Genomic DNA, 72,089 nt, shown 5'->3' with positions numbered 1-72,089 from the left:
GGGGCGCACCCTCCTCCCCTTCCCTTATATATATGAGGCCTAGGGGCTGCCCAATACACGCGATTTGATCTCTCTTGTTGGTGCAGCCCTCCCTCTCTTTCTCCTCATATCCCGTGGTGCTTGGCGAAGCCCTGCAGGATTGCCACACTCCTCCACCACCACCACGCCGTTGTGCTGCTGCTGGATGGAGTCTTCCTCAACCTCTCCCTCTCTCCTTGCTGGATCAAGGCATGGGAGACGTCACCGGGCTGTACGTGTGTTGAACGTGGAGGTGCCGTGCGTTCGGCACTTGGTCATCGGTGATTTGGATCACGACGAGTACGACTCCATCAACCCCGTTCACTTGAACGCTTCCGCTTAGCGATCTACAAGGGTATGTAGATGCACTCTCCTTCCCCTCGTTGCTAGTTTCTCCATAGATAGATCTTGGTGACACGTAGGAAAATTTTGAATTTCTGCTACGTTCCCCAACAGTGGCATCATGAGCTAGGTCTATTGCGTAGATTCTATGCACGAGTAGAACACAAAGTAGTTGTGGGCGTTGATTTTGTTCAATATGCTTACCGTTACTAATCCAATCTTGATTCGGCGGCATTGTGGGATGAAGTGGCCCGGACCAACCTTACACGTACGCTTACGTGAGACCGGTTCCACCGACTGACATGCACTAGTTGCATAAGGTGGCTGGCGGGTGTCTGTCTCTCCCACTTTAGTCGGATCGGATTCGATGAAAAGGGTCCTTATGAAGGGTAAATAGCAATTGGCATATCACGTTGTGGTCTTGCGTAGGTAAGAAACGTTCTTGCTAGAAACCCATAGCAGCCACGTAAAACATGCAAACAACAATTAGAGGACGTCTAACTTGTTTTTGCAGGGTATGCTATGTGATGTGATATGGCCAAAGGATGTGATGAATGATATGTGATGTATGATATGATCATGTTCTTGTAATAGGAATCACGACTTGCATGTCGACGAGTATGACAACCGGCAGGAGCCATAGGAGTTGTCTTAATTTATTTATGACCTGCGTGTCAACATAAACGTCATGTAATTACTTTACTTTATTGCTAACCGTTAGTTGTAGTAGTAGAAGTAATAGTTGGCGAGACAACTTCAAGAAGACACGATGATGGAGATCATGGTGTCATGCCGGTGACAAGATGATCATGGAGCCCCAAGATGGAGATCAAAGGAGCTATATGATATTGGCCATATCATGTCACTATTATTTGATTGCATGTGATGTTTATCATGTTTATGCATCTTGTTTGCTTAGAACAACGGTAGTAAATAAGATGATCCCTCATTAAAATTTCAAGAAAGTGTTCCCCCTAACTATGCACCGTTGCTAAAAGTTCGTAGTTTCGAAGCACCACCTGATGATCGGGTGTGATAGATTCTTACGTTCAAATACAACGGGTGTTGACGAGCCTAGCATGTACAGACATGGCCTTGGAACACATGCAAAACACTTAGGTTGACTTGACGAGCCTAGCATGTATAGACATGGCCTCGGAACACAGAAGACCGAAAGGTCGAGCATGAGTCGTATGGTAGATACGATCAACATGAAGATGTTCACCGATGTTGACTAGTCCGTCTCACGTGATGATCGGACACGGCCTAGTTGAATCGGATCATGTAATCACTTAGATGACTAGAGGGATGTCTATCTGAGTGGGAGTTCATAAGATGAACTTGTTTATCCTGAACATAGTCAAAAAAAAAGGATTTTGCAAATTATGTCGTAGCTCGCGCTTTAGTTCTACTGTTTAGATATGTTCCTAGAGAAAATTTAGTTGAAAGTTGATAGTAGCAATTATACGGACTAGGTCCGTAAACTGAGGATTGTCCTCATTGCTTCATAGAAGGCTTATGTCCTTAATGCACCGCTCAGTGTGCTGAACCTCGAACGTTGTCTGTGGATGTTGCGAACATCTGACATACACATTTTGATAACTACGTGATAGTTTAGTTAAACGGTTTAGAGTTGAGGCACCGAAGACGTTTTTGAAACGTCGCGAAACATATGAGATGTTTTGAGGGCTGAAATTGGGATTTCAGGCTCGTGCCCACGTCAAGAGGTATAAGACCTCCGACGATTTTCTTAACCTGCAAACTAAGGGAGAAAAGCTCAATTGTTGAGCTTGTGCTTAGATTGTCTGAGTACAACAATCATTTGAATTGAGTGGGAGTTGATCTTCCAGATGAGATAGTGATGTTTCTCCGAAGTCATTACCACCAAGCTACTAGAGCTTCGTGATGAACTATAATATATCAGGGACATATATGATGATCCTTGAGATATTCGCGATGTTTGACACCACAAAAGTAGAAATCAAGAAGGAGCATCAATTGTTGATGGTTGGTGAAACCACTAGTTTCAAGAAAGGCAAAGGCAAGAAGGGATACTTCATGAAACGGCAAATCAGCTGCTGCTCTAGTGAAGAAACCCAAGGTTGAACCCAAACCCGAGACTAAGTGCTTCTGTAATAAGGGGAACAGCCACTGGAGCAGAATTACCCTAGATACTTGGTAGATTAGAAGGCTGGCAAGGTCGATAGAAGTATATTGGATATACATTATGTTAATGTGTACTTTACTAGTACTCCTAGTAGCACCAGGGTATTAGATACCGGTTCGGTTGCTAAGTGTTAGTAACTCGAAATAAAAGCTACGGAATAAACGGAGACTAGCTAAAGGTGAGATGACGATATGTGTTGGAAGTGTTTCCAAGCTTGATGTGATCAAGCATCGCATACTCCCTCTACCATCAAGATTGGTGTTAGACCTAAATAATTGTTATTTTGTGTTGAGCATAGACATGATTGGATTATGACTATCGCAATATGGTTATTCATTTAAGGAGAATAATTGTTACTCTGTTTATTTGAATAAAACCTTCAATGGTCTTACACCTAAAACGAATGGTTTATTGAATCTCGATCGTAGTGATACACATGTTCATGCCAAAAGATAGTAATGATAGTACCACCTACTTGTGGCACTGCCACGTAAGTCATATCGGTATAAAACGCATGAAGAAGCTCCATGTTGATGGATCTTTAGACTCACTCATTTTTGAAAAGTTTGAGACATGTGAACCATGTCTATTGGTGTATATGCATAAAGAAACTCCATGCAAATGGACCATTTGGACTCACTTGATTTTGAATCACTTGAGACATGCAAATCACACCACATGGGCAAGATGACTGAAAGCCTCGGTTTCAGTAAAATGGAACCAGAGAGCAACTTGCTGGAAGTAATACATTTTGATGTGTGCAATCCAATGAGTGCTGAGGCGTGTAGTGGATATCGTTATGTTCTTACTTCACAGATGATTTGAGTAGATGTTGAGTATATTTACTTGATGAATCACGAGTCTGAATTATTGAAAGGTTCAAGTAATTTCAGGGTGAAGTTGAAAGATCGTCGTGACAAGAGGATAAAAGATCTATGATATGATCATAGAGATGAATATCTGAATTACAAGTTTGGCATAGAATTAAGACATTGTGGAAGTTGTTTCACAACTAATACAGCCTGGAACACCATAGTGTGATGGTGTGTCCGAACATCATAGCTGCACCCTATTGGATATGATGCATACCATGATGTCTCTTATCGAATTACCACAATAGTTTATGGGTTAGGCATTAGAGACAACCACATTCACTTTAAATAGGGCACCACGTAATTCCGATGAGATGACACCGTATGAACTATGGTTTAGAGAAGCCTAAGCTGTCATTTCTTAAAAGGTTTGGGGCTACGACGCTTATGTGAAAAAGTTTCAGGCTAATGAGCTCGAACCCAAAGCGGATGAATGCATCTTCATAGAATACCTAAAACAGTTGGGTATACCTCCTGTCTCAGATCCGAAAGCAATTGTTTCTATAATCGGGTCCTTTCTCGAGGAAAAGTTTCTCTCGAAAGAATTGAGTGGGAGGATGGTGGAGACTTGATGAGGTTATTGAACCGTCACTTCAACTAGTGTGTAGCAGGGCACAGGAAGTTGTTCCCGTGGCACCTACACCAATTGAAGTGGAAGCTTATGATATTGATCATGAGACTTCGGATCAAGTCACTCCCAAACCTCGTAGGATGACAAGGATGCGTACTACTTCAGAGTGGTACGTAATCCTGTCTTGGAAGTCATGTTGCTAGACAACAATGAACCTATGAGCCATGGAGAAGCGATGGTGGGCCCGGATTCCGATAAATGGCTCGAGGCCATAAAATCCGAGAGAGGATCCATGTATGAAAACAAAGTGTAGACTTTGGCGAAACAGCTCGATGGTCGTAAGGCTGTTAAGTACAGATGGATTTTAAAAAGGAAGACGGACAATGATGGTAAGTATCACCATTAAGAAAGCTCGACTTGTCGTTAAGATGTTTTCCGACAAGTTCAAGGAGTTGACTACGGTGAGACTTTCTCACTCGTAGCGATGCTAAGAGTCTGTTGGAATTATATTAGCGATTGCTGCGTTATTTATGAAATCTTGCAGATAGGATGTCAAAACATTGTTTTCTCGACGATTTTTCTTGAGGAAAAGTTGTATGTGATACAACCAGAAGGTTTTGTCAATCCTGAAAGATGCTAATAAGTATGCAAAGCTCCAGCTATCCTTCTGAGGACTGGAGTAAGCATCTCGGAGTTGGAATGTGTGCTTTGATGATGATCAAAGATTTTGGGTTTATACAAAGTTTATGAGAAACTTGTATTTCCAAAGAAGTGAGTGGGAGCACTATAGAATTTCTGATGAATATATGTTGTTGACATATTGTTGATCAGAAATGACGTAGAATTTCTGGAAAGCATATAGGGTTATTTGGAAAGTGTTTTTCAATGGAAAGCCTAGATTAAGCTACTTGAACATTGAGCATCAAGATCTATAAGGATAGATCAAAACGCTTAATGGTACTTTCAAATGAGCACATACCTTGACATGATCTTGAAGGTGTTCAAGATGGATCAGTCAAAGAAGGAGTTCTTGCCTGAGTTGTAAGGTGTGAACATTGAGTAAGACTCGAAACCTGACCACGGCAGAATAGAAAGAAAGGACGAAGGTCGTCCCCTATGCTTAAGACATAGGCCCTACAGTATGCTATGTTGTGTACCGCACCTGAAATGTGCCTTGCCATGAGTCAGTCAAGGGGTATAAGAGTGATCCAAGAATGGATCACAGGACAGCGGTCAAAGTTATATTTAGTAACTAGTGGACTAAGGAATTTTCTCGATTATGGAGGTGGTAAAAGAGTTCGTCGTAAAGGGTTACGCCGATGCAAACTTTGACACTAATCCAGATTATTCTCAGTAGTAAACTGGATTCGTATAGTAGAATAGTTATTTGGAATAGCTCCAAATAGAACGTGGTAGTTGCATCTAGGAGATGACATAGAGATTTGTAAAACACACACGGATCTGAAAGGTTCAGACCCGTTGACTATAACCTCTCTCACAAGCATAACATGATCAAACCCAGAACTCATCGAGTGTTAATCACATGGTAAATGTGAACTAGATTATTGACTCTAGTAAACTCTTTGGGTGTTAGTCACATGGGGATGTGACCTTGAGTGTTAATCACATATCGATGTGAACTAGATTATTGACTCTAGTGAAAGTGGGAGACTGTTGGAAATATGCCCTAGAGGCAATAATAAATTGATTATTATTATATTTCCTTGTTCATGATAATCTTTTATTATCCATGCTAGAATTGTATTGATAGGAAACTCAGATACATGTGTGGATACATAGACAACACCATGTCCCTAGTAAGCCTCTAGTTGACTAGCTTGTTGATCAATAGATGGTTATGGTTTCCTGACCATGGACATTGGATGTCGTTGATAACGGGATCACATCATTAGGAGAATGATGTGATGGACAAGACCCAATCCTAAGCATAGCACTAGATCATGTAGTTCGTATGCTAAAGCTTTTCTAATGTCAAGTATCATTTCCTTAGACCATGAGATTGTGCAACTCCCGGATACCATAGGAGTGCTTTGGGTGTGCCAAACGTCACAACGTAACTGGGTGGCTATAAAGGTACACTACGGGTATCTCCGGAAGTGTCTGTTGGGTTGGCACGAATCGAGACTGGGATTTGTCACTCCGTGTGACGGAGAGGTATCTCTGGGCCCACTCGGTAGGACATCATCATAATGTGCACAATGTGATCAAGGAGTTGATCACGGGATGATGTGTTACGGAACGAGTAAAGAGACTTGCCGGTAACGAGATTGAACAAGGTATCGGGATACCGACGATCGAATCTCGGGCAAGTATCGTACCGCTAGACAAAGGGAATTGTATACGGGATTGATTAAGTCCTTGACATCGTGGTTCATCCGATGAGATCATCGTGGAACATGTGGGAGCCAACATGGGTATCCAGATCCCTCTGTTGATTATTGACCGGAGAACGTCTCGGTCATGTCTGCATGGTTCCCGAACCCGTAGGGTCTACACACTTAAGGTTCGGTGACGCTAGGGTTATAGAGATATTAGTATGCGGTAACCCGAAAGTTGTTCGGAGTCCCGGATGAGATCCCGGACGTCATGAGGAGTTCCGGAATGGTCTGGAGGTAAAGATTTATATATGGGAAGTCCTGTTTTGGTCACCAGAAAAGTTTCGGGGTTTATCGGTAACGTACCGGGACCACCGAGAGGGTCCCGGGGGTCCACCAAGTGGGGCCACCAGTCCCGGAGGCTTGCGTGGGCCAAGAGTGGTGAGGGACCAGCCCCTGAGTGGTCTGGTGCGCCTCCCACAAGGCCCAAGGCGCAGCAAAGGAGGAGAAGGGGAAACCCTAGGCTTAGATGGGCCCTAAGGCCCACCCTAGGGGGCGCCCCCCCTCTCCCCCTCTTGGCCGCCACCCCAAGACCCATCTAGGGCTGCCGCCCCTCTAGGGGTGGGAACCCTAGAGGTGGCGCACCCTCCTCCCCTTCCCTTATATATATGAGGCCTAGGGGCTGCCCAATACACGCGATTTGATCTCTCTCGTTGGTGCAGCCCTCCCTCTCTTTCTCCTCATATCCCGTTGTGCTTGGCGAAGCCCTGCAGGATTGCCACACTCCTCCACCACCACCACGCCGTTGTGCTGCTGCTGGATGGAGTCTTCCTCAACCTCTCCCTCTCTCCTTGCTGGATCAAGGCATGGGAGACGTCACCGGGCTGTACGTGTGTTGAACGCGGAGGTGCCGTGCGTTCGGCACTTGGTCATCGGTGATTTGGATCACGACGAGTACGACTCCATCAACCCCGTTCACTTGAACGCTTCCGCTTAGCGATCTACAAGGGTATGTAGATGCACTCTCCTTCCCCTCGTTGCTAGTTTCTCCATAGATAGATCTTGGTGACACGTAGGAAAATTTTGAATTTCTGCTACGTTCCCCAACAGTCTTTCCTCTAGTGGTGTCATGTGAACGTCGACTACATGACACTTCACCATTGTTTGGGCCTAGGGGAAGGCATTGGGAAGTAATAAGTAGATGATGGGTTGCTAGAGTGACAGAAGCTTAAACCCTAGTTTATGCGTTGCTTCGTAAGGGGCTAATTTGGATCCATATGTTTCATGCTATGGTTAGGTTTATCTTAATACTTCTTTTGTAGTTGCGGATGCTTGCAATAGGGGTTAATTGTAAGTGGGATGCTTGTCCAAGGAAGGACAGTACCCAAGCACCGGTCCACCCACATATCAAATTATCAAAGTACCGAACGCGAATCATATGAACGTGATGAAAACTAGCTTGACGATATTTCCCATGTGTCCTCGGGAGTGCTTCCCTTTATATAAGAGTTTGTCCAGGCTTGTCCTTTGCTACAAAAAGGATTGGGCCATCTTGTTGCACCTTATTTACTTTATTTACTTATTACCCGTTACAAATTACCTTATCACAAAACTATCTGTTACCGATAATTTCAGTGCTTGCAGAGAATACCTTACTGAAAACTGCTTATCATTTCCTTCTGCTCCTCGTGGGTTCGACACTCTTACTTATCTAAAGGACTACAATAGATCCCCTATACTTGTGGGTCATCAGCCGTGACGACGAGTTCCTACTCCGCTTTCGTGATGCTGCTTCCCGTGCTCTCGTGGCCGCGAGACCCATCTGCGCCACCAAGTTTCGGTTGCTCATCCACCCCTGGAGTCGCCTCGCCGGGGCAGAGCCGGTCTCCCTCCGCATCTCCGTCGACATCGAGATCACCGGCATTCCGGAACATGGCTGGGACATCTCCTCTGCCGTGCAGCTCCTCGCCCCGTTCTGCTTGGTCGACCGGCTTGCCCCTGAGACGTTGGACGGCAGCGACATGTCGATTTTCCGGCTGACGGCCTAGACCACCAACCCCGACGCCATTCCACTATAACACCCCAATAATCATGCTGCAGTAATCTCCCCTGAATGGTAGCCATGTCATCATGATTACTATGCAAATTGCCACTTAATAAAAATCAAAGTCAAATTTAAATTTCAAGTGAAAATAATACTTCTTTAAATGGTAAAACAAAAATGTTTGTTGGGTTGTAAATAATCACTAAATAATTTTCATGTAGAAACCAACATTATTTTAGTTGTTAAAATGCCCCTAAGCTATTCAAAACTGATCCAGCAACATTTATTTGAACCAATTTAATTTTAAAAATATATTCAAACTATTCCAAATAATCTATAACTTGGTGCTCTAACTCAACACACTGCCTAGTATTTATATGCCAAGTTTCATCTACAAATAAAATCATTTGATACTAAAAGAAAAACCAAACAGTAAATAAAATAGAAAACAGGAAAGATAAAAGAAATAGAAAAAAGCCACTGTGTGAAGGAAATATGCCCTAGAGGCAATAATAAAGTTATTATTTATTTCCTTATATCATGATAAATGTTTATTATTCATGCTAGAATTGTATTAACCGGAAACATAATACATGTGTGAATACATAGACAAACAGAGTGTCACTAGTATGCCTCTACTTGACTAGCTCATTAATCAAAGATGGTTATGTTTCCTAACCATGGACAAAGAGTTGTCATTTGATTAACGGGATCACATCATTAGCTAGGCAGTGTGTAGCACCCGATCGTTTAGTATGTTGCTATTGCTTTCTTCATGACTTATACATGTTCCTATGACTATGAGATTATGCAACTCCCGTTTGCCGGAGGAACACTTTGTGTGCTACCAAACGTCACAACGTAAATGGGTGATTATAAAGGTACTCTACAGGTGTCTCCAAAGGTACATGTTGGGTTGGCGTATTTCGAGATTAGGATTTGTCACTCCGATTGTCGGAGAGGTATCTCTGGGCCCTCTCGGTAATGCACATCACATAAGCCTTGCAAGCATTGCAACTTATGAGTTAGTTGCGAGATGATGTATTACGGAACGAGTAAAGAGACTTGCCGGTAACGAGATTGAACTAGGTATTGAGATACCGATGATCGAATCTTGGGCAAGTAACATACCGATGACAAAGGGAACAACGTATGTTGTTATGCTGTCTGACCGATAAAGATCTTCGTAGAATATGTAGGAGCCAATATGAGCATCCAGGTTCCGCTATTGGTTATTGACCGAAGACGTGTCTCGGTCATGTCTATATTATTCTCGAACCCGTAGGGTCCGCACGCTTAAGGTTTCGATGACAGTTATATTATGAGTTTATGAGTTTTGATGTACCGAAGTTAGTTCGGAGTCCCGGATGTGATCACGGACATGACGAGGAGTCTCGAAATGGTCGAGACATAAAGATTGATATATTGGACGGCTATATTCGGACACCGGAAGTGTTCCGGGGAAGTTTCGGATAAAACCGGAGCACCGGGGGGTTACCGGAACCCCCCGGGGGGTTAATGGGCCTCATGGGCCTAAAGTGGAGAAGAGGAGGGGCCGCCAGGGCAGGCCGCGCGCCCCCTCTCCCCCTAGTCCGAATTGGACAAGGAGGGAGGGGCGGCGCCCCCCTCTCCTCTCTCCCTTCCTTCCCCCTCTCCTAATTGGACAAGGAAAGGGAGGGGAGTCCTACTCCCGGCCGCACCCTACTAGGGCCGGCCTCCTACTAGGGCCGGCCGCACCCCCCCTTGGATCCTTTATATACGGAGGCAAGAGGCACCCCATGGACACAAGTTGATCCACATGATCATATTCTTAGTCGTGTGCGGTGCCCCCTTCTCCATAGTCCTCGATAATATTGTAGCGGTGCTTAGGCGAAGCCCTGCGACAGTAGAACATCAAGATCGTCACCACGCCGTCGTGATGATGGAACTATTCCCCAACACTTCGCTGGATCGGAGTCCGGGGATCGTCATCGAGCTGAACGTGTGCTAGAACTCGGAGGTGCCATAGCTTCGGTGCTTGATCGGTCGGGCCGTGGAGACGTACGACTACATCAACTAAGTTAACGCTTCCGTTGTCGATCTACAAGGGTACGTAGATCACACTCTGCCCCTCTCGTTGCTATGCATCACCATGATCTTGCGTGTGCGTAGGAATTTTTTTGAAATTACTACGAAACCCAACAGTGGCATCCGAGCCTAGGTTTTATATGTTGATGTTATATGCACGAGTAGAACACATGTGAGTTGTGGGCGATATAAGTCATACTGCTTACCAGCATGTCATACTTTGGTTCGGCGGTATTGTTGGACGAAGCGGCCCAGACCGACATTACGCGTACGCTTACGCGAGACCGGTTCTCCCGACGTGCTTTGCACATAGGTGGCTTGCGGGTGACAGTTTCTCCAACTTTAGTTGAACCGAGTGTGGCTACGCCCGGTCCTTGCGAAGGTTAAAACAGCACCAACTTGACAAACTATCGTTGTGGTTTTGATGCGTAGGTAAGATTGGTTCTTGCTTAAGCCCGTAGCAGCCACGTAAAACTTGCAACAAAAAAGTAGAGGACATCTAACTTGTTTTTGCAGGGCATGTTGTGATGTGATATGGTCAAGACATGATGCTAAATTTTATTGTATGAGATGATCATGTTCTGTAACCGAGTTATCGGCAACTGGCCGGAGCCATATGGTTGTTGCTTTATTGTATGCAATGCAATCGCGCTGTAATGCTTTACTTTATCACTAAGCGGTAGCGATAGTCGTGGAAGCATAAGATTGGCGAGACGACAACGATGCTACGATGGAGATCAAGGTGTCGCACCGGTGACGATGGTGATCACGACAGTGCTTCGAAGATGGAGATCACAAGCACAAGATGATGATGGCCATATCATATCACTTATATTGATTGCATGTGATGTTTATCCTTTATGCATCTTATCTTGCTTTGATTGACGGTAGCATTATAAGATGATCTCTCACTAATTATCAAGAAGTGTTCTCCCTGAGTATGCACCGTTGCGAAAGTTCTTCGTGCTGAGACACCACGTGATGATTGGGTGTGATAGGCTCTACGTTCAAATACAACGGGTGCAAAACAGTTGCACACGCGGAATACTCAGGTTATACATGACGAGCCAAGCATATACAGATATGGCCTCGGAACACGGAGATCGAAAGGTCGAGCTGTTGGGTTTCGTAGTAATTTCAAAAAAAATTCCTACGCACACGCAAGATCATGGTGATGCATAGCAACGAGAGGGGAGAGTGTTGTCTACGTACCCACGCAGACCGACTGCGGAAGCGTTGACACAACATAGAGGAAGTAGTCGTACGTCTTCACGATCCAACCGATCAAGCACCGAAACTACGGCACCTCCGAGTTCGAGCACACGTTCAGCTCGATGACGATCCCCGGACTCCGATCCAGCAAAGTGTTGGGGAAGAGTTCCATCAGCACGACGGCGTGGTGACGATCTTGATGTTCTACTGTCGCAGGGCTTCGCCTAAGCACCGCTACAATATTATCGAGGACTATGGTGGAAGGGGGCACCGCACACGACTAAGAATATGATCATGTGGATCAACTTGTGTCCATGGGGTGCCTCTTGCCTCCGTATATAAAGGATCCAAGGGGGGGTGCGGTCGGCCCTAGTAGGAGGCCGGCCCTAGTAGGGTGCGGCCGGGAGTAGGACTCCCCTCCCTTTCCTTGTCCAATTAGGAGAGGGGGAAGGAAGGGAGAGAGGAGAGGGGGGCGCCGCCCCTCCCTCCTTGTCCAATTCGGACTAGGGGGAGAGGGGGCGCGCGGCCTGCCCTGGCGGCCCCTCCTCTTCTCCACTTTAGGCCCATGAGGCCCATTAACCCCCCGGGGGGTTCCGGTAACCCCCCGGTGCTCCGGTTTTATCCGAAACTTCCCCGGAACACTTCCGGTGTCCGAATATAGCCGTCCGGGGAAGAGTTCCATTAGCACGACGGCGTGGTGACGATCTTGATGTACTACAGCAGCAGGGCTTCGCCTAAACTCCGCTACAGTATTATCGAGGACTATGGTGGCTAGGGCGCCGCACACGGCTAAGGAATAGATCACGTGGATCAACTTGTGTGTTCTTTGGGGTGCCCTGCCTCTGTATATAAAGGATTAGAGGGGGGGAGGCTGGCCGGCCAAGGGAGGGCGCGCTAGGAGAGTCCTACTCCCTGTGGGAGCAGGATTCCCCCCCCCCCCCCAATCCTAGTTGGAATAGGATTCCTTGAGGGGGAAAGAGAGAGAGGGGGCAGGCCACCTCTCCTAGTCCTAATAGGACTAGGGGAAGGGGGGAGGCGCACAGCCACCTTGGGCTGCCCCTTTCTCCTTTCCACTAAAGCCCACTAAGGCCCATATAGCTCCCGGGGGGTTCCGGTAACCTCCCGGTACTCCGGTAAAATCCCGATTTCACCCGGAACACTTCCGATATCCAAACATAGGCTTCCAATATATCAATCTTTACGTCTCGACCATTTCGAGACTCCTCGTCATGTCCGTGATCACATCCGGGACTCCGAACAACCTTTGGTACATCAAAATGCATAAACTCATAATATAACTGTCATCGTAACCTTAAGCGTGCGGACCCTACGGGTTCGAGAACAATGTAGACATGACCAAGACATGTCTCCGATCAATAACCAATAGAGGGACCTGGATGCCCATATTGGCTCCTACATATTCTACGAAGATCTTTATCGGTCAGACCGCATAACAACTTACGTTGTTCCCTTTGTCATCGGTATGTTACTTGCCCGAGATTCGATCATCGGTATTCCATACCGAGTTCAATCTCGTTGCTGGCAAGTCTCTTTACTCGTTCCGTAATACATCATCTCGCAACTAACTCATTAGTTGCAATGCTTGCAAGGCTTATGTGATGTGCATTACCGAGAGGGCCCAGAGATACCTCTCCGACAATCGGAGTGACAAAACCTAATCTCGAAATATGCCAACCCAACATGTACCTTTGGAGACACCTGTAGTACTCCTTTATAATCACCCAGTTACGTTGTGACGTTTGGTAGTACCCAAAGTGTTCCTCCGGTAAACGGGAGTTGCATAATCTCATAGTTACAGGAACATGTATAAGTCATGAAGAAAGCAATAGCAACATACTAAACGATCGGGTGCTAAGCTAATGGAATGGGTCATGTCAATCAGATCATTCTCTTAATGATGTGATCCCGTTAATCAAATAACAACTCATTGTTCATGGTTAGGAAACATAACCATCTTTGATTAACGAGCTAGTCAAGTAGAGGCATACTAGTGACACTTTGTTTGTCTATGTATTCACACATGTATTATGTTTCCGGTTAATACAATTCTAGCATGAATAATAAACCTTTTATCATGATTATAAGGAAATAAATAATAACTTTATTATTTCCTCTAGGGCATATTTCCTTCAGTCTCCCACTTGCACTAGAGTCAATAATCTAGATTACACCGTAATGATTCTAACACCCATGGAGCCTTGGTGCTGATCATGTTTTGCTCGTGGTAGAGGCTTAGTCAACGGGTCTGCAACATTCAGATCCGTATGTATCTTGCAAATATCTATGTCTCCCACCTGGACTAGATCCCGGATAGAATTGAAGCGTCTCTTGATGTGCTTGGTTCTCTTGTGAAATCTGGATTCCTTTGCCAAGGCAATTGCACCAGTATTGTCACAAAAGATTTTCATTGGACCCGATGCACTAGGTATGACACCTAGATCGGATATGAACTCCTTCATCCAGACTCCTTCGTTCGCTGCTTCCGAAGCAGCTATGTACTCCGCTTCACATGTAGATCCTGCTACGACGCTTTGTTTAGAACTGCACCAACTGACAGCTCCACCGTTTAATGTAAACACGTATCCGGTTTGCGATTTAGAATCGTCCGGATCAGTGTCAAAGCTTGCATCAATGTAACCATTTACGACGAGCTCTTTGTCACCTCCATATACGAGAAACATATCCTTAGTCCTTTTCAGGTATTTCAGGATGTTCTTGACCGCTGTCCAATGATCCACTCCTGGATTACTTTGGTACCTCCCTGCTAAACTTATAGCAAGGCACACATCAGGTCTGGTACACAGCATTGCATACATGATAGAGCCTATGGCTGAAGCATAGGGAACATCTTTCATTTTCTCTCTATCTTCTGCAGTGGTCGGGCATTGAGTCTTACTCAACTTCACACCTTGTAATACAGGCAAGAACCCTTTCTTTGCTTGATCCATTTTGAACTTCTTCAAAATTTTGTCAAGGTATGTTGTTTGTGAAAGTCCAATTAAGCGTTTTGATCTATCTCTATATATCTTAATGCCTAATATGTAAGCAGCTTCACCGAGGTCTTTCATTGAAAAACTCTTATTCAAGTATCCCTTTATGCTATCCAGAAATTCTATATCATTTCCAATTAGTAATATGTCATCCACATATAATATCAGAAATGCTACAGAGCTCCCACTCACTTTCTTGTAAATACAGGCTTCTCCGAAAGTCTGTATAAAACCAAATGCTTTGATCACACTATCGAAGCGTTTATTCCAACTCTGAGAGGCTTGCACCAGTCCATAAATGGATCGCTGGAGTTTGCACACTTTGCTAGCTCCCTTTGGATCGACAAAACCTTCCGGTTGCATCATATACAACTCTTCTTCCAGAAATCCATTCAGGAATGCAGTTTTGACATCCATCTGCCAAATTTCATAATCATAAAATGCGGCCATCGCTAACATGATTCGGACAGACTTAAGCATCGCTACAGGTGAGAAAGTCTCATCATAGTCAACCCCTTGAACTTGTCGAAAACCTTTCGCAACAAGTCGAGCTTTGTAGACAGTAACATTACCATCAGCGTCAGTCTTCTTCTTGAAGATCCATTTATTCTCAATTGCTTGCCGATCATCGGGCAAGTCAACCAAAGTCCATACTTTGTTCTCATACATGGATCCCATCTCAGATTTCATGGCTTCAAGCCACTTTGCGGAATCTGGGCTCACCATCGCTTCTTCATAGTTCATAGGTTCATCATGATCTAGTAGCATGACTTCTAGAACAGGATTACCGTACCACTCTGGTGCGGATCTTACTCTGGTTGATCTACGAGGTTCAGTAGTATCTTGATCTGAAGTTTCATGATCATTATCATTAGCTTCCTCACTAACTGGTGTAGGTGTCACAGAAACAGTTTTCTGTGATGTACTACTTTCTAGTAAGGGAGCAGGTACAGTTACCTCGTCAAGTTCTACTTTCCCCCCACTCACTTCTTTCGAGAGAAACTCCTTCTCTAGAAAGTTTCCGAACTTAGCAACAAAAGTCTTGCCTTCGGATCTGTGATAGAAGGTGTACCCAACAGTCTCCTTTGGGTATCCTATGAAGACACATTTCTCCGATTTGGGTTCGAGCTTATCAGGTTGAAGCTTTTTCACATAAGCATCGCAGCCCCAAACTTTAAGAAACGACAACTTTATTTTCTTGCCAAACCATAGTTCATAAGGTGCCGTCTCAACGGATTTTGATGGTGCCCTATTTAACGTGAATGCGGCCGTCTCTAAAGCATAACCCCAAAACGATAGCGGTAAATCTGTAAGAGACATCATAGATCGCACCATATCTAGTAAAGTACGATTACGACATTCGGACACACCATTACGCTGTGTTGTTCCGGGTGGCGTGAGTTGCGAAACTATTCCACAGTTTTTCAAATGTACACCAAACTCGTAACTCAAATATTCTCCTCCACGATCAGATCGTAGAAACTTTATTTTCTTGTTACGATGATTTTCAACTTCACTCTGAAATTCTTTGAACTTTTCAAATGTTTCAGACTTATGTTTCATTAAGTAGATATACCCATATCTGCTTAAATCATCTGTGAAGGTGAGAAAATAACGATATCCGCCACGAGCCTCAATATTCATCGGACCACATACATCGGTATGTTTGATTTCCAACAAATCTGTTGCTCTCTCCATAGTACCGGAGAACGGTGTTTTAGTCATCTTGCCCATGAGGCACGGTTCGCAAGTACCAAGTGATTCATAATCAAGTGGTTCCAAAAGTCCATCAGTATGGAGTTTCTTCATGCGCTTTACACCGATATGACCTAAACGACAGTGCCACAAATAAGTTGCACTTTCATTATCAACTCTGCATCTTTTGGCTTCAACATTATGAATATGTGTATTACTACTATCGAGATTCAATAAGAATAGACCACTCTTCAAGGGTGCATGACCATAAAAGATATTACTCATATAAATAGAACAACCATTATTCTCTGATTTAAATGAATAACCGTCTCGCATTAAACAAGATCCAGATATAATGTTCATGCTCAACGCTGGCACCAAATAACAATTATTTAGGTCTAATACTAATCCCGAAGGTAGATGTAGAGGTAGCGTGCCGACCGCGATCACATCGACTTTGGAACCGTTTCCCACACGCATCGTCACCTCGTCCTTCGCCAGTGTTTGCTTAATCCGTAGTCCCTGTTTCGAGTTGCAAATATTAGCAACAGAACCAGTATCAAATACCCAGGTGCTACTGCGAGCTCTAGTAAGGTACACATCAATAACATGTATATCACATATACCTTTGTTCACCTTGCCATCCTTCTTATCCGCCAAATACTTGGGGCAGTTCCGTTTCCAGTGACCAGTCTGCTTGCAGTAGAAGCACTCAGTTTCAGGCTTAGGTCCAGACTTGGGTTTCTTCTCCTGAGCAGCAACTTGCTTGCTGTTCTTCTTGAAGTTCCCCTTCTTCTTCCCTTTCCCTTTTTCTTGAAACTAGTGGTCTTGTTAACCATCAACACTTGATGCTCCTTCTTGATTTCTACCTCCGCAGCTTTCAGCATTGCGAAGAGCTCGGGAATAGTCTTGTTCATCCCTTGCATATTATAGTTCATCACGAAGCTCTTGTAGCTTGGTGGCAGTGATTGGAGAATTCTGTCAATGACGCAATCATCCGGAAGATTAACTCCCAATTGAATCAAGTGATTATTATACCCAGACATTTTGAGTATATGCTCACTGACAGAACTGTTCTCCTCCATCTTGCAGCTATAGAACTTATTGGAGACTTCATATCTCTCAATCCGGGCATTTGCTTAAAATATTAACTTCAACTCCTGGAACATCTCATATCCTCCATGACGTTCAAAACGTCGTTGAAGTCCCGATTCTAAGCCGTAAAGCATGGCACACTGAACTATCGAGTAGTCATCAGCTTTGCTCTGCCAGACGTTCATAACATCTGGTGTTGCTCCAGCAGCAAGCCTGGCACCTAGCGGTGCTTCCAGGACGTAATTCTTCTGAGCAGCAATGAGGATAATCCTCAAGTTACGGACCCAGTCCGTACAATTGCTACCATCATCTTTCAACTTTGCTTTCTCAAGGAACGCATTAAAATTCAACGGAACAACAGCACGAGCCATCTATCTACAATCAACATAAACAAGCAAGATACTATCAGGTACTAAGTTCATGATAAGTTTAAGTTCAATTAATCAAATTACTTAAGAACTCCCACTTAGATAGACATCCCTCTAATCCTCTAAGTGATCACGTGATCCAAATCAACTAAACCATAACCGATCATCACGTGAGATGGAGTAGTTTTCAATGGTGAACATCGTTATGTTGATCATATCTACTATATGATTCACGCTCGACCTTTCGGTCTCCGTGTTCCGAGGCCATATCTGCATATGCTAGGCTCGTCAAGTTGAACCTGAGTATTCTGCGTGTGCAAAACTGTCTTGCACCCGTTGTAGATGGACGTAGAGCTTATCACACCCGATCATCACGTGGTGTCTGGGCACGACGAACTTTGGCAACGGTGCATACTCAGGGAGAACACTTCTTGATAATTTAGTGAGAGATCATCTTATAATGCTACCATCAATCAAAGCAAGATAAGATGCATAAAAAGATAAACATCACATGCAATCAATATAAGTGATATGATATGGCCATCATCATCTTGTGCTTGTGATCTCCATCTCCGAAGCACCGTCATGATCACCATCGTCATCGGCGCGACACCTTGATCTCCATCGTAGCATTGTTGTCGTCTCGCCAATCTTATGCTTCCATGACTATCACTATTGTTTAGTAATAAAGTAAAGCATTACATCGCGATTGCATTGCATACAATAAAGCGACAACCATATGGCTCCTGCCAGTTGCCGATAACTCGGTTACAAAACATGATCATCTCATACAATAAAATTCAGCATCATGTCTTGACCATATCACATCACAACATGCCTTGCAAAAACAAGTTAGACGTCCTCTACTTTGTTGTTGCAAGTTTTACGTGGCTGTTACGGGCTTAAGCAAGAACCAATCTCACGTACGCATCAAAACCACAACGATAGTTTGTCAAATAGACTCCGTTTTAACCTTCGCAAGGACCGGGCGTAGCCATACTTGGTTCAACTAAAGTTGGAGAGACAGTCGCCCGCAAGCCACCTATGTGCAAAGCACGTCGGGGGAGCCGGTCTCGCGTAAGCGTACGCGTAATGTTGGTCCGGGTCGTCTCGTCCAACAATGCCGCCGAACCAAAGTATGACATGCTGGTACGCAGTATGACTTATATCGCCCACAACTCACTTGTGTTCTACTCGTGCATATAACATCAACATAAATAACCTAGGCTCGGATGCCACTGTTGGGTTTCGTAGTAATTTCAAAAAAAAATCCTACGCACACGCAAGATCATGGTGATGCATAGCAATGAGAGGGGAGAGTGTTGTCTACGTACCCACGCAGACCGACTGCGGAAGCGTTGACACAACATAGAGGAAGTAGTCGTACGTCTTCACGATCCAACCGATCAAGCACCGAAACTACGGCACCTCCGAGTTCGAGCACACGTTCAGCTCGATGACGATCCCCGGACTCCGATCCAGCAAAGTGTCGGGGAAGAGTTCCGTCAGCACGACGGCGTGGTGACGATCTTGATGTACTACAGCAGCAGGGCTTCGCCTAAACTCCGCTACAGTATTATCGAGGACTATGGTGGCTAGGGGCGCCGCACACGGCTAAGGAATAGATCATGTGGATCAACTTGTGTGTTCTTTGGGGTGCCCTGCCTCTGTATATAAAGGACTAGAGGGGGGGAGGCTGGCCGGCCAAGGGAGGGCGCGCTAGGAGAGTCCTACTCCCTCTGGGAGTAGGATTCCCCCCCCCCCCCAATCCTAGTTGGAATAGGATTCCTTGAGGGGGAAAGAGAGAGAGGGGGCAGGCCACCTCTCCTAGTCCTAATAGGACTAGGGGAAGGGGGGAGGTGCACAGCCACCTTGGGCTGCCCCTTTCTCCTTTCCACTAAAGCCCACTAAGGCCCATATAGCTCCCGGGGGGTTCCGGTAACCTCCCGGTACTCCGGTAAAATCCCGATTTCACCCGAAACACTTCCGATATCCAAACATAGGCTTCCAATATATCAATCTTTACGTCTCGACCATTTCGAGACTCCTCGTCATGTCCGTGATCACATCCGGGACTCCGAACAACCTTTGGTACATCAAAATGCATAAACTCATAATATAACTGTCATCGTAACCTTAAGCGTGCGGACCCTACGGGTTCGAGAACAATGTAGACATGACCAAGACATGTCTCCGGTCAATAACCAATAGCGGGACCTGGATGCCCATATTGGCTCCTACATATTCTACGAAGATCTTTATCGGTCAGACCGCATAACAACTTACGTTGTTCCCTTTGTCATCGGTATGTTACTTGCCCGAGATTCGATCATCGGTATTCCATACCGAGTTCAATCTCGTTGCCGGCAAGTCTCTTTACTCGTTCCGTAATACATCATCTCGCAACTAACTCATTAGTTGCAATGCTTGCAAGGCTTATGTGATGTGCATTACCGAGAGGGCCCAGAGATACCTCTCCGACAATCGGAGTGACAAAACCTAATCTCGAAATACGCCAACCCTACATGTACCTTTGGAGACACCTGTAGTACTCCTTTATAATCACCCAGTTACGTTGTGACGTTTGGTAGTACCCAAAGTGTTCCTCCGGTAAACGGGAGTTGCATAATCTCATAGTTACAGGAACATGTATAAGTCATGAAGAAAGCAATAGCAACATACTAAACGATTGGGTGCTAAGCTAATGGAATGGGTCATGTCAATCAGATCATTCTCTTAATGATGTGATCCCGTTAATCAAATAACAACTCATTGTTCATGGTTAGGAAACATAACCATCTTTGATTAACGAGCTAGTCAAGTAGAGGCATACTAGTGACACTTTGTTTGTTTATGTATTCACACATGTATTATGTTTCCGGTTAATACAATTCTAGCATGAATAATAAACCTTTTATCATGATTATAAGGAAATAAATAATAACTTTATTATTGCCTCTAGGGCATATTTCCTTCACGAGCGTGAATCATATAGTAGATATGATCAACATAGTGATGTTCACCAATGAAACTACTCCATCTCACGTGATGATCGGACATGGTTTAGTTGATTTGGATCACGTAATCACTTAGAGGATTAGAGGGGTGTCTATCTAAGTGGGAGTTCTTTAAGTAAATTATTTGAACCTAAATTTATCATGAAACTTAGTACCTGATAGTATCTTGCTTGTTTATGCTTGATTGTAGATAGATGGCCCGTGTTGTTGTTCCGTTGAATTTTAATGCGTTCCTTGAGAAAGCAAAGTTCAAAGATGATGGTAGCAATTACACGGACTGGGTCCGTAACTTGAGGATTATCCTCATTGCTGCACAGAAGAATTACGTCCTGGAAGCACCGCTGGGTGCCAGGCCTGCTGCTGGAGCAACACCACATGTTATGAACATCTGGCAGAGCAAAGCTGATGACTACTCGATAGTTCAGTGTGCCATGCTTTACGGCTTAGAATCGGGACTTCAACGGCGTTTTGAATGTCATGGAGCATATGAGATGTTCCAGGAGTTGAAGTTAATATTTCAAGCAAATGCCCGGATTGAGAGATATGAAGTCTCCAATAAGTTCTATAACTGCAAGATGGAGGAGAACAGTCTGTCAGTGAGCATATACTCAAAATGTCTGGGTATAATAATCACTTGATTCAATTGGGAGTTAATCTTCCGGATGATTGCGTCATTGACAGAATTCTCCAATCACTGCCACCAAGCTACAAGAGCTTCGTGATGAACTATAATATGCAAGGGATGAATAAGACTATTCCCGAGCTCTTCGCAATGCTAAAAGCTGCGGAGGTAGAAATCAAGAAGGAGCATCAAGTGTTGATGGTTAACAAGACCACTAGTTTCAAGAAAAAGGGCAAAGGGAAGAAGAAGGGGAACTTCAAAAAGAACAGCAAGCAAGTTGCTACTCAAGAGAAGAAACCCAAACCTAGACCTAAGCCTGACACTGAGTGCTTCTACTGCAAGCAGACTGGTCACTGGAAGCGGAACTGCCCCAAGTATTTGGCGGATAAGAAGGATGGCAAGGTGAACAAAGGTATATGTGATATACATGTTATTGATGTGTACCTTACTAATGCTCGCAGTAGCACCTGGGTATTTGATACTGGTTCTGTTGCTAATATTTGCAACTCGAAACAGGGACTACGGATTAAGCGAAGATTGGCTAAGGACGAGGTGACGATGCGCGTGGGAAACGGTTCCAAAGTCGATGTGATCACAGTCGGCACGCTACCTCTACATCTACCTTCGGGATTAATATTAGACCTAAATAATTGTTATTTGGTGCCAGTGTTAAGCATGAACATTATATCTGGATCTTGTTTGATGTGAGACGGTTATTCATTTAAATCTGAGAATAATGGTTGTTCTATTTATATGAGTAATATCTTTTATGGTCATGCACCCTTAAAGAGTGGTCTATTTTTATTGAATCTTGATAGTAGTGACACACATATTCATAGTGTTGAAGCCAAAAGATGCAGAGTTGATAATGATAGTGCAACTTATTTGTGGCACTGCCGTTTAGGTCATATCGATGTAAAGCGCATGAAGAAACTCCATACTGATGGACTTTTGGAACCACTTGATTATGAATCACTTGGTACTTGCGAACCGTGCCTCATGGGCAAGATGACTAAAACACCGTTCTCCGGTACTATGGAGAGAGCAACAGATTTGTTGAAAATCATACATACAGATGTATGTGGTCCGATGAATATTGAGGCTCGTGGCGGATATCGTTATTTTCTCACCTTCACTGATGACTTAAGCAGATATGGGTATATCTACTTAATGAAACATAAGTCTGAAACGTTTGAAAAGTTCAAAGAATTTCAGAGTGAAGTTGAAAATCATCGTAACAAGAAAATAAAGTTTCTACGATCTGATCGTGGAGGAGAATATTTGAGTTACGAGTTTGGTGTACATTTGAAACAATACGGAATAGTTTCGCAACTCACGCCACCCGGAACACCATGGCGTAATGGTGTGTCCGAACGTCGTAATCGTACTTTACTAGGTATGGTGCGATCTATGATGTCTCTTACTGATTTACCGCTATCGTTTTGGGGTTATGCTTTGGAGACGGCTGCATTCACGTTAAATAGGGCACCATCAAAATCCGTTGAGACGACGCCTTATGAACTATGGTTTGGCAAGAAACCAAAGTTGTGTTTCTGAAAGTTTGGGGCTGCGATGCTTATGTGAAAAAGCTTCAACCTGATAAGCTCGAACCCAAATCGGAGAAATGTGTCTTCATAGGATATCCAAAGGAGACTATTGGATACACCTTCTATCACAGATCCGAAGGCAAGACTTTTGTTGCTAAGTTCGGAAACTTTCTGGAGAAGGAGTTTCTCTCGAAAGAAGTGAGTGGGGGGAAAGTAGAACTTGACGAGGTAACTGTACCTGCTCCCTTACTAGAAAGTAGTACATCACAGAAAACTATTTCAGTGACACATACACCAGTTAGTGAGGAAGCTAATGATAATGATCATGAAACTTCAGATCAAGATACTGCTGAACCTCGTAGATCAACCAGAGTAAGATCCGCACCAGAGTGGTACGGTAATCCTGTTCTGGAAATCATGCTACTAGATCATGATGAACCTATGAACTATGAAGAAGCGATGGTGAGCCCAGATTCCGCAAAGTGGCTTGAAGCCATGAAATCTGAGATGGGATCCATGTATGAGAACAAAGTATGGACTTTGGTTGACTTGCCCGATGATCGGCAAGCAATTGAGAATAAATGGATCTTCAAGAAGAAGACTGACGCTGACGGTAATATTACTGTCTATAAAGCTCGACTTGTCACAAAAGGTTTTCGGCAAGTTCAAGGGTTTGACTACGATGAGACCTTCTCACCCGTAGCGATGCTTAAGTCTGTCCGAATCATGTTAGCAATTGCCGCATTTTATGATTATGAAATTTGGCAGATGGATGTCAAAACTGCATTCCTGAATGGATTTCTGGAAGAAGAGTTGTATATGATGCAACCAGAAGGTTTTGTCGATCCAAAGGGAGCTAACAAAGTGTGCAAGCTCCAGCGATCCATTTATGGACTGGTGCAAGCCTCTCGGAGTTGGAATAAACGCTTTGATAGTGTGATCAAAGCATTTGGTTTTACACAGACTTTTGGAGAAGCCTGTAATTACAAGAAAGTGAGTGGGAGCTCTGTAGCATTTCTGATATTATATGTGGATGACATATTACTAATTGGAAATGATATAGAATTTCTGGATAGCATAAAGGGATACTTGAATAAGAGTTTTTCGATGAAAGACCTCGGTGAAGCTGCTTACATATTAGGCATTAAGATCGATAGAGATAGATCAAGACGCTTAATTGGACTTTCACGAAGCACATACCTTGACAAAGTTCTGAAGAAGTTCAAAATGGATCAAGCAAAGAAAGGGTTCTTGCCTGTGTTACAAGGTGTGAAGTTGAGTAAGACTCAATGCCCGACCACTGCAGAAGATAGAGAGAAAATGAAAGATGTTCCCTATGCTTCAGCCATAGGCTCTATCATGTATGCAATGCTGTGTACCAGACCTGATGTGTGCCTTGCTATAAGTCTAGCAGGGAGGTACCAAAGTGATCCAGGAGTGGATCACTGGACAGCGGTCAAGAACATCCTGAAATACCTGAAAAGGACTAAGGATATGTTTCTCATATATGGAGGTGACAAAGAGCTCATCGTAAAAGGTTACGTTGATGCAAGCTTTGACACTGATCCGGACGATTCTAAATCTCAAACCGGATACGTGTTTACATTAAACGGTGGAGCTGTCAGTTGGTGCAGTTCTAAACAAAATGTTGTGGCGGGATCTACATGTGAAGCAGAGTACATAGCTGCTTCAGAAGCAGCAAATGAAGGAGTCTGGATGAAGGAGTTCATATCCGATCTAGGTGTCATACCTAGTGCATCGGGTCCAATGAAAATCTTTTGTGACAATACTGGTGCAATTGCCTTGGCAAAGGAATCCAGATTTCACAAGAGAACCAAGCACATCAAGAGACGCTTCAATTCCATCCGGGATCTAGTCCAGGTGGGAGACATAGAGATTTGCAAGATACATACGGATCTGAATGTTGCAGACCCGTTGACTAAGCCTCTTCCACGAGCAAAACATGATCAGCACCAAGGCTCCATGGGTGTTAGAATCATTACTGTGTAATCTTGATTATTGACTCTAGTGCAAGTGGGAGACTGAAGGAAATATGCCCTAGAGGCAATAATAAAGTTATTATTTATTTCCTTATATCATGATAAATGTTTATTATTCATGCTAGAATTGTATTAACCGGAAACATAATACATGTGTGAATACATATACAAATAGAGTGTCACTAGTATGCCTCTACTTGACTAGCTCATTAATCAAAGATGGTTATGTTTCCTAACCATGGACAAAGAGTTGTCATTTGATTAACGGGATCACATCATTAGTTGAATGATCTGATTGACATGACCCATTCCATTAGCTTAGCACCCGATCGTTTAGTATGTTGCTATTGCTTTCTTCATGACTTATTCATGTTCCTATGACTATGAGATTATGCAACTCCCATTTGCCGGAGGAACACTTTGTGTGCTACCAAACGTCACAACGTAAATGGGTGATTATAAAGGTACTCTACAGGTGTCTCCAAAGGTACATGTTGGGTTGGCGTATTTCGAGATTAGGATTTGTCACTCCGAATGTCGGAGAGGTATCTCTGGGCCCTCTCGGTAATGCACATCACATAAGCCTTGCAAGCATTGCAACTAATGAGTTAGTTGCGAGATGATGTATTACGGAACGAGTAAAGAGACTTGCCGGTAACGAGATTGAACTAGGTATTGAGATACCGACGATCGAATCTCGGGCAAGTAACATACCGATGACAAAGGGAACAACGTATGTTGTTATGCGGTCTGACCGATAAAGATCTTCGTAGAATATGTAGGAGCCAATATGAGCATCCAAGTTCCGCTATTGGTTATTGACCGGAGACGTGTCTCGTTCATGTCTACATTATTCTCGAACCCGTAGGGTCCGCACGCTTAAGGTTTCGATGACAGTTATATTATGAGTTTATGAGTTTTGATGTACCGAAGTTAGTTCGGAGTCCCGGATGTGATCACGGACATGACGAGGAGTCTCGAAATGGTTGAGACATAAAGATTGATATATTGGACGGCTATATTCGGACACCGGAAGTGTTCCGGGGAAGTTTCGGATAAAACCGGAGCACCGGGGGGTTACCGGAACCCCCCGGGGGGTTAATGGGCCTCATGGGCCTAAAGTGGAGAAGAGGAGGGGCTGCCAAGGCAGGCCGCGCGCCCCCTCTCCCCCTAGTCCGAATTGGACAAGGAGGGAGGGGCGGCGCCCCCCTCTCCTCTCTCCCTTCCTTCCCCCTCTCCTAATTGGACAAGGAAAGGGAGGGGAGTCCTATTCCCGGTAGGAGTAGGACTCCTCCTGCGCGCCTCCTACTAGGGCCGGCCGCACCCCCCCTTGGATTCTTTATATATGAAGGCAAGAGGCACCCCATGGACACAAGTTGATCCACGTGATCATATTCTTAGCCGTGTGCGGTGCCCCCTTCCACCATAGTCCTCGATAATATTGTAGCGGTGCTTAGGCGAAGCCCTGCGACAGTAGAACATCAAGATCGTCACCACGCCGTCGTGCTGACGGAACTCTTCCCCGACACTTTGCTGGATCGGAGTCCGGGGATCGTCATCGAGCTGAACGTGTGCTAGAACTCGGAGGTGTCGTAGTTTCGGTGCTTGATCGGTCGGGCCGTGGAGACATACGACTACATCAACTAAGTTAACGCTTCCGTTGTCGATCTACAAGGGTACATAGATCACACTCTCCCCCTCTCGTTGATATGCATCACCATGATCTTGCGTGTGCGTAGGAATTTTTTTGAAATTACTACGAAACCCAACACTGTGTACTTAGGCCTATTGGGACAGTACGTAGCCCAGCCCAACCGGGGCATCTCCCTCCTGCTACAGGAGGCAGGGAGTGCGTGGTGGCCATCTGCGCCGCCATGGCCACTATTGCCGCCGTGTCGACCATCTAGCGAGTCCTCGAGGCGTATAAATCCCTCCCCGACGCGTGAGACAAACCCTAGGACACTCTTTCCTCCTCCCTTGCTCGCCCCCTTCCGTTTTCTTCGTTCTCGAGCTCGAGGTCGCCGCACCACCGCCGTCCATGCGCTCCGGAGCCTCCCCTCGTCACGCCAAGATGTCCAGGCGCTCCCTCGTCGTCTAATCCTTCGCCTACTTGCATCGGTTCGAGTAGACGCGCACCAGGGGCTCGCCATCGCCGCCATCTTCGTCCACGGCCGCCACATCTCGCCGCCGAGCCCGTCGCATTCCGGCTGCCCCGCCCCTCCTAACCATGTCTACAAGATCCGGGGTGAGCTTCTCACCCGATTGCCTTGTTTTTCCCCTTAGATTCGTGCCTTTTTTATGACGTGGATTGTCGTGGACCGAGCTTCCGAGAGCTTCCGCGTACGTGTGTGTGCGTGTTGCTCCTAGTTGCTTGCTGCCACTCTACGTGATGCTGCCATCGCTGCTGCTTATACTGTTGCTGCTGCGCCTAGCTACTATCGTGCCCTGCGCCATTCCGCCTGAGCCCTGTCTCGTCCAGGCCGCGCGCTGGTCGCGCCATGTGTGCACGGAGACTGCGCCCGCACCGCTCGCTGATTGCGCCCGTGCCCCTGCTTGCCACTGCGCCCGCGTGCGCCCCCCTCCTGCTCGCACCTGCTGCCTTGGCCGCGCGCCTTGCGTCGCGTGCACTCGCCGCCATCCGCTAGCATGCTGCGCTGCTACTGCCGTTGTTGTAGTTGCTGCTTGCCATCGCTGCTCTTCTGCTACTGCCGCTGTTGTAGCTATTGCTAGCTTTAGGAATATTGCACTGGTTAGCCCTTTAGACAAGCTCCAAGTTACCCCATTGGACCAAATTCAAATAAGGCATGGATTAAATCCTGTGAAAATCACAAAATCCTATGTTAGTATATTTTAACAGTTTTTGGAATTAACAACAAGTGACACTTTTCAAGCAAAGTTTTGATTAAGCAAATGAACTCTAAAAGTGATGCAATTGATACCATCTTGTAGATCACAGGAAATTAGTCAATATTGATATAAGGCACTATTCCATAGGATGGGTAGAACAATAGTTATAGCTTTTGGAAAACAACTAAGTGAAGTTTAAAAACTGAACAATTCTCAGACTTAGCCAATTTTCAAGAATTCAAATAGCTGATTAAATCTTTGGAAATTCCTAGAAATTCAATCGTAACTCGGATGAAAATACTTTGTACATGAAAGTTGCTCAGAACAACGAGACAAATCCGAATACGCAGTCTGTTTGTCCGCCACACGTGCCCAGCATAGCGAACATGCAACAATCCATCTTCGTTTCACCTGCCCGAAAACGTCAAACACCGGGAATGCTTTCCCGGATGTTTCCCCCTTCGCCGGTATCGCCTACTACTGTGTTAGGTCACCCCTAGCACCGCGTATTGCTATGTTATGCTTTGTGATGCTTTGATTGCTCCATTATTTATTGTGTCCCCCTCTGTTATTTCTTTCCGGTAGACCCCTAGACTGCCGGCGACCCCCAGTTCGACTACGGTGTTGATGACCCTTCCTTCTTGCCAAAGCAACCAGACAAGCCCCCCCCTTTGATCACCAGATATCGCCTATTATTCTCTCTACTTCTTGCATTAGAGTAGTGTAGCATGTTACTGCTTTCGGTTAATCCTATTCTGCTGCATAGCCTGTCCTTGCTACTACTGTTGTTACCTTTACCTGCAATCCTAAATGCTTAGTATAGGATGCTAGTATTCCATCAGTGGCCCTACATTCTTGTCCGTCTGCCATGCTATACTATCGGGTCATGATCACTCGGGAGGTGATCACGGGTATATACTTATATACATAATATATGATACTTGTGGTGACTAAAGACGGGTCGGCTTGTAGAGTACCCGTGAGTGATTCACGGATTGGGGGCTGAAAGGACCTTTGTCTCAACGGCCCTCTGGGTGAATCTTTGTGGCGGACCGATAGGGCAGGTTGAGACCACCTAGGAGAGAGGTGGGCCTGGTCCTGGTCGGCGTTCGCGGTTACTTCAAAATAACACGCTTAATGAGATCTTGGTATTTGATCTGAGCCTGGCCACTAGCCTATACACACTAACCAACTACGCGGGAACAGTTATGGGCATTCGACGTCATGGTATAAGCCGAAGCCTTTGTGACGTCAGCGACTGAGCGGCGCGCGCCGGGTTGGACCGCGTAACGCAACTTCCTTTGTAATGGAGGTTGCTAGGTCTGCTCACCGGCCGCGTACGCAACGTGCAGGTGTGCAATGGGCAATGGGCCCAGACCACTGCGCCATAGGATTTAGACCAGCGTGATGACCTCTCTGTTGTGCCTAGGTGGGGCTGCGATGTGTTGATCTTCCGAGGCCAGACATGACCCAGAAAAGTGTGTCCGGACAAAGGGGATCGAGCGTGCTGGGAAATGTGGTGCACCCCTGCAGGGAAGTTTATCTATTCGAATAACCATGTCCCTCGGTAAAAGGACGACCCGGAGTTGTACCTTGACCTTATGACAACTAAAACCGGATACTTAATAAAAATACACCCTTCCAAGTGCCAGATACAACCCGGTGATCGCTCTCTCACAAGGCGACGAGGAGAGGATCGCCGGGTAGGATTATGCTATGCGATGATACTTGGTGAACTTACCATCTACTCTCTTCTATATTCTTCAAGATGGAGACGGCCAGAAGCATAGTCTTCGATAGGACTAGCTATCCCCCTCTTATTCTGGCATTCTGCAGTTCAGTCCACATATACTACCCCTTTCATTGATACCGATGCATATGTAGGGTAGCTCCTTGCTTGCGAGTACTTTGGATGAGTACTCACGGTTGCTTTCCTCCCCCTTTTTCCCCTTTCTACTCAATTGTTGCGACCAGACGTTGGAGTCCAGGAGCCAGACGCCACCGTCGATGACGACTCCTACTACTCTGAGGTGCCTACTACTACGTGCAGGCCGCTGACAACGACCAGGAGTAGTTTAGGAGGATCCCAGGCAGGAGGCCTGCGCCTCTTTCGATATGTATCCCTGTTTGTGCTAGCCATCTTATGGCAACTTGTTTAACTTATGTCTGTACTCAGATATTGTTGCTTCCGCTGACTCGTCTATGATCGAGCTCTTGTATTCGAGCCCTCGAGGCCCCTGGCTTGTAATATGATGCTTGTATGACTTATTTTATTTGTAGAGTTGTGTTGTGATATCTTCCCGTGAGTCCCTGATCTTGATCGTACACGTTTGCGTGTATGATTAGTGTACGGTCAAATCGGGGCCGTCACATCCACGCTCCTCCGAGCTCCACCTGGCCGAGCTAGACGACCTCGTCGGTGCAAACCCGGACCTCGTCGATCGTTTTGCTGTGCAGATGCTGCGTTTTCTAGTATCAATTCACGTTCGTCACGCTGCCGACTACCGCTTCCCCGCCCCTCCACCCCCAACTCCGCCCGCCAGACTGGACGACGATGGCGGCCCCGCGCCCTCCCCCTCCTCCGAAGGTGTGGCCTCGTCGACACGACTTCCCGCCGCCTGCTACTGACCACCGCCTCGCCGGTGCCTCTGGCCGCTGCTCTGGTCGGCATCAGCGTCGCCGCCATGGCGGGTCCCCCTGTTCCACGGGTGGCATGGCGTTCTGGGGCCCCATCCAGCCGTTGGCTGCGTCAACCGTGGGCCCCCGGTCCGTCAAAGGCTGTCGTGGATGACCGCCGCATGGGGCCAGACCCCTGGCGCGCCCCGGTTCAAATGTTGGCCATTCTCAATGTGCCATATGTTCCCCTCCCAAGCTGGCCACCGGCAATGATTCGGGTCTGAATCCCCTCTCCCTACCCCGGCCTGCCTCGGATCCTCCCATAGCCACTCAGCAACTCTGGATCAAGGCCCCACCTGCGTCGCCACCGCATGATCTCACCCGCGTGTCACGCCAATCCTCGTTGGTTGACAGACCCGCTACTGCTGCAGACGATTCAGTGGACCCCACTTCCGATCTGCATCCTGATCCCACACCTGAGAGGATCACTGCCTCGGATCTCGCGCCCCAACCTAGCTGCCGTGATGTTGCTTGCCCCCCCCCCCCCCGTCGATGCAGGCATGCCTCGCTTCCCATCCTATGCGCGCCTCCTCCCCACCCCCGAGGCACGCGGCCGACCCCGTCGCCCTGTTGCATGCAACTGGCCCCAGCGCTCGGCCCACGTCCTGCATGGCTACATCCCCTGCACATGAAGCAGGTCCACGTGCAGTTGCCGACTGCGCACCCGCTCCCGAGGCCATGCATACACACGTCCAGGCTCCGATCTTCACCTCCAATGGCCTTGCGTCCTGCCCGGTTCTTGCGGATGTCCTTAGCTACATCAACTCTATCAGAACGTGCCCCTCCTCCATTCTCGAGACTCCTTCCGCGCGCTGCAAGCGCGGTGCCGTGCCGCCCAATTTCACGCCACGACACAGTTGTCGCCTGGCCAAGGGTGATAAAGGCCTGGATTCGGAGACCAAGGCAAAGCGCGTTTCCTACGGTGCCTTGGGCTTCTTGGCGACGACGAGCCCATCTCGGAGGAAGCACTCGCTCGCTACAACAAGCTCTTCGCTAGACCGCTTGCCGAAGATATAGTTCTTGCATTCGCGGACTTCTTCGGATGGACTGTCCCTCTCGGGCTGCTCGACGGCGTCGCCCCAGCTGTTCCTCGCTTGGTCGAGGTCTGATGCGCTCCTTGCATCACCCTCCTCACCCCCCATCCCTCCCATGGATCATAGTCTCAAGATCATTTTTTGCAACGTGTGCAGGCTCAATAGTCGTGCCAAGTGCACCGCCGTCCGCTCAGTCATCGCTCCTATTGATCCTTATATCATGTGTCTTTCGGAAACTAAGATGAGTTTGTTCTCGTTGTCGACTGTGAATGAGATCCTGGGCCCCTACTTATCGGACTTCTATTTCTTGCCCGCCTTGGGCACGCGCGGGGGAATTCTTTTGGCCTGGCGTAGTGACCGTGTCACCCTTGCCAACCCCATTGTGGGAGCACTTCACGTCTCTGCCACCGTTTCCCTCAGCGCCGATACGACCCCTTGGTGGCTCACGGGCGTCTACGGACCACAAGATGTTGATGACAAGATTGCCTTCATGGCTGAGCTCCATGACTTGCGTGATATCATTGCCGGCCCCTGGCTCCTCGGCGGCGACTTTAATATGATCACTTCTTGCGCGGATAAGAACAACGGCAATCTCAACCATCACACCATGAGCCGTTTCCGTCGGTTCATTGCTGACCATGCCCGTTGAGACATATATCTTCACGGGAGGCGATATACGTGGTCAAACGAGCAAAACAACCCAACCTTGGTGCGCAATGACCGCGTGCTATGCACACCTTCTTGGGAGACCATCAATCCACAGCACCTCCTCCGCTGCTTGTCTACGGCTACTTCGGACAATTGCCCCTTGCTCATCGACTATGCGCCCCGCGGCGCGAGCAAGCACCATTTTCACTTCGAGAAATTCTGGCCCAAGCTCAATGACTTCCACGACACGGTGCACGAGGCTTGGAACACCGTGCCACCTGACCCCGACCCATTTCGGCACACATATGACATACTCAAGGCCACGGCCCGTCGACTACATAGCTGGGGGCGCGTACTACTGGCAACATCTCTCTGCAGTTGCAAATTGAGTGCGAGCTCATCTTTCTCCTGGACGTGGCCCAAGATTGCTGCTCCCTCACGCCGGCCGAGGGCTGGTTGCGCCGTGAGCTCAAGCGAGCTTACCTCGGCCTCGCTTGCCTTGAGCGATCTATCCTCCGGCAGCGGGTTCACCTCAGCTGGCTCCGTGGTGGTGACACTAGCGTCGCGTTCCTTAAGATCCAGGCAGCCTACAACACGCAAAAGAACTACATGGCAGGCATCCGGGTGGGCTCGCAAGTCCTCACCGACGAGGTGGATATGGCAAAAGCTGCATTCGAGCACTTCACCTCCATTCTGGGCTCCTCTACCCAAAGGGAGCACTCCCTCGACCTCGACGGCATTGACCCTCACCACTTTGATCTTCTCGACCTCGAGCACCCATTCACGGAGGATGAGATTTGGAACGCCGTGAAACATCTGCCTACGGGCAAAGCACCCGGACCGGACGGGTTCACGGCGGAATTTCTGCGTGCATGTGATGTCTACTACACAACCTTCTTCTTGTAGACGATGTTGGGCCTCCAAGTGCAGAGGTTTGTAGGGCAGTAGCAAATTTCCCTCAAGTGGATGACCTAAGGTTTATCAATCCGTAGGAGGCGTAGGATGAAGATGGTCTCTCTCAAGCAACCCTGCAACCAAATAACAAAGAGTCTCTTGTGTCCCCAACACACCCAATACAATGGTAAATTGTATAGGTGCACTAGTTCGGTGAAGAGATGGTGATACAAGTGGTATATGGATGGTAGATAAAGGTTTTTGTAATCTAAAAATATAAAAACAGCAAGGTAACTAATGATAAAATTGAGCACAAACGGTATTGCAATGCGTTGAAACAAGGCCTAGGGTTCATACTTTCACTAGTGCAAGTTCTCTCAACAATAATAACATAACTAGATCATATAACTATCCCTCAACATGCAACAAAGAGTCACTCCAAAATCACTAATAGCGGAGAACAAACGAAGAGATTATGGTAGGGTAAGAAACCACCTCAAAGTTATCCTTTCTAATCGATCTATTCAAGAGTCCGTAGTAAAATAACACGAAGCTATTCTTTCCGTTCAATCTATCATAGAGTTCGTACTAGAATAACACCTTAAGACACAAATCAACCAAAACCCTAATGTCACCTAGATACTCCAATGTCACCTCAAGTATCCGTGGGTATGATTATACGATATGCATCACACAATCTCAGATTCATCTACTCAACCAACAGAAAGAACTTTAAAGAGTGCCCCAAAGTTCCTACCGGAGAGTCAAGACGAAAACGTGTGTGAACCCCTATGCATAGGTTCATGGGTCGAACCCGCAAGTTAATCACCAAAACATACATCAAGTGGATCGATAGAATACCCCATTGTCACCACGGGTATCCCATGCAAGACATACATCAGGTGTTCTCAAATCCTTAAAGACTCAACCCGATAAGATAACTTCAAAGGGAAAACTCAATCCATTACAAGAGAGAGAGGGGAGAAACATCATAAGATCCAACTATAATAGCAAAGCTCGCGATACATCAAGATCGTATCACCTCAAGAACACGAGAGAGAGAGAGAGATCAAACACATAGCTACTGGTACATACCCTCAGCCCCGAGGGAGAACTACTCCCTCCTTGTCATGGAGAGCACCGGGATGATGAAGATGGCCACCGGAGAGGGATTCCCCCCCTCCGGCAGGGTGCCGGAACGGGTCTAGATTGGTTTTCGGTGGCTACGGAGGCTTCTGGCGGTGGAACTCCCGATCTATTCTGCTCCCCGAAGTTTTTAGGGTATATGGGTATATATAGGAGGAAGAAGTACGTCGGTGGATCTCCGAGCTATCCACGAGGCAAGGGGCGCGCCCAGGGGGGTGGGCGCACCCCCACCCTCGTGGGCAGCCTGGGACTCTCCTGGTCCATCTCCGATACTCCGTGGGCTTCTTCTAGTCCAAAAATAAGTTCCGTGAAGTTTCAGGTCAATTGGACTCTGTTTGATTTTCCTTTTCTGCAATACTCTAAAACAAGGAAAAAACAGAAACTGGCACTGGGCTCTAGGTTAATAGGTTAGTCCCAAAAATCATATAAAATAGCATATAAATGCATATAAAACATCCAAGGTTGATAATATAATAGCATGGAACAATAAAAAATTATAGATACGTTGGAGACGTATCAGCATCCCCAAGCTTAATTCCTGCTCGTACTCGAGTAGGTAAATGATAAAAAAAGAATTTTTGATGTGGAATGCTACCTAACATATTTCTCTAATTAATTATCTTCATTTTGGCATGAATGTTCAGATCCATAAGATTCAAGACAAAATTTTAATATTGACATAAAAATAATAATACTTCAAGCATACTAACTAAGCAATCGTGTCTTCTCAAAATAACATGGCCAAAGAAAGTTCATCCCTACAAAATCATATAGTTTGGTCATGCTCCATTTTCATTACACAAGAATGCTCTCATCATGCACAACCCCGATGACAAGCCAAGCAATTATTTCATACTTTAGTAATCTCAAACTTTTTTTCAACTTTCGCGCAATACATGAGCGTGAGCCATGGATATAGCACTATGGGTGGAATAGAATATAATGAGGGGGTTATGTGGAGAAGACAAAAAGGAGAAAGTCTCACATAGACGCGGCTAATCAATGGGCTAGGGAGATGCCCATCAATTGATGTCAATGCAAGGAGTAGGGATTGCCATGCAATGGATGCACTAGAGCTATAAATGTATGAAAGCTCAATAAAAGAAACTAAGTGGGTGTGCATCCAACTTGCTTGCTCACGAAAACCTAGGGCACTTGAGGAGGCCCATTGTTGGAATATACAAGCCAAGTTCTATATTAGGATTAATTTCCCAATTTAAGCAAATTACCATGCTGTTTAAACTCTCAAAATAATATAAGTGAAGCATGAGAGTTCATCTATTTCTTCAAAATAAAACCACCGCCGTGCTCTAAAAAGATATAAGTGAAGCACTAGAGCAAATGACAAAGTACTCCAAAAGATATAAGTGAAGCACTAGAGCAAATGACAAAGTACTCCAAAAGATATAAGTGAAGATAAATGAGTAGTCGAATAATTATACAACTATGTGAAGACTCTCTAAAATTTAAGAATTACAAATCTTGGTATTTTATTCAAACAGCAAGCAAAACTAAATAAAATAAAATGACGCTCCAAGCAAAACACATATCATGTGGTAAATAAAAATATAGCTCCAAGTAAAGTTACCGATGAACGAAGACGAAAGAGGGGATGCCTTCCGGGGCATCCCCAAGCTTAGGCTTTTGGTTGTCCTTGAATATTACCTTGGGGTGCCTTGGGCATCCCCCAGCTTAGGCTCTTGCCACTCCTTATTCCATAGTCCATCGAATCTTTACCCAAAACTTGAAAACTTCACAACACAAAACTTAACAGAAAACTCGTAAGCTCCGTTAGTATAAGAAAATAAATCACCACTTAAGTACTATTGTGAACTCATTCTAAATTCATATTGGTGTAATATATACTGTATTCCAACTTCTCTATAGTTTATAAACTCTTTTACTAGCCATAGATTCATCAAAATAAGCAAAGAACACGTAGAAAACAGAATCTGTCAAAAACAGAACAGTGTGTAGTAATCTGTATCAAATGTATACTTCTGGGACTCATAAAATTCTCAAATAAATTGGTGTACCTGCAGATTTTGTCTATTAATCATCTGAAAAAGAATTAACTAAATATAACTCTCCATTAGAAAATGGCAGCAAAACTCGCGAGTGCTAAAGTTTCTGTTTTTACAGCAAGATCGCAAAGACTTTCCCCAAGTCTTCCCAAAGGTTCTACTTGGCACAAACACTAGTTGAAACATATAACCATATCTAAACAGAGGCTAGATGAATTATTTATTACTAAACAGGAGCAAAAAGTAAAGAACGAGAATAAAATTGGGTTGCCTCCCAACAAGCGCTAACGTTTAACGCCCCTAGCTAGGCATGATGATTTCAATGATGCTCACATAAAAGATAAGAATTGAAACATAAAGAGAGCATCAAGAAGAATATGACTAGCACATTTAAGTCTAACCCACTTCCTATGCATAGGGATTTTGTGAGCAAACAACTTATAGGAACAATAATCAACTAGCATAGGAAGGCAAAACAAGCATAACTTCAAAACTTTAAGCACATAGAGGGGAAACTTGATATTATTGCAATTCCTACAAGCATATGTTCCTCCCTCATAATAATTTTCAGTAGCATCATGAATGAATTCAACAATATAACCAGAACCTAAAGCATTCTTTTCATGATCTACAAGCATAGAAATTTTTATTACTCTCCACATAAGCAAAATTCTTCTCATTCAGAATAGTGAGAGTATCATAAGAAACTCGAATATTATAAATTGTTTCCACATTAAAAGAGTAATGTTCAGAAAAAGGGTAATCATAATCATGACAAGTTTTATAAATATAATCATCACTACTTTTTATAGCACATGTATCATCACAATAATTATCATAAGTAGCAACTTTGTTCTCATCATAATCGATTGAAACCTCTTCCAAGATAGTGGAATCATCACTAAATAAAGTCATGACCTCTCCAAATCCACATTCATAATTATCATAATAAGATTCAACATCCTCCAAAATAGTGGGATCATTACTTCCTAAAGTTGACACTCTTCCAAACCCACTTTCATCAATGTAATTATCATAAGTAGGAGGCATGCTATCATCATTATAAATTTGCATATCAAAAATTGGGAGACTAAAAATATCATCTTCATTAAACGTAGCATCCCCAAGCTTGGGACAAACATTAATTGTAGCAAATATATTCTCAAAAATATCATCTTCATTAAACATAGCATCCCCAAGCTTGGGCCTTTTCATATCATAAGCATAATCACTCTCATCATTAATAGTATGGACAACACCAATAGTATAGAAATTATCATCATCACAAGGAGTAATAGGAGCAACATCATTTGGGAGGGATACCTTTTTACCTTTACTTCTCTGTTTTTTCTTTTTCTTCTTCACATCGTGTGTGGGTTCAATCCTCTTTTTGGAGCTTCTTATTAATGACATTGGTTGAATAGAAGGCTCCTCCTCGTTACCTGATTCATCATAAGAAATAATAGGAGGATATTGGGAAGTCTCTTCCCTTTCATTAGTATTCTCTTCATCTTCTATTTGTTTTCTTTTCTTTATGTAATTGGCAATATAAGGATTTTCAATACAATTCACCACACAATACATATAAATTTCCTCTAGATCAAAATCAAGAAGTTTATCACGGACAAATACTGGAAGATAGTTAGTTATACGTTTCATTTCTTCATAACCCATAAGCAAACTAAGTTCATTATGATGTGCAAGGGAAATCAAGTCATCACAATTTTTGGAAATGATTAGATCATGAAACAATTTGCATCGGATGGTTAAATGACCACGTTCATTGCAAAGTTCACAAGTACGGCTAAGAAAATTTAAATTTTCAGCACAAACATCTAGCCTTTCTTGCAACCATTTAGTTTCTAAGTACTTATGCCTCTTGCAAAATCTATCTTCCCTAATTGGCGTGTACTTGCAATCTCTATGCACTCCACAAAAATCGACATGCTTATAAGAGACATTCTCATCATGACTAGTGCAATCATCATTAGTACTATGGATATTCAAAGAGTTCATACTAATAACATTGCAATCATGCTCATCATTCAAAGATTTTAATGCATTCTTCTTCTAACACTTTGGCACAATTTTCCTTTCCATCATACACACGAAAGATATTAAAAAGATGAAGCGTATGAGGCAAACTCAATTCCTTATTTTTTTGTAGTTTTCTTTTATAACTAAACTAGTGCTAAAACAAGAAACAAAAAGATTCGATTACAAGATCTAAAGATATACCTTCAAGCGCTAACCTCCCCGACAACGGTGCCAGAAAAGAGCTTGATGTCTACTACACAACCTTCTTCTTGTAGACGATGTTGGGCCTCCAAGTGCAGAGGTTTGTAGGGCAGTAGCAAATTTCCCTCAAGTGGATGACCTAAGGTTTATCAATCCGTAGGAGGCGTAGGATGAAGATGGTCTCTCTCAAGCAACCATGCAACCAAATAACAAAGAGTCTCTTGTGTCCCCAACACACCCAATACAATGGTAAATTGTATAGGTGCACTAGTTCGGCGAAGAGATGGTGATACAAGTGGTATATGGATGGTAGATAAAGGTTTTTGTAATCTGAAAATATAAAAACAGCAAGGTAACTAATGATAAAAGTGAGCACAAACGGTATTGCAATGCGTTGAAACAAGGCCTAGGGTTCATACTTTCACTAGCGCAAGTTCTCTCAACAATAATAACATAATTAGATCATATAACTATCCCTCAACATGCAACAAAGAGTCACTCCAAAGTCACTAATAGCAAAGAACAAACAAAGAGATTATGGTAGGGTACGAAACCACCTCAAAGTTATCCTTTCCGATCGATCTATTCAAGAGTCCGTAGTAAAATAACACGAAGCTATTTTTTCCGTTCAATCTATCATAGAGTTCGTACTAGAATAACACCTTAAGACACAAATCAACCAAAACCCTAATGTCACATAGATACTCCAATGTCACCTCAAGTATCCGTGGGTATGATTATACGATATGCATCACACAATCTCAGATTCATCTATTCAACCAACACAAATAATTTCAAAGAGTGCCCCAAAGTTCCTACCAGAGAGTCAAGACGAAAACATATGCCAACCCCTATGCATAGGTTCAAGGGTGGAACCCGCAAGTTGATCACCAAAACATACATCAAGTGGATCAATAGAATACCCCATTGTCACCATGGGTATCCCACGCAAGACATACATCAAGTGTTCTCAAATCCTTAAAGACTCAATCCGATAAGATAATTTCAAAGGGAAAACTCAATCCATTACAAGAGAGTAGAGGGGGAGAAACATCATAAGATCCAACTATAATAGCAAAGCTCGCGATACATCAAATCGTATCACCTCAAGAACACGAGAGAGAGAGAGAGAGAGAGAGATCAAACACATAGCTACTGGTACATACCCTCAGACCCGAGGGAGAGAACTACTCCCTCCTCGTCAAGGAGAGCACCGGGATGATGAAGATGGCCACCGGAGAAGGATTCCCCCCCTCCGGCAGGGTGCCAGAGCGGGTCTAGATTGGTTTTCAGTGGCTACAGAGACTTCTGGCGGTGGAACTCCCGATCTATTCTGCTCCCCGAAGTTTTTAGGGTATATGGGTATATGTAGGAGGAAGAAGTACGCCGGTGGATCTTCGGGCTGTCCACGAGGCAGGGGGCGCACCCTCGTGGGCAGCCCGGGACTCTCCTGGTCCATCTCCGATACTCCGTGGGCTTCTTCTAGTCCAAAAATAAGTTCCGTGAAGTTTCAGGTCAATTGGACTCCATTTGATTTTCCTTTTCTGCGATACTCTAAAACAAGGGAAAAAAGTGGCACTGGGCTCTAGGTTAATAGGTTAGTCCCAAAAATCATATAAAATAGCATATAAATACATATAAAACATCCAAGGTTGATAATATAATAGCATGGAACAATCAAAAATTATAGATACGTTGGAGACGTATCAGCATGCTGGACCACGATCAAGGCCGACTTCTGTGAAGCCTTTGACAAGCTGTACGCCATGAATGGCATGGGATTCCAGAAGCTTAATGAAGCATTGCTCATTCTACTTCCCAAGAAACCGGACGCGTCCGCGCTCTCTGACTATAGGCCGATCAGCTTGATCCACATCATCGCCAAACTATTCGCCAAGGTCCTCTCCCTTCGTCTGGCACCTAGGATGAGCCAGGTCGTCTCCGCCAACCAGAGCGCATTCTTCGCCGGCCGGAGCGTGCACGTCAACTTCCTTCTTGTCCAGCAAACGGCGCACCTGCTTCACAATCTCAAGGCCCCGCGCATCCTTCTCAAGCTCGACATTGCGAAGGCGTTCGACACTGTTTCTTGGCCCTTTCTCCTCCAAGCCCTTCGCCACCTTGGCTTCGGACATCACTGGTGCGAATGGTGTGCATCTTAGTCTCCACTTCATCCATGCGGGTCCTCATCAACGGCAACCCAGGCCCCCCGGTGGATCATGCTTGTGGTCTCCTCCAAGGCGGCCCGATATCTCCGCTCCTCTTCGCGATCGTGATTGACACCCTGAACTCTCTCCTCCAGCATGCGGTCAGCGCGGGAATGCTGTAACGGCTGACCAACCACCACGCCGCTTCCAGCATCTCTCTGTATGCCGACGACGTGGTCGTCTTCTGCCACCCGACCACCACGGAGCTTGCTACCATCCGTGAGCTGCTCCGGATCTTCGGTGAGGCCTCGGGTCTCCGCACGAATTTCCTCAAGTGCTCGGCCACACCCATCCGGTCCGACGAGGAGGTGACATCGACCATCGACTCCACGCTCGCGTGCGTAGTCACCAGCTTCCCCTTGGTATACCTGGGCCTCCCATTGTCCGTGCGCAAGACACCCTCCTCATCCTTGCTGCCGCTCGTGGACAAGATCACGCGGAAGCTGGCCACCTGGAAAGCCGCGCTCCTGACCCGTGGCGAGCGCCTTGCGCTCGTGCGCCACGTGCTCTCCGCCATGCCCGTGCACATCCTCATGGCCATGGCCATCAACCCGACTATCCTCAAGAAGATCACTCGGATCATCCGCGACTTCTTATGGCACGGCCGGCGTGACGCCAGATCCGGCAGCTGTCTTGTTAGCTGGCCGCGTGTATGTCGACCTCTCGAGTTCGGTGGACTTGGCATGCGCGACTTGCACCTCACCGGGATCTCCCTGCGCTGCCGCTGGCTTTAGCTCAAAGCCACCGACCCCTCGCGGCCTTGGCACCACCTTCAGCTCCCAATTGACGATGTGAGGTCCCGCTTCTTCCGTGCATCCACATCCTGGCACCTTGGCGACGGGAGAACTTGCCTCTTTTGGAGCGACCATTGGCTCGACGGCCAGGCCGTCTCCGATCTCGCCCTCGGCCTTTTCTCTCTCATGCCGAGCCGGCGCAGGCGGTGCACCTTGGTCTGGGAGGGCCTCGAGAAGCATGCCTGGATTCGCGACATCCACGGCACGCTAGGGCTCCCAGAGGTCCTCGAGTACGTCAATCTTTGGCGCAACCTCCAAGGTGTGACTCTAACCCCCACACTATCCTGGCGTTGGACGGCAAATGGCATATACTCGGCCTAATCTTGCTATCATGCTCTCTTCCATGGATCCACTACACCGCCCTCCTGGAAGCTTCTATGGAAGAGCTGGGCCCCTATCAACAATAAGATTTTCCTATGGCTTGCCTCCCTGGACCGGTGCTGGACGGCCGAGCGCCGCGCATGACACGGCCTCACTCATGACACCGTTTGCATCCTCTGTCGTCAGGAGACGGAATCCATCGACCACCTCTTAGCTGGATGCGTTTTCGCCCAGGTCACCTGGCACGAAATCCTGTCCTGGTGCCGGCTCATCACCCCGCCCATGGACGGCACGACGACCTTCTTTGCTTGGTGGGCGCTCGCGGCCGACACCTCGCCGAGCAGCCTGCGCACAGGGCTCAACTCCATCGTCGCTCTAACCGCTTGGGCCATCTGGAAGCATCGCAACGCCGTCATCTTCGACGACCTCCACCCCTCCACCGATGATCTTGTGTTTTCCATCTACGATGACGCTTGCCTATGGGCTAAGACCGGCGCCAAGGGACTAGCCGCTATTATTCCTTTAACCTGATCATTTGTAATGAGGCTGAGCATCCTCCTCCCCCTGCTCGCTGCATCCCTCCAGACGCCTTCTTGTGTACGTCTGCATGGATGCCACCTGTACTAACTTCATTTTCCCTCTTCTATCAATGAAATGATACACTGCTAAGCGTATTCACCAAAAAATACCAAGTACTAGTGTCTAGCACTACTAGTCTCTCTCTCTCTCTCTCTCTCTCTCGGAATACTACTACTACGTAACACCTGCCATCCAGTTATCTGTTGGTCATCGACCGATTGGGCGTAAACATGCATCACCTTTTCCTTGTCGGGCTTTGGGCTTTGATCATCCTGGTATTGCAAAACGAGAGCTCGCCATTCGGCGCTTCAGGCGCCAAGGGAAGCTCCCTGGCGCCCACGTGCCGGCACTGGTGGGCTGGCCCATGTACACGTTCATATTTGAGAAGAAAAACAGGAAAAGTCTTTAAAAAACCGTGATTCAAAAAAATTCATGTACTTTTAAAAAATGTTCATGAACTTGAAAAAAATCATTGAATTTGAAAAGGTTCATTAACTTTTCTAAAAGATCATTGAATTTGAAAAAAAATATCATCAATTTTGCAAAAGTTCATCAATGTTGAAAAAGTTTATCAATTTTGAAAAAACAAAGTTCATCTAATTTGGAAAAAGTTCATCGATTTGCAGAACTTTCTATAGAATTCATTGATTTTAGAAAAAAGTTCATCAAATCCTATAAAAAATTCAGAAACTTGAAAAAGTTCATCATTTTGTAAAACAACTTCATCGATTTGGGAAAAAGTTTCACGATATTTAAGTAAAAAAGAAGAAGAAAAGGAAGGAAAGGGAGAAGTTTTCATAGCAAAGCGTTATGGCTGGGTGGTTACTGCAGTTCATCGGGGAGAAGAGATCCCTGGTTCGACTCTCCACGCGTAGCTTGGCGGGCTTCAGGCGCCCGTTTGCAAAACGCACGGGCGCCTGAAGCACTAAATGGGATATGCCTTGCAAATCATTTCGTGCGGTACTTTGGATGTAAATGCAACGGTTCAAAGGAAAATCGACTGAAAGTGATAAAATTTGCAGGCACCTGAGCCATAGGCGCTCCCAAAGAATTAGGAAGAATTACCCATCTGCTTATGTACTGAATAATGTAATAAAACTTCATGTCCCCATAAGGAAATCTTTATGTATAGTACTGCCCTTTTTTCGATTGCGTTTATGGTGTTCTGTTTTAAGTTGGGCGCAGCCAAACGCACATATAGCATGAGATCATCGAGCAACAGCACATCCACATATAGCAACTAATCTTCCCTGTCCATTTGTATCAGCGGCGGCAAAGGCGGCCTCATGGCATCGCCATAGCCGTTGTACGTGGCCGATCTCCCCATCGCGATGTCGACCATCTGCTCATCCAGTGAGCCCGTGCCGGCGCCGCCCAGTGCTGCCATGGCGTCAATCTTGGGCGGGCACGACAGGCTCCGGGAGTGCGTCGACGTGGACGCCTCCCGCGGGAGCGGCACCAGCACGGCGCGGCCCTCCTCGTTGCGCGCCCCGTGGCCGACGAGCCGATCGTCGTCGAAGTCGTAGAAGTTAGCCGTCCGCACCTCCTGCGCGAGCGCGCAGCTCCAGCAGAAGAGCCACTTGGCGCAGTCGCCCACCGCGGCCCGCCGCCCGCCGCCTCCTGCCGGCAGCTTGTACCGCTTCCGCATCTGCGTCCGCCAGTAGCCGCCGTAGAGGAAGCCGCAGAAGCAGAGGAGCACGCCCACGGCCACGACGGCGTCGCGGATGTCGTCGTCGTGGACGTTGAGCGCCGTCACGCTGAAGATGAGGAGGGGCGCGACGCAGAGCAGGATGAAGGTGAAGGCGTGCACGTACATGTTGCCGAACCCGAGGCGCTCCATGTTCCACCCGAAGACGCAGAAGGTGCACGTCGCCGACAGCGCGCACACCGTCCCGTCGTCGCAGCAGTCGCACAGCCCGCCGCTCCACTCCGGCCTGCTCACCACCACGGACCGGTTGTATATCCTGATCTCCACGCCGCGGCCGTCGCTCTCCGGCGCCCCGCCGTGACCATTCGCCTCCTCGCCCGACGACGACGGCTCCGCGTCGGGGTCGCGTGCCTGCTTACGGCCCAGCGGGCTGTAGGCCAGGTAGAGGGCGGCGACGACGGGGAGCCCCGTGCCGAAGCCGTAGCCGATGTTGAGAGCCCAGTTGGGCCGGTCGGTGCGCGAGTAGCTCCAGAACAGAGCGCAGCAGAAGTACTGGGCCAGGCAGGTGATGTGCAGCAGCGCCACCACCACCAGCATGTGGGCGCGGTCGCGCGGCGGCACCGGCGCGCCCTCCTTGCAGTACACCTTGCGGATGGCCTCGCGGTCGCCGTCGGGGCGCCACCGGAGGAGCAGCACCAGGTGGTGGAAGATCCTGGGGTGCTGGTACAGGCACATGATGGTGAAGAGCGCGTTGAGGATCTGGTTGATCACCTCCGACCACTTCTTGCGCCGGTCGTCCCCCGGGATGGCGTCGTCGAGCAACCCCGTCATGAGCAGGAACAGCAGCAGCAGCCCCGCCGCGACGAACGCCAGCCAGATGATCATCCCGAAGTTGGCCGGCCGCCTGCACCAGCTCACCGCGTGAGTCCACAGCTTGCCCCACCTGATCTTCCGCACGAACGGCACGCGGAACCGCCTCCGCCTCCTCCGCGGCCGGCACCCGCCGGCGTTACCGTCGGAGTCCCGGCCGTCTTCGTCTTCCCCGGCCGTGACCTGGCTCCTGCGGCGGAGGCGTCCCACGAAGGTGGACCGGAGGAACCACTCCTTGGACGGGCGCGCGCGAAGGAAGTCCAGAAAGCGCGTCTTGCGCGCGCCCCTGCTCAGCGCTCCCTTCTCCACGGTGGGAATGTAGATGGGGATGAAGTCCATGAGCCGCATTGCGGCCGACGGCGAGGCCGGCTCGCCTACGACGACCTCCACGATCTCGCCGCCGCGGCTCGCGGCGTCGTTGGGAACCATCCCTCTCTGCCCTGCCCAGATAGTAGTAGAACTGTTTGGTGAGTAGCGGAGTAGGCCTTCGGGACTTCAGAACAGCATGCCGTATGTTACAAATCTGCAGCTGCGATGGCTCATCGTCGGACACGTCGAAGTGTCATCTTACATGTCACGACTTGACAAAGTCTGGAAAGTGTAAAAACAATTGTCAACACGCCGCAGCACAGCCAGAAGGACCGGATCAGAGTGATGCCGACTGGCCATTTCTGCGAGCTTTCTTAATTGCAACTGACCAATGAAAATGGATGGCTGGCCTACAGAAATTCAATGACCCCTGTGAGGAATTATACTGCCACTACTTAGATACTAGCAGCACAGTGGAACATGTAGGGATGCAGTCAAGTAAATGGGGCTGAATTGCTGTCTAAAGGACCACGGTGAACCGTGGCACGTCGAAACTAACTGGACACTTCGCTGTACGGATGGACAGTCACAGCAACGCACTGGAGCGTAAAGAAGCACCCGAGTTTCAGAACCTTGCTTTTAAACCTCCTTTCCTAAGTTGTTATTAAGGTAACAAAAGCAACGTTTTCTTTAATTAAATTAAAGAAAGAAAAAAAGGATCACCTCCGAGCCTCTGCATCATCAATGTACTTTCCATTTCTCTGTTGGTAGAAATAGGGTACTCAGTTTGGATGAACTAGTCTCTATGGAATCAAGCATAGAAATAAGCAACTGGTTCGGTGTCATCCATGTGATTTTGTCCTGCGCAGGGAATTTCCACCGGCTCGAGACGGCTGGATTTAACTAATGACCATGGGGGCATCGCTATCAGTACTCCGCAGCAAACATACCGTGTGAATTCTTAGGAAATGGTGGAGAGAAAAGAAGGTGAAAAGGGAAAGAGGAAAGCTGAATCCAACGGTGCAAGCACCCACAGAGCTCTGAAGGGACCAGGCAAGGCATGGCCGTCGCTGCTCCACTCATATAGAGCATGGAATGGAGTCGCTAGAAAACACGGTCGAGGCTAAGCAAACGCAAGCATTGCTCAAGTAAGACGAAAGAGCCGCTAATGTGCGGCAATTAAGAATGTTGTTCAGGCTCGCTTCTTCTCAGGCATTCATTCATGGCCGTAACGGAAGGCGAGCTGAGCAGGGGAGGGGGTTAACAGAGAAGGATTTCGAGAAGTGGCTTAGCGCAGACCTGGGCTGGAAGACGCCTGCAAATCTTGCCTTGATCCGCCGCTCTTCTCTCCCTGATCGGCGGTGACGGAGAGAAAAGATCGCCGCCGCCGCTGCGGATCGTGGCTTGCACCGGCAGACGAGCAGTCGCCTGCTGGGGTTTCAGACGGGGGGAGATGCCAAGTCAGGACTCAGACGTCTCTCTTATTTATCCATGGAAGAAAGTCTCTCTTCTGCCTAGCTAGGTAAATATGGGATTATTGACTGCAAGAGAGGTCTCTCGTCTTCTTGCTGTTCTTGTTCTTGTTCAGAGGGGAGGGCAGAGAGGAGGTCAGAGATGGCGGGTGGGGGGAGATTTAGAAATGGATGGAGAATAGTGAAGTGCTTGGCAACTTTCGGTACCGTGGAGCGGGTGCCGGCTGGAAAAGCCTTCCGTTCCATGCTCCATTATCTATCAAGGGCGTGGTCTTTTACCCCGGCCGAATTGCTCGCCTTTATTTGCCAATTTTCTTTCTTCCTTAGTTCCAGTGAATCCAAATGATAAACAAAACTTAAAAATTCCTAAGAAAGAGTTTGATGAATTCAAATGATCCTATCCATTGGAACGCCTATCTCTAGCGTCTCATGCCGCTGCAATTACGGAGCATCGCATGAAATCTAGAACACATTTAATCTTGGAAAAACATTAAATCCATTCATTGCGATTAATTTTGTAATTAAATCTTACTTATAAAATCATGATTTTGGTGTATATAAACGATATCAGCCATACAACCACCTATATCCAATATCTCACTCCACTTTGATAATGTGGCATCACATATAATAATCTGGAAAGAACATTAATCGCATTAAGCACAATTAATTTAAAAAGATTTGGTTATGTTAATTATAATTAATCTTGAAAATGACGTAATTGTATAAATAATAATCAAATTGCACCGTGAGGAAGCGGACTGCGTGGCTACCAAAGCCACCTGGTCCAACTGGAATTGCAACTGCAGCGCACGGTCGAGCCACCCAACTAGAACTAGTGCATGCGGAAGAAGCACATAAAGCTCGACCGGAGCAGCCGAGAAGCAGAATGACCCATGATGTGCCGTGAGCCAGGATCTAGCCGCGCTAAGAAGTTGAGACTGAAGGGCGCATCACATCCTTTGATAAAGAAATTAGGGTGTTCAGCAGACGATGCAAAAAGACTACAATCATAATGGTACATGGCATGGCTCAGATTTCTAAATGGCTAATCCTTAGACAACATTCGTGCAGTGACATAAGATAGTCATGAGAGTGAAGAAAACAAAACATGATAACGGTTATCAAGAAAATATCAAATTAGATGTGCATTACTCGTGCATGATTACTAGTTTCTCGAAAAAGTGGCCGAGTAAACCTACATTTTACACAGCGTGCTCACATCACACAAAGATCACACCACAAAACGGTGGGACGAACAAAACAAGATCGCACCAGGCCAATCATATTTCTTCAGAAAAAATAGACACCACAGTACGTCCAATCGACCAATAGACTTGATCAAAGAAGGCCGGCTGCTTGTGCTGGTCGACTTGAAGCTAATGCGTGTTATCAAAAGTGTTGAATCTAATGGATGGATAGTGGAGGAGGTGTGATGATGTGAATTGTGATTGGGACCTGCACTATCTCACGGTCACGGACATTCTACAATTCAAGCCCACACCGATTGACGTGTTCGCACCGCCCTTCTTCCTCGCCAGCCTAATAAGTAATGACTAATGACTTTGCATCTCCGTTCTGGGTGATCAAATGTTCGGAGGTGCCAAACGAGACTACGGTCTAATTATAGCGAGCATTGCAAACCTGCTGCTGCTGCCATATTGTGAAAAAAATAACTTCATTATCTCAACCGGCGCCATTTCAATAGTGACGTCTTCCGAAGCTGTATGATCCAACTAGATGAAACCCTTCATCATCAACACCAGAGGGCGATAAGCGCTTTCCCGCGCCGTTCTTCAGTTGTGAAATTAGTTCTACTTTTTTTCTTCTAAGGGTTATTTCGGCAATTTGTGTTCCACGCATATACCATTCATATTCCGCGCAAATAGCAGAGGAGGTCCAACAACCCCCCCCCCCCCCCCCCCCCCCCCCCCCCCCCGCGGGCGCAATTGGGCCAGCTACGTAGGGCGGTCTTTTTGAGTTCCGGAAATGTTCCATTCGTTTTTTTTGTTTTTTTTCTCTACAACATTTTTTCTTTTCCTGTTTGTTTTTATATTTGTTTTCCTTCTTTTAGTTTTTAACTCCTGAATATTTTCCAAATTTATGAATATGTTTTGAATTACATATAAAATTCATAAACCATATTTTATAAAATTCATATATTAAATTCGTCGAGACTTGTTCAAATTCATATATTTTTCAAATTTGTGGACAGAATTATAAAATTCATGAAGATTTTTTTATATTCATGAACAATTTTTTAATTCACAAACCTTTTTAAATCTATAAACATTTATAAAATTATTGAACATTTTAAAAATCACGAACACTTCTAAAACTAGTGAATGTGTTCTAAGATGAAACTTCTGAACTATTAAAACAAACCTCAAAGGTTTGAAATCTATCAATATTCCTCAGCAGCCATTTAAAATAGAGTGAATTCCGGTTTTTACCATATACTTTGATATTTTTGACAAATAAAACAAATTTAACATTTTTTCCCATTCGGATTACCCCATTTAGCAAAAAATTGCAGTTGTTACCCTATTTGGTGAAAGTGTTACTGGATTTTAACCGATTTTACATTTTGTAAGTTTTGTCTTATTTCCGACGCAAAAAGAGACCGTAAGAAAATATATAATCACCGTAAAAAATATTTTATGTTATGTAAAATTACAAATGTAAAAACATAGTCTAAAATACACATAAACTGCAAATTTTTTTGTCTTATGATCTATATTTTTATTTTCTTATGTCAAATTTTATGTAGTGAATCAATAGGAATGTAACTATTTGAATTCGAAACGTAATTTAATTGTGAAATGATCATAAGATTACCTCGGGTGAAGAATAACTTATTCTATGCCCTAGGTGATGAATATATATATATATATATATATATATATATATATATATATATATACATACATAAACACTATTCTGATCACGGGATCAGAATAATATTCTCATCACAACATGAACTTCCCGAGTAACGCGCCTGACTTTCCCCGAGTACCAGGTTGAACTTCAGCTAAAAGGTGTCCAAATGGGGCTTGCGATAGTGTTGGATAGCTACGGACATCAGTATCATGACCCAAGTTAAAATTTTGGCAAATGTAAGCGGTTTAAGAGCAGTTTTGAAAACCGTTTTTTCTTTATACAAAAAACGTGAATCGTATTTTCGATCGTATTTTTAAACCGTTTATCGGAATGAGGCAAATAATATGACGTTGGAAAGCTGCTACAAAACCGCTCCTTCCAAATGTTGAAAGTTTTCTCTAATTCCCTACGGTTAAAGAGTAATTCGGAAAATCGTAAAATTTCGTAAACCGAACACCCGAGTTCGTATTTTTGACGCCATTTCTAAACGGCTAATCCAATTGAGGCAAATAATATGGCGTTGGAAAGCTTATGAAAATGCGCTACTTTTTTATGTTAAAAGTTTTTTCTAATTTTGAATGGTTTAAAAGTAATTTAGAAAATGGTACAAGTTCCACAGAGTTCGTATTTTTGAGCTAATTTTTTAACCGTACGTCCAAATGCAGCAAATAATATGGCGTTGGAAAGCTTGAAGAAATGCGAAACTTTTTTGTATATATTGTTTCTCCTAATTCACTACGGTTTTATGTCAGTTTTGAAAATGGTTAAAAACGTATTTTTGCCGTAATTTCTACAAACTTTATCGGAATGGGGCAAATAATATACCGCTGAAAAGCTACGGAAAATGCAAAACTTTTTTATGTTGATGGTTTTCTCTGATTCCTAGCCGTTTTCAAATAATTTTGAAAATGGCGGGATCATGCGTTCTGCCTTTATCGCGAAACAGATTTTCGAAAATGCACCGCGTGAAGAACCTGGACTTCTCGGCGCGTGTACCTAAACTTCACTCAGTTTTTCACGTGATTTTTTTGCTCATAGGTCTCCATCCACTGCTCGTAGTTCTCCATCCACTCACCGGAATTGAGCAAGTGATATACCGGTGGAAAGCTGCTGTAAGCACTTAACTTTCCCATGTTTATCGTTTTTTCATACTCGTGACGATTTGAAAAAAGTTTTTCATCTGAAATTCATTCAGTGTACTAGGTGAATTTCCTGCTATTTTCAGTTGAACTTCTGCGATGTATTTTCGTTTGTAATTTTCTCATCCATTCATCAGTGTTACACAAATGTTATTTCCTTTTGTACAAATCTCTCTCACAATAATTTTTTTGACTTTCTTCGACGAAGGACTTGAACTTATAACAACAAAACTTTTTGCCTTTTCTTTTTTGTTCTTTTTTTAATACAAAATGCACGCCATATATTACATGAACTTCTAGCAGTTATCAACCTGAACTTCCCTCGGTTACATGAAAATATTTGAGTTTTTTAATGAATTTTTAATCTTATTTTTCTTAATCTTTTTTATGAGTTTTGAAGCGCTCTATTTTTAATAGTTGAACTTCTTGTTATTTTATTTTTGAACTTCTTGTTTACATTCTTTAATAACGAGGAAAATCTGAGTTTTCTATAATCATCGAACTTCTCCATCTTTTTAATATGGACTTCCTGATTTTATTTCTTAATCTTTTTTATGAAATTTTGAAGCGCTCTATTTTTAAAAGTTGAACTTCTTGTTATTTAATTTTTGAACTTCTTGTTTTCATTCTTTAATAACGAGGAAAATCTGAGTTTTCTATACTTCTCCATCTTTTTAATATGGACTTCCTGGTTTTATTTCTTAATCTTTTTTATGAAATTTTGAAGCGCTCTATTTTTAAAAGTTGAACTTCTTGTTATTTAATTTTTGAACTTCTTGGTTTAATCTTTAGTATCGGGGAAAATCCAATTTTTTAAAAAAGGGGGAAATCTTTTTAAAACTTTTTTTGTTGTTTTATTATTTTAATTTGAAATTATTAGTTATTCTTTAGAGCGAGAATCTGAGATTTTTATCAAATTTGAACTTCTCTGTTATTTTAATTTGAACTTCTTAGTTTTATTCTTTAGTAACGAGGAAACTCGAGTTTTTTTAACCTCTTTGTTTTAAAATTTTGAACTTCTTGTTTTTTTTAATAATGTGAAAAATCCGAATGTTTTATAGACATCGAACTTCACCATTTTTAAATTTGAACTTCTTAGTTTTATTGGTTAGTAACAGGGAAAATGCTTTTTTATATAAAACAATGATACCGCACCGTTACTTTAATTTGAACTTCTAGTCTTTATAGAATGGGGAAAATCAGTTTTTATACAATCTTTTGAAATGCTCCTCTTTTTAATTTGAACTTCTCTGATATTTTTACAAACGGGGAAAATCTGTTATAAAGATTTTTGAACTACTCTTTTTTAACTTCTCGCTCAAAATTTTTTAACTTCCAAATTTGTCTTTATGATACTAAAACTTCATTTTTTTAATGTTGACCTGCTTCGGTTTTTAAATTTGAACTTCTTATAGAATTTTGTCGCGACATTTTTTGCATTTTTTGCTTTTCGGTGAAACGGGTTAGGCGGTCCCTTTTTTCATTTGATCATTTTTCTTCTGTACGTGGTACACGTGAACTTCGAAATTTTCTGAAACATGAACTTCGCGTGCTACTAATTTTTTTCATGAAACTCCATAGTTTTTAATATTTGAATTCACATAGTATCTGCCATTCGAACAACAATTTAAATTTAAAAACATGGCTCTGGCTTGTTCGTGGCAATCTCATGTAACCAGTATCTAACAATCCAACACCTTATATGAGAGAAAAACAAATAAAGCTATCTTAATTTTACCTGAACAGAAAATCTACTGTTAATGCTGTCAAGGAGGAAGTAGGATCAGTTTCAGGAAACATGCTGATCACTACTACTATAATTAAGCAAGATAAGTATGCATGCATCCTACTATATATGTCAGGATTTTTAGTTGCTTACAATGGTGAAGTGATGAATCTACATAGGGAAACGACGTGATGCATCATGCATCCCTTCCAAAACATACAGTCTGAAAAAAACAGTCATGTGAAAAAACAAAACACCAGGTGATACCTTAGATTACACTACTTGATATTATATATCAGATCAGATTCCCCACTAATTAACTAGCTGGTACTAGCTAGAATTTTGCACTCAAAAGCAAAAGCTACAATCTGAATGGAGGACTGATGAGAGAAGAGAGATACATATGTTTACAATAGGGAAAAGAATAGAAATGGATGCCTTTTTCATAGTTGGACACTCCGCTAAATTTTCATAGTTCGTTTAGTTCCAGATTCAAAAGGGATCCAAAAGTAATCCTTTTCAAGTTGTAAAGCTCTGTTTGGATGAAACATCAAATGGTAGAAACAAATCGTCAGCACTCGGTTACAGCAAAAATCGAGAGAGCTGTCGTAGAGCTCGCTATGAGCTCAGATTCAGAGCTGTTTGCACGGACAAATGTAGATTGCTTTGGGTTTGGGTTCGAGTTTGGCACCTTTTCTGGCCCTCGTCTGAGGCGCTGGAAACACGACACAACCCATATCTATGGAAATAGCTTTCGGGGCTATCATGCTTGGAAGTTTGTGGCAAACGAAGGACGAAATCTGGATAAAGGTTCTCGAATTCCAGCGAATCTTATTCCAGCTGAACTTGCTCTGTAGAGGTATTACCACAAGAACTGATATAATACACATGTATGAATATTCGTTGCTCACTAATTTGGGCAAAGGACAAAAGTTGATGTTAGTTATCAGAGACATAACCACAAACATGTTGAGGGCATCAAATCAGCACAACTTTCGCGAAACTTGTGCAAAAAAATTCTCCAAAGAAACAGGGGACTAGGGGAGTAGCCGCTCACACATGCAACAATCACATGAGGGGATGCACAGAAAAGGCAGAACCTGAACGGGGACTAACAGTGTAGTTGGACTGATGCCAAGTCGTCCTAGGTGTGAGCCAGCCACCTCCTCTCCAGGTCCGAAGCATGGAGGCCAGCACCATCCTCACGTGCGCGCGACGACCATGACGTGGAGGAGATGGGGGTGCAAGGCGTTGGGTTCGGGAGGAGCCACTAGCGGCGGCGCATGATCTTGGTGGCGGGCGGCGGCTCGGGTTCTTGGGGGGCGGCGCTGGCGTTTGTTCCACAGGGCCGACGACGGCTTCAACGCTGGCGGAGGAGGTGATGCAGGGGCGGAGAGGGGTGGAATAATTGTGTCAGAGATCCCTGGATGGTTGGGTTTTGGGTGCTGAAGTGGTGAACATCCAGGAGCTCCGTCGTTGAACGCCTGGAAGTGGTGCCGAACGGCATGAGCGCTGCGACGGTGGATCCCCATCGGGAGGAGGCTACGTGAGTGAGGGGGCCACGGGCTTGCTCGTCTTCAGTCGAGGACCATGGCGGCGGTGGGCGCGATCCAAATCCAGGCATCGGCACCCCGGATCCATGGCCGGTGGCGGCGCGCGAGGCCTGTGGGCGGTGGAGGTTTGGGGCGGCGGCGCGGCGCGCAAGGACGATGGGCGGCAGCGGGGGTTAGCCGGTGGACGGTGGCGCGAGGCCGGCGAGGAGTGGCTACGAGATGCCGGCGGGGAGGGGCCGCGCGGTCCGGTAGGCAGGAGCGGCGCGGCGCGGCAGGCAGGGGAGGGGCGGCGTGGTGGTTTGGTTGGTAGGGATCGGGGGATGGTGAGGCGTCGTCGAGGGAGAGGAGAAGGTCGTGGGTGTGGTAGTGGGCCGTTCGGGTTGTGCACAACGAGTCAGCATGTAGCTCTGTTTTCCTCCGTTCGAGATCTCAGGAACACCCGTCACGCCCTATATAGCGACGTTGTGATCAGAATAACTAGTGTTACTCTCTCACCCCGGTCGAGCCACCGAGCCAGATTCCTCCAACGCATCACTCAACCAGGCTCCACTAATGTAAAACTTTTGCCCCCGTGATGTAATTTTACATCAAGTCAAGAGCCCACTCCGTCCTAAAGAAAAAAAATCGCACCCGAGAAGCGCGGAGCCATCTTCTAAAAAAAACAGGGGCGGAGTGGACGAAGGGTGCGAGCGCCGAGCGGCGGTTGGACTCCGGCGCCGTGATGCTCCACCGCGTTGTGAGCGGCGCGTGAGATCGGCGTCTCGTAGGGTGGCCTAGGTTTCGGGCAACGCGGCGGGCCAAGCCGTGCTGCTGTGACGTCGGCGTCAGGGGTTCTTCATGATACGGGGGCATCTCCCGTGCGGACGACGCCTCATCGGCCGAGTCTCCGGCGACGACCACTCGGCCGATACGGGCCGACTCCACGAGCCAGGGGTTGGTGGCGCCCTTGGCTGGAGGACAAGCTGGTCCTGGTAGGGCGTTGCTGTCTGAAGGGGTACTAATTCCCTTGCCCAATATCCTACTAACTCCTTCCTTTAATCTCCTATTGCTCTGCCCATCATTTGCCAAACATGCTGAATATGAGATAGTCTAGCCTGAAGCAAAACCAGAACCATTATTGGTTTTCCGATTGGTTAGGAGTGTGGTTCGATTGCTCTTCAGTTTATTAGTTCCAAATTTGGGCGCATCAGCTGCTTCAGGAGATGGCCATGTCCATGTGTGCCACGAAATTAGCTTAATCTGAAGATAGTAAGGGCGTGTTCGGTAGTTGCCCACAGCCACAAAATCCTTAACTCCAGCGCCCAACTTCACCAGCCAGCTTCCCACGTAAACTCCTGGAGCTAGCGAACTGTTCGGTGCGGCAGCTCCTGGGAGCCAGCAATCGGCCAGGCCAAAAGGCCAGGCCTGGGCAGTAGTGGGCTGCTGTGTATGATTTTTTTCTTTGCATTGTGTACAGGAATGGTTGGCATGTTCGTTGGTGATGTGTATTGTCCCTTTTCTTTGTACTGTTCCAATTTCGCTATATACAAAAGCAGTTTCAGCATGCATAGAGAGCAAGGTAACAAAAAGTAGTACTTTTTTTTGCTTGTAGCGATTTTCCTGGTAACAGAGGCTAAACCGAGAGCAAGTACAGAGAGAGAAAATCCATATTTTAAACACAGAATGAATGTGCAGATTTTGAAACAATGCATACCATGGCATGAGTATCAGGTTGCACACATGTTTCATAGTACTTAAGCCTCACATTTTGCATACGTTTGCAAATCAAAAGGGGCACATAAATGTCTCTAACATCAACGCTTCACCTCATAGTTTTGCATAAGTTTGCAAATCAAAAGGGACACGTATCAACAATGCCTCACCAACTTAGAGCAATGGATGTAGCTAGTTCTTGCCTAAACACATCCATGTCTTCACCATTTTCCGCCGTAGTTGATGTATCTGATGCATGAGAAGGAACAGCAAATCTCTTGTATCGTTCCGGAATTGTTGGCACAGAGTCCGGGTCCCTGTCACATCGAACAAAGTGAATATCTTCTTCATCATGGAAGCGAACATAGTTGTGCAAAGTCATTGTAGCGGCAACAATCATCTTTTGTGTTTCAATGGAGTAGCTTGGCATCTTCAGAAGAATCTGCCATTTCATTTTCCACACTCCAAAGGCTCTCTCTATGCAATTGCGTTTGGACGAGTGGAGCCTATTGAACTTCTCTTTAGGAGTATTGGGTGGAACACCTCTATGAAAGTCAGGCACATGATATCTTTCACCTTTGTACGGTGCGAGATATCCCTTTCTATTACGATAGCCAGCATCCACAAGGTAGTACTTGTCTACGAAAAATAAAGAGAAGAATGAATGTTAGAATTGGCATACATGAAATGAGTTCTAACATTCTGAGTCATGGAGGAAGGGGGCCTAGTCCACATGCTCACCCTTTGGAGGATGGGGGAAGGTGGCCTTGTCCGCATGCATTGCATGAAATACTCCCTCCATTCCACAATGTAGTGCTTCCTCTATCCCTGTGCTTCAACTTTGACCGTAAATTTAACTACCAAGACCGATTGCGGCGGGAGCAAAAATTATATCAGTGAATTCGTATACGAAAGAAGTTTTCAATTATATATTTTTTCTCCCGCCGCAATTGGTCTCGTTGGTTAAATTTATGGTCAAAGTTGGACCTCGGAAAGCGCGGGCGCACTATATTTTGAAATGGAGGGAGTAGCACACTTGTGTCATGCATAGAACCAGGTTGTCCAATTAAAGCTCGTGTAGTCCAATCCGGTTCTCACTTTGAATTGCAATGCCACTTCGTCGAATGCACTAGGGGTCAAGATTTTGTTTGGCCTATTTCTAGCCCGCACTTGCGTGACCATCAAGTTGGTAACGATCCTAGTGTTCTCTTCATCCCACTCGGCAGTCATGCTCGAAGACATGCTCTGAACTTGACTATAAAAAATATGTGAGTGCTTAACTATAAAAAAAACATGTACAAGTGCCGTTGCTATCATTATGTACTAGCAGGAAAATGCAATCAAGATATATAGCAGCAGAACATGCACTCGTCAATCAACTTGTAGCAATACTGCAATAGCAATATTCATGTCTTTTCTGAACATATAGGAGCAGAGCATGTACTGAACATATAGCAGCATAGCATATACTGAACATATACATCTCTTTTCTGAACATATAGCACCAGAGCATATAGCAGCAGAGCATGTACTGTAACATCTACATCTCTTTTCTGAACATATAGCAGCAGAGCATATAGCAGCAAAGCATTTCTGCATCTCTTTTCGGAACATATAGCAGCAGAGCATATAGCAACAGAGCATGAACATGTACAGGGAGAGGTGGTCGGACAACAAAGAGGGCATCACCTTCGAAAAATCGGAAGAGGTGGTCGGGGAGGCAGAGAATCGACACAGCCGCCGGGTTCTTCGGCGGAAGACGGCGAGCAGGACAGGGATGACTTGTCGAGGACGGAGGAGCCGGTCGGTGACGGAGGCAGACGAGGGCGGGGATGGGTGGTAGAGGACGGAGGAGACGGTCCGTGACGGCGGCGGACGAGGGCGAGCAGGGCGGGGATGGCTTCAAAGCATGGACGAGCGGCGGCCGCCGACGCTGAAGGTGCAGTCCGCCATGGCTGCTGCGTGCGGCGGCTAGGGTTGCAGGAAGGGAAAAGAGGAGTTGTGCGTCTGGTGGAGTTGGCTCGAGGGAACGGTCAATCGATCACTTGGCGGTGGCACTCTTCCGTAATTCTTTACGAATCCAGCTTCTCAATTTCCTCGGAGCCAGGTTTTTCCAGCTCCGCGACTCCGTCAAATTTGTACGCAGGTTCGAGCCAGCTCCTTGGTCCAATAACCAGAAGTGGAACCGTTCGGCTGGAATCCGAGTCTGAATTAGAGGATTTCAGAAGGGGGATTTTGATTTGTTGCCACCACTTATTTGGGACTTTGACAATTTGCCACTGTCTATTTTGTAATTGATATTTTGCCACTTCTTAGTTGGAACTTTGAGGATTTGCCCTTGCCCATGTGAAATACCGAATGTGCCCATGTTTTCGATTGGCCGAGCACGCGGACGAGCTCTTCCTGTTCGTTCTTCATGTCTCTGCTACACTGATTATTTCATGGGAGCATGGCGAGCATGCAAGCAGCTCAGCGATTCTTCTATGATAGCAAACGAGGGACTTTTCTACGCTAATACGCATCAGTGATTGCTCCCGCTCCAAGAGCCAGGATTATGCATCGCATCAGCTGCCATTCGTTCAGAGCACAAGAGTCTACGCAGCTGGCCAGCGCCGAGGCACGAGACTTGAGCAGTACCAACAGCAGTACAGCACTACGTGCGGCGGCGGCGACCAGCAGCACCTGCTGTAGCACTAGTACGCGGGCGACGAAGAGCAGCATGGGGCAGGCGGGTGTGACTGACGAACTGAATAGCAGGGGGCGGCGGGTGGAAGCGGCTGAACGGCTCGGCGGCAGCCTGAAGCACTCGCCGGCCCTCCCTAGCCGCGGCGGTGGACTCGCCTGCGCCGATCCGGCTCCCTAGTCGCTGCGGTGCGCTCGGCACCGTACAGGTCCTCTCTACAACTGCAAGGGCCGCCCGTGAGCAACAGGGCCGCCGGCGGCAGCGGCGGGGCAGCACGAGCAGCTAGGGTTCGTCCCGATTTGGGAGGATGCTGTGCAGTCAAACAGGTAAAAGGGTAGTTTTGTCCTCTGTTTTGTGCACTTCTTATGTCTATCATTTACATAGATTGTTTTTGTGCTGAAAAGTGGTAAAAAAATAAAATGCAAACAAAGAAGTGTCACCAGATCAATTTCAATGTAATGAGTGGCAAAATGTCAAAGTCCAGAGTAACTGGTGGCAAATAATCAAATTGGCCGGTTCGAGCCAGCTCCTTGGTCCAATAACCAGGAGTGGAACCGTTCGGCTGGAATTCGATTCTGGATTAGAGGATTTCAAAGAAGTGAGAGAGCTACCGAACACGCCCTAAGAGTAGCACACTCGGTAGCTCCTAGTGTACCAATCTGGACTATGCAGCTATCTAGTAGGAATTCTGAACTAGTGTCTTGGTAGTTCCAACAAATCAGGGATTCAGTCTTCCTCAAAAAAATATCAGGGATTCAGTATAAAGCTTATAGGTGTTCTTATTCAAGTTGCTCTCCTTGGTACAGGGATAGCTTTGCCTCCAAAATATACTGTGATAGCTCTAAAAACCGAAGGAAAAAAATGTTCGCTCAAAGTTCCATCATTGTCCTGTCCAAACTGTAATATTTAGATGACATGAATCATGATATAAGAGTTCAGTTCAGATTTTAAGGCGTTTAGAAAAAAAATCTAGTAGCCTTGTGACCATCACCGTGTTAACTTTGTTTGGGTTTCAGCTAACCTGACATCTCTGCGTAAATTTATAGTTAGCTGCTTGAATCTTTCTTATGCACAACTTGAAAATTTATGAAAGGCTGCCAGGTTATCTCTAAATTAGATTAAGGGAATGTTGAGTTAGCTCCAACATTCTCCACATAGATTATTGGATAAACCAGAAACCGTATGAAGCAATAACTTCAAAAAAGAAACTCTAGTGCACTTCTATTTACTTGCTATGACCATATTGACGCAATCAGTGTCGCCGCCTCTCCATCTATTTATATATGAATCTTTCATAATCTCCCATCCGATGAATCTGCTCGAATTATGTGTCTATTCACTGTTTCATGTAGCAACTTATGTTCTTGTATATTGTTTTAGCATCACTGGTCATTGACAGCATTTTGCTTCATGCGGGCTGCATCTCGTCCCACGACAACGGTTGGCAACTAGGTGTTCGCCATGGGAGTTCTTTAGTATCACCCCTTCTTCGTCATTTTACATGATTATGTGTTCTTTACTCTCTCATGCCAAGTATGTGCTTGAATTAAGTTGGATTTAGTAAGAAATTTGGTTAGCTGAATTTGGATGGATTACCTCCCCAAATGCAGAGTTGAAACATTGTGTATTTTATACTGGTCTCGTCCCCAAAATATTTGTTTCGGGTATAGCTATCCTACACGCTTAGTACTCGGACTGCCATAATTTCTTTTGCCTACTCAGTATGTCCTTAGTAAAATGTCTTCTTGGTTTTGTTCATAGATTGTGTCATTTATAGTTAACCTTTACTCGACATGCATGATTAAGGGGCGGGGAGGGAGTACTGTTACTGCCATATACTCACCATTTACATTTTTGTCTAAAAAGTTTGATTTCTCCATAAATGTAACTCCAAATTTAGGGAAGCGAAAAGATAGGTTTTTGCCCCCAAGATTGAATCTTTATTGACTTGTGGTTCATGTGATGATTTATTTTGACTATGTTGGTAGTACCTGTAAGCAAAGATAGAAGTTTGGCAAGGACCAAAATGTAAAATGTATTGTGTACTTATCTCTGACAAGGAATGGAGTGTGTGTGTTCGACAGTCTTCCAGAAAATCGCCAGCCCACTTCTCTTGCGAGTTTACGGAGGCGCAAGTGATAATCCGGCGAATCCCAACATGGCATCAGAGCAGGTTGGCGTTCCGGCGGTGGCGGCGTAGTCCCTCGCCGGCAAGGCGGCCGGGCCTGGCGGGGTCAGGAGAGAGAGGAGGCTGCTCTTGCGCGCGCGCGACACGGAGGAGGAGGCGGCTGTGGGCGCGTTCAGGGCGAGCTGGCTGCAGAGTAGGAGGAGCAGGAGGTGCTGCGGGAACTGCTGAGTGTTGGTCTGCTGTCCTGCTGCTGATTGACCAAGGAGAAGGGCAGCTGCTGGTGCATCTGGATCTGCTGCTGCTCTGTGGGGTGTGGTTGCGGCTGCTGCTTGGAAGGGCTCCTGTCCTGGCTGCTGCTGCTACTGGTGGAACTGTGTGGCAGAGGAGGAGCAGTGGAGGAGTGTAGAGAAGGTAGAAGGTGAGGTCCCCTTCAACTGTGGCTGCTGGTAGGTTGCAAGGGAGAAGAAAGGGAGGTGCCTGGTGCCTGCTGTGTGTGCGGGCAGAGAAAAGGTGAATTGGTGAGGTAGTGAAGATGAAGATGACTTGTGGCTTCAACAAGTAGAGAAGAGGTGTGTTGCCTAAATCTGAATCTGTTCGTGGGTTGTTGCTGCTGCCTTGGAGTGGAGAGAAGAACAGAGCAGTAGACCAAAGAGCAGTGTGCAATTGAGGCTGTGAAGGTCAGAGTAAGTTTCGATTGGTAGTGGAGTTGTGAGTGATTGTGTGAAGGTGTGCATTCTGGTAGTGGAAGGCCAGGGAATTTGCAGCGTTATGGATGGAAAATATCAGGCTCTATTTTCCGGGATTGGTAAGCAAAGGGACGATGGTTCAGGTAGAGGTAAAGGATGTGGTAGTGGTACTGCAAAATCATGGCAGCGAGAGGGGGATTGGCTGTGTCCAAATACAAGATGTGAGAATGTAAATTTTGCATTCCGAGGTGTCTGTAATCGCTGTCGGGCAGCACGTCCTACTGATGTTAGTGCAATGGGGACAACTAAAAATGATGGAATATCTCAGACTATTACTGTCGAAATGACTGCTGATGAGTTGAAGAAGTGGCTTCGGTTCAAGGAAGGAATCATTGATGAAAGGTCAACAACCAAGATATTTGCTACATCTGCTAACCCCTGTGGTAATACTTCGAAATTTGTGAAAGGAAGTTATTTTGAGACTGGTACACAGTGGTTAATAGACTCTGGTGCGTCTAAACATATGGCCGGTTCATATAAGGATTTCTGCAGTTATACTCCTGATTTTACAGGGCAAAATGTTAGACTTGCTGATGGTTCTGGCCAGAGTATTAAGGGAGTAGGCACAGTTAAATGTTGCCCAAATATGACTCTATCATCTGTTTTACATGTTCCCTCATTCCCAATCAATTTGCTATCCATCAGCTGCATTACAGAAGAACTTAATTGTGCTGTAATCTTCTTCCCAACATGGTGTTTATTCCTGGAACTTGGGACTTGGAAAATCCTTGGGACAGGAATTATGCGAGGTGGTCTATACTACTTGGATGATGATATGGCACCTATGGCTGCTGCTGTGCTGTCTCAGTCACCATTGGAAGAATTTCTTCTTCATCATCGCAGGCTGGGACACATATCCTTTAACACCCTGGGTCAGTTGTATCCTAATCTCTATAATAAAATTTGCAAAGAAAGTCTAGTATGTGATGCTTGTCAGTATGGGAAGCTAACCCGTAGTATATATACTTCATCTGATCACAGAAGTATGGTGCCATTTCAAACTATCCACTCAGATGTGTGGGGTCCTAGTGGGGTGTGGTCACTTTATGGATACAAATCTTTCGTTACATTTATTGACTGTTGCACTAGGACTACTTGGGTTTATGTACTGAGAAATAAAAGTGACGTGTTTGAATGCTTTAAGGATTTCCACAACCTAATCAAGAATCAATATGATACACGGGTGAAAATATTTCGAACTGACAATGGTACAGAATATGTAGATAACCAATTTGATGAGTATCTGTCAAGCTTTGGGGTTATCCATCAAACTAGTTGCCCAAGTACTTCCCAGCAGAATGGGTTGGCTGAAAGGAAGAACAGACATCTCTTAGAAATCACCCGGTGTATCATGTTAGCTATGAATGTTCCTAAATATTTGTGGGCTGAAGCTGTGATGACAGCGGCTTATTTGATGAATAGAATGCCATCCCGGGTGCTCAATAACAAGACACCGATTGAGTGTCTAACTGGTGAAACCACATATGTTGTGCCACCAAATGTATTTGGATGTCTATGTTTTGTGAGGGATCATAGACCATCAGTTGGCAAGTTTGACCCTAGAGCAGTGAAATGTGTATTTGTGGGATACTCTGGAAAACAAAAGGGTTATAAATGTTGGTGCCCATCAGAAAAACGGATGTTTGTGAGCATGGATGTAGTGTTCAGGGAGCATGAACCTTTCTATGGGAAATCAGTAGATTTAACTGATGTCTTTCCTGATTTATATGTTAATGATGCTACAGATCTGGACAACGAGATAGGGGGAGATAAAGGTGAAGAATATAATGAAGCAGCATCCAGGAATATGATTGTTGGAGTGATTCCAGCTGCAGATATGTATGACGATGAAGATGAAGGTACATCAGAAGCTGAACAGAAACGGACACAGGGGGAGCTACGAGATGAATCAAATGAAGCTGTTAAGTGGCCTAAACCAAATGAAGAACAAGAAGTTCAGGTGTATAAAAGGAGACAGTGGCCTAAACCAAATGAAGAACAAGAAGTTCAGGTGTATAAAAGGAGAAACCGATCTGAGAAGGAAGTTATTCCATCTAGGTGTGATCATGAAGCTCAAGAAGCTCCTGCAATACAAGCACAAGAAACCTTGCCAAGTGTGACACAATCAGATGTGCATGAGTCATCTCCTCAAGTTGATGAGTTAGATATTCCTATCGCTCGCAGAAAGCAGCCACGTTCCACTGCAGGGAAGTTACCATCAAATCTATCTCAATATGATATTTCTAATTATGTCTCATATGTATCATTGGGCTCCCAATATAAATCATTTATAGATGCACTAGATTCCACTCTACCTATACCACGTGATTGGCAGGAGGCGAAACAATATCCGGAGTGGAGAGCTGCTATGATAGAGGAGATGACAGCACTTGATAAAAATAATACTTGGGTACTCACTACTCTTCCTCCTAACAAAAGGGCTGTTGGTTGTAAATGGGTATTTACTGTAAAACAAAATTCAGAGGGAAAAGTAGAAAGATATAAAGCCAGGTTAGTGGCAAAGGGGTATAGTCAGACTTATGGAGTGGACTATGATGTGACCTTCGCACCAGTGGCGAAAATGAACACCATTAGGGCTCTCATATCTATAGCTGCAAATAATAAGTGGAGGTTATTTCAAATGGATGTTAAAAATGCTTTTCTTCATGGAGATTTGAAAGAAGAGGTTTATATGGAGATTCCCCCTGGGTTTGGTACACAAGAAACAGAGGGTAAAGTGTGTAGGCTGAAAAGGTCTCTATATGGTTTGAAACAGTCACCTAGAGCATGGTTTGGACGACTTAGAAAGGAGATATGCTCTATGGGTTATCGATAAAGCAATGCAGATCACACCCTTTTCTTTAAGTACCAGAGTGGCAAGATTGTCATCCTTATTGTGTATGTTGATGATATTGTGATCACAGGCAATGATGATGATGGGATAGCATTCCTAAAGAAGATGTTGGCCAAGTCATTTGAAGTTAAGGATCTGGGTTTTCTTCATTATTTCCTGGGAATTGAGGTTGCATATGGATCACAAGGCATTTACTTATCGCAAAGAAAATATGTACTTGATTTACTCGCTGAAACTGGCATGCTAAATTGTAGACCAGCGACAACTCCAATTGAGCAGAACCATCGTATTCGAGCAGATTCTGGTGATCCTGTGGACAAACATCAATATCAAAGGTTAGTTGGTCGGTTAATTTATTTATCACACACTAGGCCAGACATTGCCTATGCTGTTAGCTTGGTGAGCAGATTTATGCATGACCCGAGATCAAGTCATTTAGATGTTGTGCACAGAATACTAAGATATCTTAAAGGTTGTCCGGGAAGAGGGATTCTATTTTCTAATCATGGACACTTAAAAGTAGAGGGTTTTACTGATGCTGATTGGGCTGGGTGCCTAGACGATAGAAGGTCTACATCTGGCTACTGTGTTTTCGTTGGTGGTAATCTTGTTAGTTGGAGGAGCAAAAAACAAAGTGTGGTGGCACGATCTATTGCTGAAGCAGAGTTTAGATCCATGGCTTCAGGATTATGTGAATTGATGTGGTTGAGGATACTATTATCTGAACTTAGGCTTTTTGATGGAGGACCACTGCAACTTTTTTGTGATAACCAGGCTGTAATCAAGTTAATACACAATCCAGTCCAGCATGATAGAACTAAACACATCGAAATTGATAGACATTTCATAAGAGAAAAGCTAGACGAGGGACTTCTCCAAGTTGACTTTGTTAGATCTGAAAATCAACTTGCAGATGTATTAACAAAGGGTGTTAGTGTTGTATCTTTTGAAAAACTATGTAGCAAGATGGGGCTCGTAAATATATTTGCCCCATCTTGAGGGGGAGTGTTGGTAGTACCTGTAAGCAAAGATAGAAGTTTGGCAAGGACCAAAATGTAAAATGTATTGTGTACTTATCTCTGACAAGGAATGGAGTGTGTGTGTTCGACAGTCTTCCAGAAAATCGCCAGCCCACTTCTCTTGCGAGTTTACGGAGGCGCAAGTGATAATCCGGCGAATCCCAACAGACTACTACTGCAATTTTTTAAAATCTAGATAGACTGATGGCAAGCATCTCAGTTAATGATCGAAATTCCCAGCTACAGACTAGTTTATATGATTTTTAGTTCTTATATGTTCCTTCTAAAAAAATGTGTGTACAAATTTTGTCAGGAATGTAAATTATCATGTCAAGCTTTTAAGCCCATGATTTTAGAGATTTCTGTTTACTTCTTGTATACGAAGAGGAAAGCAGGAGTTTAATGTTTCCTTTGTTCTTGTATAATCTGTTCATCCTGATTATTTACATACTTCTATTAGTTTTTGCCCTATTTAATTTTCTTCATTCAGTTCAGGAAGCACAATGCTGATTCCACAGTTCAGACTGTTGTATAACTCTATTCTAGCCAGAAGTTGCAGACAACAGTATGTATGATATAGTGCAGATATGACTTGTTTCATTTCTTTTTCTGAATTACTATACTTTTGTAGCTTATTGGAGTCATCCTGGACTCCCCATTCTGTTTGTATTTATTGCAGCAAGGCGGTAATGCAACCTCCTCTTGTTAGACGGGATGCTCCCGAACGCCTCTTATGCCATAATGGCGGCATCCTTCATCGCCGCCACCGTGACGCCTCCTCGCTGAGTCAGTCTCTCCCATCGGCCATCGCAGCGAATCAGCAGACTGAGTGACGGGGTCAGTCTTCCAGGGACAATTAAAGGCGCTGGTTTCCTGTGATATTTGTTATGGAATACCATTTTGCCCCTGGCTTCCTCTTCCAACTGATCAAAAGTATTGTCTACAAAGCAATGAAGGCCTTGTGTTGACACCTGAAAATCTGATTGAAGAAATTCTGGAAAATGTGGTCCTCTAGAGATTTTTTTGCAAGTTCCCTTGATATATTCTTAAACGTGGTAGGAATAGTTGTATAAATACGCTGATAAGAGTCATCTTAATCATCTGATACAGTGGATGATCTTTGTCCTTGACTATAGTTTGGAGTGGTCAATTTACGAAACCAGTGTTGTTTTTCTATCATTCATGTTGCCTTTGTTGTATACTCTTCTCATCCTTTGCAGAAATGATGTTGTTTCAGTTGTGGTTGTTTCTTTGCAAAAGAGCTAGTTGTGTATATATATGTTAGTAGAAAAAAGGCCGAAACGGCATATTGTACTACGCATGACCACTATTTGACCACTAAATTATTTTGTCAAGCAAGCACGCAGTTCTTCTGTTATCCCCTATTGCCCACTATTGACCGCTACATTAGCTCATGATTATGCGATATGATTGCTCACATCCAGGCAAGAGTTTGAGTTGTTTATGCACCGTGATTTCTTAAGTGGTATCACTAGCGGGCATATTCAAATCAATGCCATCTCTTACATGACGTAGTTAACAGGGACATAAGAAAAGCCATTTAATACATGGTGTAATTATCAGCCACTTAAAAAACATTGGTTGCTCGAAAAAATACATTGGCATTTATTCTTACGGCAGGTTTCTTTCTTTCCTGTGCCTGTAAATTTTTTGAAAGGCCTCTGTAATCTTATCTTGGCTACTGAGTTTGTTAAGCCCGCTCGCTAGTCTGAGTGTCTGACGCCTAGGTAAGCTTACGACCCAAATAGTTTATTAAGTTAGCCGGTGTTGTGGGGGAGGTAATCTTACAGCTGGTGGAAAGTTTTGACGTGGTTGGTTCAAGCGTTCGGCACGGCGTACATTCTGACTGGTGTGAGGAATAACAATTCTTATATAGCCCGATCCAGACGTGCAGGATACCACACCCTCATTTTTTTTCTTTTACGTTTTCTGCATTTTTTGTTGACCAATCATTTAACAAATTTACATGCATATAGAAAAATGTTTATCACGTATACGACAAATGTATTTATGAAAACAATTTTATGAAAAAAATTGATCACGTACTCAAAACATTTGAATTAAGCATTTGAAAATTGTTGAACAAGTAATTAAAAATATTAATCAAGCATTTAAAAAAGTTAAATGTGTATAGAAAAACTGTTGGCCGTGTATTAGAAAACTGACAAAAAAATTTGATCGTGTATATAGAAAATATTAATGAAGCATTTGAAAAAATGTTGAGCAAGTATTTAAAAAATATTAATCAAGCATTTGGAGAAATGGTAAATGTGTGTAGAAAAAATGTAGACCATGTATTAAAAAATTATGATTTTTTTTGCTCATGTATATGAAAATGTTAATCTAATATTTGGAAAATGTTGAACAAGTATTTAAATATATTAATGAAGCATTTGAAAAATGTTAAATGTGTACAGAAAAAATATTGACCATGTATTAAAAATTTGTATTTGAAAAATGTTAATCAAGTATTAGAAAAAGTTTTAAAGTGTGTATAGGAAAAGTTTTGACAATATATTCAAAAAAATATTAATCTTGTATTTGGAAAATATTAGTCAAACATTAAAAAACATTTATAGAAAAAATGTTTACCATGTGTTAAAAAAATATTAAATTTGTATAATAAAAATGCTAAACATGTATTAGAAAAAAATTATTGATATATTAAAAAAAATATAGGATGAAAACAAAAGGAAACAAAAAAACAAAAAATGAAAAGCCAAAAGAGAAAGAAAATAAACCAAATAAAGAGGAAAATGAAACAAATGAAAAAACTATGAAAATATATAAAGAAAGAAAGAAACAGAAACCAAAGGAAAAATGAAAAATGATTAAGAAAGAAAAATTATAAAAAAATTGAAAGAAACAAAGAAAAATCAAAAGAGAAAATAAAAGAAAAATGAAAGAAAAACCATAAAACGGAGAATAAATAAGGAAACCAAAGAAGAACCAAAAGAAAATAAATCCGGAGAGAATGAATAAAAATAAAGAAAAAGAAAAGAAAACAAGTAACGAGTAAAAATAGAGAAAGAAAGGAAAAAAAACAGGTGAAAAAACCCCGAGAAAAACCAGTGTAAAACTGGCTCTTTTTGTTCTAGCATTAGTAGGTCGCGCCATGCACATTTACCACAACGTCGATGTTAGCTCAGTGGCTACAATGCTGTGAAGCAACCAACAGATCTCTAGACTGATCCCCCGCAAGAGTGCTCCCCCTTTTTTTTACACTATTTCTTCCAAAAAAATCGCAAGTGGGCCGGCCTGTTATTGTACACGCTCCACACGAGAGTTTCTACCATCTCGCTTTATGCAAGATATAGTCTCCGCGGTCAAACTGTCGGGTATTCCCCACTCGAGAGGAATGAGCTAAGTTGGCTCTGCCCATTTAAGTTATCCGGTTTTTGGAACCTTCAAGAAGGTTCTGGTCTGGATTTTACTAGTTTCCCTTTTTTCACGTGGTTTCTTTTAGTGGTTTCCTTCAGTTTTGTTTAATTTATTTTGTCTTTTTTCTTTTATATTTTATATTTCTGTTTTTTAATCACAAATTTTAAAAATGGCTTCGTTCTTTCAATTTGTTCATAAATTCATTTTTTTTTGAAAATTTTAAAATAAAAACTGTGTTTTAGAAAATTGATTGAAATTTTAAAAATGATTGAGAATTTTCACATTTTTCATGTTTTTAAAAAAGTTCAAAAAATGTTTCATAATTTGTTAGGAAATATTCACATTTTTGAAAAATGTTCCCAAAAATCTCCAGGTTCATCAAAAGTTATTCCCATTGTAAAAAGATATTCGCTTTCATAAATATAAGTTCATATTTTCAAAAATTGTTTGAAAAAACTAACAGCGGCTGGTACCGTGACCGCCTCGGCTGCAACAGTACACCCTGACTAGCTACGGTGTACAATTACTACAGTGGATTTTCCGGTCGTTCTTTCTTCTGGTTGGGCGTGAAGGAAATATGCCCTAGAGGCAATAATAAAGTTGTTATTTATATTTCCTTATATCATGATAAATATTTATTATTCATGCTAGAATTTTATTAACCAGAAACTTAGTACATGTGTGAATACATACACAAACAGAGTGTCACTAGTTTGCCTCTACTTGACTAGCTCGTTGAATCAATGATGGTTATGTTTTCTAACCATAGACATGAGTTATCATTTGATTAACGTGATCACATCATTCGAGAATTATGTGATTAACTTGACCTATCCGTTAGCTTAGCACGATGATCAGTTTGTTGCTATTGCTTTCTCCATAACTTATACATGTTCCTATGACTATGAGATCATGCAACTCCCGAATACCGGAGGAACACTTTGTGTGCTACCAAACATCACAACGTAACTGGGTGATTATAAATGTGCTCTACAGGTGTCTCCGATGGTGTTTGTTCAGTTGGCATAGATCGAGATTAGGATTAGTCACTCCGATTGTCGGAGAGGTATCTCTGGGCCCTCTCGCTAATGCACATCAATATAAGCCTTGCAAGCAATGTAGCTAATGAGTTAATTACGGGATGTAGCATTATGGAACGAGTAAAGAGACTTGCCGGTAACGAGGTTGAACCAAGTATTGAGATACCGACGATCGAATCTCGGGCAAGTAGAATACCGATGACAAAGGGAACAACGTATATCATTATGCGGTTTGACCGATAAAGATCTTCGTAGAATATGTGGGCGCTGTCGTGGTTCTAAGTCTGACAGTGATGTAAGGGGGTAAGTATGGAGAGGGAGTATCTTAGCTATAGAGGAGTTGTAGGAACGCAAGATTTACGAGTTCAGGCCCTTCTCGGAGGAAGTAATAGCCCTACGTCTCGGAGCCCGGAGGCGGTCGACTGGATTATGTGTGTGTGGATTACAGGGGTGCGAACCCTTGTTTCGGAGGAGGGGGTGGCTTATATAGAGTGCGCCAAGACCCCAACCAGCCCACGACACAAAGGGTTCAATGTACATTAAGGCAGGGCGTTACTGGTAACGCTAGTAATAAAGTGCTATGATGACCATAAAAGCTACTTAATAACCGACCGTTAGCATGCGGAGCGCCTTTAGGTCACCTGACCGTCGAGTGGCTTGGTCTTGGTCGAGTATCTTCAAGTCTGTCGAGTGAGACACCTTCAAGTCGATTGGAAGATGATTTCTTCTGGAGATGTCCTTGGGTAGGTCAGTTTAGACAGGTCCATGACCCTACCCTAGGTACATAGCTTCATCATTAGCCCCCGAATGGATCAAGGTTTGAGTGGGACAGGGTTTGAGCATTTTTCCGACTCGTTTTTCATGCCGTGAGCATATCTTGTTTCGGATCAATGAACCTGAGTGTTGACAGCGACTTCCTTTCCAGTCGCCTTGATCCATTCTTAATTCTTTGTCGAGTGAGTTTCTTTACTTGAAAAGCTCCGAGTGACGGTGCGGAGGAGATCTTTGGTTTGACAAGTTGTTCTGCTGTCTGCGGATTTCATGGGATCCGAATTTTGGGAAGCGCGCGAGACGGGGGAGGCCGCAGTAATCAGATGGGATAGACCGGAGCCGCCTCGATCCCCGCGCCACCTTTTTCGCCACGTATCGCGCGCGTGATTGTTACGGGATTTGACAGAGCCGCCTGGGCCTACCCGTCAGCCACTCGGAAGCGGCCTCATATAAGGCGTTGGACCGGGGTCTGCCAAACAGTGCGTCCCCATTATCTCTTCTCCTCTTCACGTCCCTCCGCTGCGCTTGCTCTCGCCCCCGCGCCCCCGCGCCACCGCTCCATACGCATCTCGCCGGCGACAATGGGGAAGGAGAAGACGACGGCTCTGGAGCGGGCAAAGAAGGCGACGGCGAGGTCGAAGGGGAAGGCGACCAATCGAGGCGGATCTTCCTCGCGAACCGGCCTGCCGAAGGGCTGGATCCAGGGCAACTGGATCGACTCGAGGCTCACCCAAGAAGACCTCGACGACCTGGCCGAAGGGGGGCTGATCCCCTATGACTCGGCGCGGCTTCCGAGGAAGGAATCTGAGCCGCAACCTCGGGAGGGTGAGCGTGTTCTTCTTGCCACCCACGTCGACCGTGGATTTTCCTTGCCTCCTCACCCTTTCTTTCGAGGATTTCTGAACTTCTTTGGGGCACAACTCCACCACTTTACTCCCAACACAATCGTTTATCTCGCCGCTTTCATTTCTTTGTGTGAGAACTTCCTGGGTTGCCAGCCTCACTGGGGTCTTTTCAAGCACATTTTCACTTGTCGCTCCCAGACGGTGAAAAAGGCTAACCCGAGTGACGAGAGGACGCAAGTGATTCAGATGTGTGGGGGTCTTGGTATCCATATGAGAGGAAAAAGTTCTTTTCCGGCCATGATTCTTCCCGACTCAGTCCGCGGATGGCAGTCGACCTGGTTTTACTGTAAGGACCAGTCGACTGGCCTCCCTCCCTTTACCATGGACCGAGTGAGGAAACCCTCCCCTTTGAAGGTGCTCCCGGAGGAGAAGGCGCAGGTGAGGGTGCTGGTCGAGCGAGTGGTCCAGTTTATCCGTGACAGGGTCACCGGTATGGATCTCTTGGAGGTCTTCCTTCAGCGGCGCATCCAGCCTCTTCAAGCCCGGGACCATCCGATGTGGATGTATTCGGGTCTTGAAGACTCCACTCGGATCCACCCGGAGGAGGTCGACGACGACACACTGGAGAAGTGGCTGTCGGGCATTATCGGAAACAAGGACAACCCCAGGGGAGCCAGGAGAGTTCCTCCGTTCGACCGGTCTCATGCACCGGAGAAGGTCTGATTTTGAGTTTTTGCTTTGTAATTTGAATTCGCTCGCGCAGCTGCATACACTGCGTCGACTGATTTTGTTCTCCCTGCTTTCTTCCAGGCCATTATTGAAATGTATTCAATGCCCAACGGAGAGCAAGAGAAAGCTCTGGAAGGCGAGGCGAGCGGCGGCGACAGTGGCGAGTGGACTTCCGACGGTGAAGGGGGTGGAGG

General features: G+C 45.0%; 3 protein-coding genes across 14 annotated transcripts; 1 reads left to right on the top strand and 2 right to left on the bottom strand.

The window, feature by feature from the left end:
- Positions 1-43,440: 43,440 nt before the first annotated feature.
- LOC125551951 (uncharacterized) lies at positions 43,441-46,915 on the bottom strand. 2 transcript variants are annotated; one of them, XM_048715373.2, is made up of 2 exons: positions 46,516-46,915; positions 43,441-45,498 (listed from the first exon to the last, which is right to left on the bottom strand). In XM_048715373.2, exon 2 carries the CDS (start codon positions 45,334-45,336, stop codon positions 43,630-43,632), a length of 1,707 nt encoding a protein of 568 aa, XP_048571330.1. In that variant the 5' UTR covers positions 45,337-45,498; positions 46,516-46,915; the 3' UTR covers positions 43,441-43,629. The 2 variants fall into 2 exon arrangements, with proteins under 2 accessions (XP_048571330.1, XP_048571329.1); XM_048715372.2 differs by having other exon boundaries at positions 43,441-45,347.
- A 7,711-nt stretch (positions 46,916-54,626) lies between these two features.
- On the bottom strand, positions 54,627-56,345 carry LOC147976097 (uncharacterized; the record flags this gene model as incomplete). Its single annotated transcript, XM_087520728.1, has 1 exon — positions 54,627-56,345. A coding segment is annotated over one exon (501 nt), but the record flags the coding sequence as incomplete, so codon positions are not given.
- A 1,766-nt stretch (positions 56,346-58,111) lies between these two features.
- LOC125535694 (retrovirus-related Pol polyprotein from transposon TNT 1-94) lies at positions 58,112-66,344 on the top strand. Of its 11 annotated transcripts, none has more exons than XM_087518540.1 (5): positions 58,738-63,645; positions 64,160-64,257; positions 64,344-64,424; positions 65,604-65,673; positions 65,788-66,344. In XM_087518540.1, exons 1-2 carry the CDS (start codon positions 61,258-61,260, stop codon positions 64,178-64,180), a joined length of 2,409 nt encoding a protein of 802 aa, XP_087374666.1. In that variant the 5' UTR covers positions 58,738-61,257; the 3' UTR covers positions 64,181-64,257; positions 64,344-64,424; positions 65,604-65,673; positions 65,788-66,344. The 11 variants fall into 11 exon arrangements, with proteins under 11 accessions (XP_087374669.1, XP_087374666.1, XP_087374667.1 ...); XM_087518541.1 differs by having other exon boundaries at positions 65,599-65,673; XM_087518543.1 differs by adding an exon at positions 58,112-58,687 and having other exon boundaries at positions 62,981-64,424.
- The last annotated feature ends 5,745 nt before the right edge of the window (positions 66,345-72,089 follow it).

Source organism: Triticum urartu, chromosome 4A, assembly GCF_056163025.1.
Source record: "Triticum urartu cultivar PI428250 chromosome 4A, HENAU_Tu73, whole genome shotgun sequence".
NCBI lineage: Eukaryota > Viridiplantae > Streptophyta > Magnoliopsida > Poales > Poaceae > Triticum > Triticum urartu.
Note: the sequence above shows the minus strand (reverse complement) of the source record. Positions and strands in the feature narration are given on the sequence as shown.

Bases quoted from the DNA above. Each gene is read 5' to 3' on its own strand.
- LOC125551951 (XM_048715373.2), bottom strand. From the start codon at position 45,336: ATGGTTCCCAACGACGCCGCGAGCCGCGGCGGCGAGATCGTGGAGGTC.
- LOC125535694 (XM_087518537.1), top strand. From the start codon at position 61,258: ATGGATGGAAAATATCAGGCTCTATTTTCCGGGATTGGTAAGCAAAGG.